The 72,089-nt window shown below is 34.4% G+C and overlaps 4 protein-coding genes and 1 pseudogene across 4 annotated transcripts; 2 read left to right on the top strand and 3 right to left on the bottom strand.

Annotated features, from left to right (window-relative positions):
- The first annotated feature begins 11,998 nt into the window (after positions 1-11,998).
- LOC108335197 (transcription factor TCP15) lies at positions 11,999-13,583 on the top strand. The gene has a single exon (XM_017571156.2). The coding sequence runs from the start codon at positions 12,166-12,168 to the stop codon at positions 13,429-13,431; it is 1,266 nt and encodes a 421-aa protein (XP_017426645.1). The 5' UTR covers positions 11,999-12,165; the 3' UTR covers positions 13,432-13,583.
- A 7,559-nt stretch (positions 13,584-21,142) lies between these two features.
- Positions 21,143-23,673, bottom strand: LOC108334912 (60S ribosomal protein L29-1-like; annotated as a pseudogene).
- A 3,120-nt stretch (positions 23,674-26,793) lies between these two features.
- LOC108334911 (tryptophan synthase beta chain 2, chloroplastic-like) lies at positions 26,794-27,544 on the bottom strand. Its single transcript, XM_017570837.2, has 3 exons — positions 27,137-27,544; positions 26,958-27,057; positions 26,794-26,879 (listed from the first exon to the last, which is right to left on the bottom strand). Exons 1-3 carry the CDS (start codon positions 27,536-27,538, stop codon positions 26,794-26,796), a joined length of 588 nt encoding a protein of 195 aa, XP_017426326.2. The 5' UTR covers positions 27,539-27,544.
- A 5,706-nt stretch (positions 27,545-33,250) lies between these two features.
- Positions 33,251-36,532, top strand: LOC108335365 (HVA22-like protein c). Its single transcript, XM_017571374.2, has 5 exons — positions 33,251-33,445; positions 33,580-33,606; positions 33,698-33,820; positions 35,627-35,894; positions 36,115-36,532. Exons 1-5 carry the CDS (start codon positions 33,384-33,386, stop codon positions 36,181-36,183), a joined length of 549 nt encoding a protein of 182 aa, XP_017426863.1. The 5' UTR covers positions 33,251-33,383; the 3' UTR covers positions 36,184-36,532.
- A 910-nt stretch (positions 36,533-37,442) lies between these two features.
- Positions 37,443-40,218, bottom strand: LOC108334625 (protein GAMETE CELL DEFECTIVE 1, mitochondrial). The gene is made up of 3 exons (XM_017570509.2): positions 39,583-40,218; positions 38,101-38,287; positions 37,443-37,956 (listed from the first exon to the last, which is right to left on the bottom strand). Exons 1-3 carry the CDS (start codon positions 40,149-40,151, stop codon positions 37,750-37,752), a joined length of 963 nt encoding a protein of 320 aa, XP_017425998.1. The 5' UTR covers positions 40,152-40,218; the 3' UTR covers positions 37,443-37,749.
- Between the last annotated feature and the right edge of the window lie 31,871 nt (positions 40,219-72,089).

Genomic DNA, 72,089 nt, shown 5'->3' with positions numbered 1-72,089 from the left:
TAAGATAATTGTTTCTAAATTTCTAATTTATATTGATTTTATCAATATGTCGATTAATTCGGTGCTACACATTAAATTAGAGTATGTTATCTCGAAAGTGACTTAGTATTTTAAAGAGCAACACTTTTTTTAAAATTTAAATTCTCTAAACTAAGTACGCATACATATCTTAGTATATATATATATATATATATATATATATATATATATATATATGTGTGTGTGTGTGTGTAATAGTTTTCAAAGGTTTTCAAACAATTAATGCACGAGATATTTATTAATCATAGTTAAATCTAAAATCAACTTTCTTGCAAAAGAAAAAGCTGGCTATTTTCTTTTTCAAAAGAGGAACTGTTCACAATTAATTATTAAAGACAAATACCTTTTAAACATTAGTTAATATCAATTAAGCAAAAAGAAAAACCCTACAATGAATAACTTTAAATACAATTGAGACTTTTTCATACTCTTAATAACGATTTTCAATAAAATCGTCTAACTGTTTCAATTGATCATCATCATGTTCATCTTCTTGATCATCTTAGTACAACCTAAATTTCATTTTCAAACGTAACTTTTGGCACCAAATCATCCGGCATTGCATAAAAGTCTTTTGGGACATGACCCTTCACGAAGAAGGACCACTCATATTCATTACCATCACTTTCAACCCTAATTTTCCATACACTAACCCTTAATTTCCCATCACATCTTCAACAAACCTTTTTATTTTGCTTTTCTTAACCTCTTTTAAATCCATTATCATGCACATAATAAACCATGAGTAAAGTAAAGGCAAACGTATAGTTTTCAAGACAGAAAAGAAAACTAAATTAATTATAGAGATAATGAGGTTTTCCCTTTTTAATTCGTCGTGTAATGTTTATATATCTATCATGGTGTCAAATTAAAACGCTCATTCCTGTTTTCGTCCTTTTCTCTTTTCATTGGAGTTTATTTTGTACGATTAAAGTGCTTCTACAATAGTCCTTTTAATAGATTATTCATCTTCTTTAGAGGGACATCCTTAATCATATTGAGTTTTGAGAAGCATTATCGTTTAAGCTCCACTTAATTATTAGTTATGATTAAACTAATCTAATCCAATACATATTTACGTGGCACAAAAGGCACATGAACCCTATCTCAAAGAAATTGGAGATGAACATGTTGGCACCTTGTGCTATTATTGCACACTAATCATTCAAAATAAGATGCTGAGTTTGTCACATTACCACCTACTTTGTCTATAATCGAAAGAGACTTAACAAAGACATCACGATCTCATGGCATATAAAATTCAAAGATAATATTAGCACTTCTTGTTGTGTTCATTAAACAATCAAAAGTCTTTTGTAAATCCTTCCTTGTCACTCTTTCTTCCATCCACTTCTTTTATAAAAGAGAATTTGATATAAAGACATAACTAAGAAGAAATATTAATCTTTTATTTGATTAAAAAAAATGGTGCATATATTTATTTTAAATCTTGTTCAATTATTAGTTTTGTTTTTATAGATATTTTTTGGAATAATTAAAAACATAATAAAATTTAGAATTAAAAATATCAAATAAATATATTTGGTTATTTTCTACATTCATATTTTTACTGCATTTTATCATATATATAAAAATTAATTGTAACAATATAGAAAGAGATTAATGAATGGTATTTAAAATAATTGACTAAACAAATTTAATAAAAAAAAAGAACTCACTGAAAAGGATATTTTTTGCTAATAATTAATTGGAAAGCAATTAAAGTTTATAAAACTGGTACAGTTTATAGATCAATTATGACAAAATTAACACGTTTACTTTTAAATATGATAAAATTTAAGAATTACTTTAAATAAAATTTATGGACTCTATTTATATAAGAGATAAAGTTCACGAAAATGATTTTCAAAAGTAATTTTTTGTGATGAAATAAATTCATCACAAATCTTTAGCCGTCACATATCTATACATAATCAGTACGTTAAATTCGCGATAAAATATCATGTCATAAAATTATTATAACAAAAACAATATTTTATCATAAACATTGATGCTATAAAACTTATGACAATAAAATATAATTATATTAATATTATAAATCAATGAATATAAAAGAAAATAGTCCTCATCGAAGTAATCTTCATGATGTTGCTCTTCTGGAGGAATAAGTAGTACCAGTGAAGATGAGTGACTAAGTGAGAAATTCTAGTTGTCTCATTTGCTCACCAAAGAAACACAACTTTATATTTTTTGCATGATTAAATATAAATTACATGATTAAATCTACATGTTAGGAAAGATATTAAATATAAATTAAGTGATGCAAAAATGTGGTGTTTTTTACTTTATATGGAGACTGTGGATATACTTGTTTTTTTTATCTATTATACTTTAATCTATCATAACATAACTGATGAAGTGTTCTTGTTAAAGGAGGTGTCTCTATTAGATTATCACTTAAAGTTGAAACGGATTATGTTATAGGGATATGGAATTCTAAATTTAATTAAACAGGTGTTTCAAATATCTGACTAGTTTCAAAAATTAAATTTTGTATTTGCCTATTTTAAAAGTCGTTTGTTCGTGAAAAATGTCTTATATTATTATTGAAATTGATGAAATATATGAAAGACATGATGACTTAAATATGGAATTTATTTTATTAGAAAAAGAGGAGAGAATATGGAATATTTCTTGTTGGTATATAGGAGATAATCCAAGAAAAAAAAAATCCACACATATATTTTTTAGTAGATATGTGAATATTATTATATTTCTTAAATGAATTCAAGTTTATTCTAAATGTTTTAATACATCTTTTCGTAATAAAAATATTAGTAAACATGACAAAACAAATTAATTTAGTATAACAAGGATTAACATATTTATTTTAGTATAACAAAAAATTATATTCTTATTATACAAATATTAATTTTACCAGCTTTTTTTTAATTTTATTAATTTTTGAGTATACATGTTTAGTCTTTTAATGATCACATGTATTTATTAGAAGAAAAAAAATAGCGAATATTAATTTCATTAATTTTGTTAATATAACACCTCATATTAATATAAAAGAAATACTAATATGTGTATTAACATTTTAGGACATTGAGTAATATAAAAACATAAATTAGATAATCTTTAAAATTTTCTTGATAATAAAATAGTTCAAAAGAATTAATATATACAAAATTATTTTTCAAAAGATAACATTTCAAACCGAAAGAAATTATCTGAATGTTTTGGTACGGTGATCTAAATAGTATTTTCAATAATATTAAAAAGACTTTTAATTTGTATTATTTTTAGGTTTTTAAAATCTGTTGGACTCAACATCTGTCAACATTAAATTAACATATGTTGTCCCTCAACAAACTTTAGTTGATGTGTTTTGCATTTATAACATACGTTAATTAAAGTTGATTGTAAAGACAATAGAAGTAAATTTGTGGCATTTTTTTAAAATAAATTTCGTTAATATTTTCTTCTAAAGAAATCATGAAAAATCAATATACAAACCAAAAATACATCATAACAGTTTTCAGAAAAAAATTTAAGTAGTGTAAGTATCTCAAGTATAGTTGTAAAGTATTGAAACATTGGTGAAAAATACAAAGATAAAAAAAATACCCAAATTTCAACAATTTTCATTGGAGTGTCTCTATCAGAGGTATGTTGATAAAGTTATGACTATTTGAAGTTTTTCACAACTAATATGTCATAATCGAACACTTTACATATTCAAATACAACGTAATAGACACTAGTGCAACAAAGGGATATTGTCTTGGTTGTTTTGGGTTTATTACAACGGTTTTACAATCGACGTATATTCATACGAGGTAAAAGGTCAAGACTTTTTGCTTCAGTTCAAAAATCAAGACAAAATGGTTACACTTTTACCTCGCTTCAAAAAACCCAAAGCAGTAAAGCGATTAAAAAAATAAAAAATTGGGTTTATTACCTCTGTTCTAGTTTGAACCGAGGTCGTAGACCCTTAAAATTAATTAATTAAAGGGTCTATTGCCTCGATTGGATCCAAACCGAGACAATAGATCCTTTTTGCCTTAGTTTTTACCAGAACCGCAGTCTAAAGTATATATGTTTTAAAAAAAAATTGTTTTTGTATCACATAAACCATATGACAGAATCCCAGAAATACAAACAAACATAAAAAACGTTGCTTTTATTTATCGGGAATTTTTTTTTGTTTTTTTTGAAACTTTGAAAAATAAATATTTAAAATAGTTACACTTTGAATTTTGAATTGAAAATTTTTGTGAGGGGTTTTCATGATTTTTTGGTTCTTCATACAAATTTTCATTTCATTTAGAGTTCGTTTGAAGATACTCTCAATTTTACCTATGCCTATGTTTTGATGTATATGGTGTATGAAGAACAATCAATCAAACAAAAACATGAAAAACCTAAAAGGAAACTAACCTTTAAGGTGAGTTTGGGATGAAATCAACATCCCAGAGTTGAAGAGAACTTGTGCACAAAATCAATCGATTAAAACGAAAGAAAATCATACTTAAGCATTTAATGAACGTAAAATGAAAGAAAAAATGCAAGAAAAGTTGAAGATGATGGCTGCGAAAATGGGAGAACAGAGAGGAGCAGTGCAGCACCACACACAAAATAGCTTTTGTCTGAAAATGCATCTGTTCACGAAATTTTAACCCTAAACACATATTATTACCTCGGTTATTTTTTTAACCAAGGCAAATAAGGGTCTAGGGCCTCAGTTCTAACCGATGCCTAAACTATCTAAAAAAAATTAAAAAGACAAAGGATTTCAACTATTTTATGCCTCGACTCTTTAAACAACCGAGGTAATAGACCTTTGCGATAATTACAAAAATGTCAATGCGCCAGTTTTAGGCATCGGTTCTTTTTGAACCGAGGCATATACGTTTGTGATAATTACAAAAATGCCACTACACTAGTTTTAGGCATCAGTTCTTTTTGAACCGAAACATGTACGTTTGCAATAATTACAAAAATGTCACAATGCCATTTTTTGCTTCGGTTATAACTAAATCGATGTCAAATGTGTGAGTTAAAATCCTTTTTTTTACTAGTGAGAAGCTCCTACTAAAAAAATTTGAGTCAAAAATATTTTTTAGCTATTTTTAGTAAATTTTACTAAATCAGAGTTAACCCAAAAAATACAAAAATGCAACCTTTAGGACACACAACAATGGATAAACACCAACCGTAATGAAAAATGCAATAAGAGAGAATGAAAGATTGAGCCCAAACGAGCACCACAACGCTAAGATGAAGTGAAATGGATTAAAAACTTCCTCCTAGGAGTTTGGTGTCGTTGTTGTTGAACTTTTGTGGTAGATTTCGCACAAATGAGAGAGTGAAAGGTAAGGGCGTTGGTCTTGTTTATGAAATTTTAAAACACAAATTAACGTTAGAGTCCTTCACACACAGACACCAAATTAGAAACTAATGTTGGACCTAGGGTAGTTCGATGTTATTTCATGTCTGTTAGTTATAGGGTTGATGTAAATTTCCAATTTTTTGTCTGTTACACAGGGGTTGACGTCAATTTTGACAAAATATTTACGAAAATGTCACCACACATTTTTAACATCAAATTTTGGATTATGTGATGTTAAACTGGTGATGTTATAGGCCTTTTTTGCACTAGTGCACACATCTTTCTCTACAAGGTAATTAAACCACAGACCAACAACCAAAAAAAGGGTAAACTTATGTAAAATAAGACAATTATATTAAGGCAAGATCGTCTATAAGACTAAACTGTCTAAACGCTCTCGTATGTTTTGAAGTTTAACAAATAACAATAAACGAAATGAGCATATTACAATATTATAATTAGAAAAGCAATACAACTAAAATATAAGTGGTTTGTGAAAATGCTTTGAAAAATCTAAACATCTTAAGGAAAGCTTTAGTAAAAACACCAAGGTATGAACACACGTACCATTAAATAGTTTCTCTATTTAATGCATCAATGAGAATCTTGCTAAATGTAATTAGTGTTATACATTGCTAAACGATGATCAAACGAACTCTTGATATATCTTGATAGATGAATGATTCAAAAGGTTTTTTGGAAAGTACGCTAAAAGTTTTAAACGATATTCCAAAAACTTATGTTGAAAGACACCTTATTAAACACACCTTTAAAGGTTTACATAGACTAGACGATACCATGTGCCAAACGATCTACTTCATCCAACGATGAAGTCTTCATCAACTACTTGATATCTTAATGAAAAACATTTTATTATTTTGAATATGCATTAAATTTCATTAAATGTTCAACGTTTAAAAACAACAAAAGTGATAAGAGAAAGAACATATGTGCTGCATGAATATTCTCTTCTGTGGTGGTATGGCAGAGATGGCGGAGGAGTTATTGTTTTATTAATGTTCTTATTTCGACACTTGAAATTGTTAATATAGTATTATTAGAATGTTTTCATGAGATTAATTTATTACAAAAATGTGAACTTCTAAAAATTTGGAATGATTTGGACGAATTTTTCTATAGTGATTGTGACTTTAAACGATATAAAATATAATATTTTCTATACTGATTCTGAAACAAAAATAAAAAGTTAATATTTTATATAATCTTTGTTTCTGTACCGTTCCATAATTGATATAAAAACTGATTTTTAATATTTATTAAAGGATTTTTCTACACTAATGAAACATTAACTACTAGATGTTGTTCAATTAGACTTGGTTATGAGTATAGAGATTATATGATCTGATTTTTTTTCTGTACTTGGTTAATGTATGTGAGAATTTCTATAATTGTGTCTAGCCATGAGAGGCAAATTCAAGTGATAAAATATTACAGACTTTCTCTTAAAAAGATATAAAACAGTGGTAGCAAATTTTTATTTAATGATTTCATACCAGTAGAAATATTCAATGCAGAGTTTTTATACTTATGTCAAGAACTGTTGCATACGATTTATGGAGTACAATAATTCTCGGTGTCATGCATTACATTAATGAAAACCTAACACTAAAGTAAAATTATACAATCTGATACAATATTTTCAACTGTCAGTTTTCACCGTTATAAATAGGTACGATGTATTTTCATATCATCATACACTGGTATTCCAAATACTTTTTTGTCAAATTTCACTATACAATAGATTTATTATATAAATCACATCTTGGTGAAATAATTAAACCTAAAAAAGGAAAAATAGGAGAAAGAAAAGGTGAAAATTAGGGTAAGTGGTATGATGAGTAAGTATTGGAGTTGTTTGTTTAAGGGAATCTTATTGCCTTGACCCATGAGATTGAAGCAGAGCAGTTCTGTGCAACTCCTACCTTGTTTGCAGTTACAATGACACTTTTTCAGTTTTAAGAAGCTACTGTTTAATAGCATTTAAGTAAATTTCTTAATGAAAGCATTTGTAATTAGTGAAATAAATTATTTGATAAAACTAATCATTAGAAAATTAATAAATATTCTCTTATTTAATAAAAGAAGTTATTGAGTAATTAATTAGTAGTAATTATAAGAGAGTGAAGAGGAGCCTGTGTGACTGCGTATGCATGACCCCACTTCCTTTGTACTCTTCCAACATGCATTACTTTTAGTGCAGGGTACGGCACCTAAACACCATTCAATTCAATTCTAACCTCCTACTATTCCATTTTTCAAAACCATTCATAATTCATTCACACCTTTTTTTCTTCATCTTTCTCTCTCCTTTCCACAAAAATAATATAATATATCTATATAAATGCCACTCTGATAAATCATAATAATCACACAACTTGTAAACCTACCTGTCATTCGTTTTGGTGTTTTCCTTTATTATTATTATTATTAGGGTTTCTTTAGTTTTTCTTGAAATGTCCATCTTGCCCTTGGAATTTAAGATTGTTCTCGCCACCTGTCATTCCTTCTTTTGCTTTTCTTTCACCAAAACCTGTCATTCCTCTGCCTTTCCATCCAATGCATCTTCCTTCTTCCTAATCATGTAATAATTACCACTCAAATTCAACACTCCACAACCGTTTTTCTTTCTCAGAAAATGTTCTGTGAACAGCAAACAAAATATGACTCACTTCCCACCACCAGATATGGTTTGCAACACAGTGTTCGTGTATATAAAGTAAGCATTAAATAAATAAAAAAAGTGGCACCCTAAACAATTTCAAATAAAAAACAGAAGATTTGCACAAAATATCTATTTGCTTCTCCTTAGTTTCTCTTGCATGTGCCGGATGTTGGTTATCATACGTTTTTATAGATCATAATCTGTTTGCTTGAACACACGTCAACTGTGTAATGAATAAACGTTAATTCACACAGCGATCAAATTTTCTGTTGTAAGTTTTTACGCTTTACACAAGTATTATAAGCTAATTTAGTATAGGACAATGAAACTGTTGCTTCATCTTCTTTGAGAAAAGCGTGCTACATTTTGTATTGTGAGAGGTTCTTATTTTGGCTGACGAAACCAAGATTTAGAAGTGCAGTATCTTTTTTGAGTGAACAATACAAGTGCTGTATGGTGTACCATAAATCTAATTTCTTTTAATATATGATATTATCATTCAAACATTATAATAATAGGAATAGAGATTACGCGTTAGTAGGAATAATCTTTAATGTATATGCAGAAGATTGAGAATTACGACAGAATATTAATAATAATAATAATAATAATAAATAAATAAATAAATAAAAAAGAAGATAAGAATGGGAGTTAGATTTGAACCTTTGAAAAGTAGTGACCAGCTTCACCAAAAATGGGAGGAAAAAAATTTATGCATAGCTCGATAACTACCAATATTCCGACAAAATTGTTGTGCATGATTGAGCTGATATGGATGGTAAGCCATCCTCATCACCGGCATAGATAGGTAGCAAGCACGTGATCCATGAACTTTGCCAAAAAATGAAACTGTGATTTGTGATGATCAACTAGTACTAGTCCTTTGCCTCTATCATGAGGACTCTATTTTGCTGTACATTCACTCTTAACTCTAGTTCAAGCTGGTAACTTACAAAGATAAAAAAAATAAGGGAACAAGCAAATTATTTGCTCTTTCTATTCCTATGTAAAAAGGGTCTTGCACAAAAAAGCGTTACATGGGGTATATGCAAGGCACACCTAATGTTTCATGCTACCTTAGTATTGTCTAGTTTTTTAGGTTTGAATTTATTGCTGGATTTGCGTGGCACGTGCCTATCAGAACATTTTTTAACCAGTTCTTGTTCGGTTCTGGTAAACTATTGTAAACAGAAAAGTTTTTCATCTGAATATTTAGTTGATCAAAAGTTATATATGTGGAAGGAAATATCTAATTATGACCTAAATGTTACATGATTTAGACATGTGATTACAGTGGTGTAATTTGTGCTTGAGCTGTATGAAGATGGAAGGAAGATTGGTGTTTCAGAGGCAAAATAATGATCAGCCCCATTAGGTTTCTGAGGAGAACGTGGGTGTGTCGTTGGCTATAGTGACAGTGCATGAGACAGCACACAAATACTATTGATTCTTTTCTTAGAAATCAAAGTGTACCTTTGGTTACATCTGAATGACTCAAAGGCATCAAAGAATCGTTGGCATGACCATGGTGGGTAAAAAAGTGCATCTCCAATTGTGGAGGAATGACATGACTAAGTGTCATTTAGAACCGGGCAGGTTAATTGTGGTACAAATCAAACAAACATAATTGGAAATTTCAGACACAAATCAGTTGCGGGAATTATCGTTAAGAAACACAAAAACCGCTCTTAGTGACATGTGCAAACAATGTTACGTCTTAATTAATTAATCTTTTTTCTAAACCACATAGTACAATGTATATAATTGCGGTGTTGGATATTGTTTCATCATTTTGTTAGGTATGTTGGTTGTTGAAATGTAATTGTACTATGCCATTGCATTGCGGGGTCATATTATTTCCATTGTTTGTTCCCTTTAAAGTTAACTTGGTCCTTTTGTCCACATGGGGTGACACGTGCCTTGCTTCAATTTTCTCTCTCAGCATAACTATTAAATTATTATCTTTTTCTAAGTCAAGTTGTAGATTTTCTAACGAGCTAGGCAAGTAGTGGAGAAATGATTTTCTAGCCAATTTTATTATTATTATTATTATTATTTTTTATTACTAACCACAATGTTGTTGACGAGCAACGACATAACAATTCTTTGTGACGTGAACTTTATGACTTTTCTGCAAAAGGTAGATCTTATTGTTTGAGGTTTAGAAATCATCAAAATTCAGAAGGACCACATATATGTGTGTGTGTATACCCCCATCTCGAATAATTAGCTTCACAATTTTTATTAATAACCAATAAGACGATGATCTATTGTTATTTAATTAATAATTAATCATCAAACTCGTTATCATTAACCAGGATAAAATTACTCTATGTCGAACCATGTGCAAATAACATTTTCATTCGTTTATTTATTCATGGGTACGAATGAAGAAAGAAAAAAACAGTAAGTTTAACAGAGAAACTTGAAGCTTTAACAAACCATGACCAAAATAGCAGAACTCAAATCCTAGATTACCTAATAATCTTCTTGAGTCAATCCAACTGCTTCTAATGCTCTATAAACAATGTAGCTACTTTCTAAAATAGCAAGTGGCATAAGTTAAGAAAAACTTGTTAATATATTGCATACGAAATGTTATTCACAGATTGAAAATTCCTTTTATTGATTTCATAGCCAATATATTACATTCATATAATTTCTAGAAAAAAAATTAAAGAAAAGAAAATTTTCCAAATTATTCCCCCACGAAAACGACGATAGGTTACACAGATTGGTCTACGTATTATACTTGATTGACTAAAGCATAATTAAGGTATAGCATGTTTGTTTGTTAAAGAAAAAAGTACAATGATGAAGAGAAGTACTAGGATTAAGAAGATGACGTAGGTGATTTAGATAGTTAAAGCATGATATTTGTTTGAATGATAAATGGAGAAATAAGAAAGAAAAATGAAAAGCATGGAAAAGTGGGATGGTTGTTAGCCCTAGAAATGGAAGAAGGAAAATGGGGAATGAATGAGGGGCAAAGGAGGAAGAAGAAAAGGGCAATGATGAGTTGAATGAAATGGGATCCACTTGATTATCTTTTTTATTTGGCTTAGTTTTTATTTTGATTTTTGACTTAGGAGTTTGGGTCCCATTCCGGCCACCACAGTCTTTATGGATTGAATGATAAAGAGCACCGCACGTGGAGTCTGAATCAAGAGACTGTCCACTGTCCAACCACGATCAAATGACACCCTGTATTTTACTTCTATTTGCAATTCCTCCACTGCAAAATTCAATGCCAACAAAATTAAATTAAATTAAACCTTCTCTTCCTCTTTATTTCATTCTTCATGATATTCTTGCTCTTTATCATTTGAAATTTAAAAATCACAATTCTCAAAGATGTTTGTGGATTAATTAGTTTAATAAATAATTGTTAAAAAAAAAAAGGATGTAGAGGGTTCCTTTGAAAAAAAGGAGAGTGGAATTATGAAAAGTTGTTAAGAGGAGGAGAGTGATTGTTTTCCATTTAAGAATTGTCGTACAGCTAGCATGTTGCAGGGTCTAATTGAGAAAAGTAAAAACTTGAAAATGGAGAGATTGATTTGAAGAGTGTTGAAAATAAGAAGAGTGATGAAAGGAGAGAAGACTAAAAAAAGGATTCCATTCATAAAAAAACAAAAAGAAAGAGAAACTGAATGCTTTATAAAATTTTACTGAGCCCTTATTATTCCCACTCATTATTTTTGTTGCTTAAAGCTTGCCCTCCTCTCTCCCTTATCCTCTATCATTCATTCATTCATTCATTTCATTCTCTCTCTTTCCACACACAGAACAACTCAGCTCCAAGCTCCCATCTGAAAGGAGTTCCATGCTCCACAAAACACACAAACACAGAAAAGAGAGACCCACTAGCCCACATATATATATATATATATATATATATATATATATATATATATATATTCAAAACATATATCTAGTGGCAGTACTACTACTTCCACTATAGCTGCTAGCTAGCTACCAGATAGGAGAAAGAGTGTTTTTTTAAATAAACCCCACCAATTCATTTATTTTTTTTTTCTTTAAAAAAAGTGCTTATAGAGAGCTTGGTTATATGAGATAACAAGATCATGGAATTGGAGGCTGATCATCAAAATGGGATCCGAAGCAGACCCAATTTCCCTCTGCAGCTGTTAGAGAAAAAGGACGTTGATGACGTCACAGAACAACCTTGTTCCACCACTACCAGGGACAGCGTCGTAACTGCAACTACAATTACTACTGCGTCTGTAACTAATAACAACCTCCACTTGGCGGAGCAGTCCAAGAAGCCTCCGCCAAAGAGGACTTCCACCAAGGACCGCCACACCAAGGTCGATGGCCGAGGCCGCCGGATCCGCATGCCGGCGGCCTGTGCTGCCAGAGTCTTTCAGCTAACGCGTGAGCTGGGACACAAGTCTGACGGAGAGACCATAGAATGGCTCCTTCAGCAGGCCGAGCCATCGGTCATCGCTGCCACCGGCACCGGCACCATTCCCGCCAACTTCACCTCCCTCAACATCTCCCTCCGCAGCTCGGGCTCCACCATGTCGGCGCCGTCGCACTACTTTCGCGGAAACTACTTCAACCCTAGCACGTTCTCAACCTCCACAGCTGCGGCTGCGGCGGCGGCGCAGCTAAGGAACCGCGCAGAGTGGGACCGGAGCATGAGCATGGTGATGGAGGATTCTCGTAGGAGCATGTTGGAGAACACTTCTTCCATCTCCGCAATTTTGAATTTTAACCCTATGGGTAACATCAATGTAATTCAGCAAGCGAAACAAGAGCTTCGAGAAGAATCCGGTGGCGGTCTTGAATCGGTTGCTTCGGATTCTGTCGGAAGCTTAGGGAGAAAGAGAAGGCCAGAGCAAGAACTGTCACAAATGGGAAGCTATTTGATACAATCGAGCACGGGGTCGCTTCCATCGAGCCACGCTTCCAATACGGCGGCGTTTTGGATGGTGGCGGGTCACGGTAACCAATCCACGAGCGGTGGTGGAGGTGGCGGCAGCGGCAATGGTAACGATAATCCCATTTGGGCAATTCCCTCCGTTGGGAACAGTGGGGTGTATAGAGGAGGTATGTCTCCTCCAGGTGGCATTCATTTCATGAATTTTGCTTCTCCGATGCCCCTTATGCCCGGTGGTCAGCTGGGTTCTGGTATGATTGGTGGCGGTGGTGGTAGCGGTGGTGGTAGCGGCGGTGCTCAACTTCTAAGCGAAAGTAACTTAGGCATGCTTGCAGCCCTTAATGCCTACAGACAGATGCCGGCGAACGGCGTCTCGGAGTCTCCAGGAAGCGGCGGACAACCTCACGGCGGAGATGATGGACGTGACTCAACCAGTCAACATTCCTGAGGGTCCAATAATCACGTGTATGATCTGATGCTAGCTTCCTAATTTTTCTTTTAATCACTATTATTACTAGTGTTACTATTACTACTAGTAGTGCTACTGATCAGTGGTTTCCAAATTATATATTAAATACGTAACTACATATGTTATGTTCATTTGCAAAACATGCAAGCATCGCGAGTTTGATTGCTTTGGTATATTGAGTTGAGTATGCGATTTTGGACCTTTGGAGTGATTTTGGTGAGGTTGATCATGTTAGGGTTGGAGAACAAATTAATATATATATATATATATATATATATATATATATATATATATATATATATATATATATATATACACACACGTATAATTGAATTCCATTATATATAGTTTGTGTATTAGATAGCTTAGTTTGTTATTAATGATGAGGAGATGGTGTGCTTGGTGGTGCAGTATATGATTTGGTAATTTGGGTGATTAAGAAATTAGTGTTGTTTAGAGGAAGGTGGGTAGGTTTAAGAAAGTAATTATTTAAGTATATGTATTATTGGTGTGGAGAAAATGAATAAGGTACGAATTTGATGTTTTACTGCATTGAGTTGAAGATGCTGTTGTTGTGGTAAGTACTGCAAAGACTGTCACATGCATGATGCATCCCTTATTGCTGCAGTTGTGAATTATGTGTGTGTACTGCACTACATACATAGGTAGCTAGGGACCAATATCTATATAATAGATGCTTTGGATGAAAGAGGCCACTCCTGAATCCTGACCAGTTTCTTCAGCCTTTTCAAGCAGCTACCTCTTAAACTCAGGTGGTGACCAGTGAGCCCCCAAGCTTCCCCATTGCCTAAAATTAACATACAGCCACTGCCTCACCACCACCTTCATTCTTTCTCTTTCCACTCTAAATTTTTTCATCATTCTCTCACCTTATTAAATATACTGAACTGCACCAATTACAACTAATCATATCAAACCATTTCCACCCTTTTGCCTCTATTTATTCTTTTCAAAAATATTTAATCTCTATAATTTAACTAATTTTTCTTTTCCAATTTTACCACTTTTTTACAAATTTATCTCTTTTCCCATAACAATCCCATCTCTAGTTTGCTAGCTAGGAATATTTTTCATATATAAAAAAATAATAAAATCTGAAATATCTCATTACATCAGACATCCTCTCTGCTATTTTATTTCCTCCCATCAAGTCAAGTGTACAGATTTTATAAGATTTTACTTTGAAAAAAAAATATACAAAGAATTTTGATTTTAAACACAGTTTTGTTTGTTTCCTTTTTTGCTTATTAGCTCAAAATGTTTTGTGTTGGGTTCATGGAGTCACTTACTTCTATCATTAAAACCACAATTTGCTAGCCTTTCTATCAGTTGAAACCACAGCATTACAAGTTAATGATGTTACATTGTGCCGTTAACATATACATAAGGTGATGTATAAATGAATGGTTAAGTATCCTTATGCTACGCTTTGATCAAACTTGATTATAAATTGGTAAGGACTTTTCATTTGTCATCATTTAATTAGATAGACAAAAGAAAACTAAATAAACAAAATATTTATATTCTTTGATGAAATAAATGTTTATCCGTAATCAACTTAGATCTATGTAGAAAAATTAAAAGTTGAATCGTGAATCTCGTGAAATACATGCCTGAGTTTTTAGAGTTTTTTTTTTATATGACTCTCGACATCATTCATAACTAGTTATGTCGATTATCTATTTTATCACCTTGGAACAAGAAAATATTGAAGTTTCAAAATCAATTTAAGGTATTCAAAATTTTATTCTACCTTCTAAAACATTAAAATCAACTAAGCTTTCAAAACGAATCATTATTGATATATTCATAATTATTCAGAGTATAAGGTATTACTAGGGTCTAAAAGGAGAAAAAATGGGCAAAAATAAAAAGAGGAAGGGTGCAATTTAACATATCTCTCAATCAAATCAATGTTTCACACAAATAAGTTTTCCAATAACTTATCACTCTATTAGTTAGATTAAATAGTGTCAATACAAAAGTGTTACACTTATATTTTCAGTTTCATTTTTAATAATTTTTATTTATTAAAAGTGACACAACATGTGAATATTTCTTCATTTTCATCTTCTATATAACGATCAGAAAAATTGATAAACATAATAGAGGAAGTTGTGCATAATGGACAGTGATTTATGCTAACGTAGTCCATGCATCGGTGTAAGCAGTGCATGGCGCAGTACTAGGGTAGGTGAAAGAGCTAGGTAGCAGAACAGACTGAGGTACTTTGTTAAATAAACGTAGGAGACCACCAAAAAGAAAAAGTTACGTAAAAAGAATAAAGAAAGAAATAAAAAGGTAAAAGATTCATGATCATAAACAGTACACAAGCTATTAATTAACTATTACAAGTGCTGTAGTTTTTACCTTGTTTATGTATTTATGAAGGAGCATCGAACACTGTTATTTCATTCAAGTTAATTCCAGCATAACTCTTTTTCGTGTCAACAAAATGGATTTTGAAAAAGTAGTCAGATAAAAGTAATAGATATTAAAAGATGTTTAATTATTTTTTCAATATTGTTTCAGGTGTAGAGTTTAAGATCTCTACAAAACATTCCTTTACATTTTATTCCGAGTTCACTTAAATATTTTCGTTCATCCTTAATTATGGTCCTTCGGTCTTTGTGTTCCCAAAACATCTGAGTGTACTGTTTTAAGACATTTTGACGTTTAAGTTAGTGATTAATTCAATAGAGGTCATAACGAAATCTTAAATTCACAATTAAGGTAGTGATTAATCTGATAGGGGACATATCGAAATCTTAAATTTGCAATAAATGCAATCACCTAACTTCTTACCTTTGACTTAGGTCTTGAAATGAGCTCGATTAGTAAAACCCTAATCACGACTCAGTCATGACTCATCAACCACTAAGCTATAAGTAATACTTATTAGTAATCTTGGTTGGAATTAATGTTTAAAGAGGATTATCGTTTGTTTGGTCTTCACACTTTTATTACCATCTGGTTAGTACGTTATTCACGTGGATTACGTGACGCTTGGTGGCATATATTAACCCATTTGGACGGTCGTCCTTTTTTAGAGATCTCATCCAATCGGTTTCACAACATGAGCTGTATGATCATACAGTACAAATATGAAATTTGCACTTTGATGGTGATCAGATTTTGCCAAACAATTAAGAATGATAGGAAGAAATTCTTGGTTAATCTTCTATTTGAAATGAATACGGTAGTAAATTCAAAATAAAAATAATTTGTTGATAAAATGGGATGTTAGCTCATTCGAAAGAAAGTGGATTGACATGATTTAAGTGAAGTTATATAACACTGTTAATGAGTAAACTTCCATTATGAATTATAACACTATATATCTGGTAACATTATCTTAAGTTAGTCGCTTTGTATTCATAAAATTCCAACTATCATGACCCTCATCCATAAAATGATGCTGGAATACTTACATTACATTGTTCATCAAGTTAATATTTAAATCAGACTTAATTAAGTTTTAAATCTCTCATAAATTTAAATATTTCTATTTAAGTTTTGTTTAAAAAATTAGCTTATTAGTATTCGAGATATTTATATTTTTTAATTAAATATTTACAGTTTAATTTTCTGTTAAATAGTTACCGTGACTGTTATCTTATTTTCATTGTCTTGTTTACTTGTTTTAAATGTATTAAAAAAATGAAAAGTTAGTTTTGTAATCAATATAATAATATTGCAACTAAGTGATGATGATGAAATTTAATTGTATTAATTAAAAATATGTTAAATGACAAGGGATTATTGCCATTTGCATCAATTGTGGTATGCCTGTTATGAGATCCATCAAAGAGCATTATGATCGTGTTATTTAAGATATTTTTAATTAAGATAATAAAAATCAATTATTATTTTATATTAACCATAATATTATTTTATATTTATTATAAAATCTCACATTTTTAATATGTATAGACATGACACGAGGTAATATATCAGCACATCACTTAATTAATGAAAAAATTAATCTATCGGATTTCAATTAAAATATATAAAAATTTAATTCAAATATTTTAATTAAACTTTTAAATAATTAAATAATAATGCTAAGAATAATTTAGTTAATCAACTTATGAACTAACTTTTCTTCTGATGATTTATAATCATTAATAATCCATGAGATACAATATATAATAATACTCTGGAAACCCAAATATAAGAAGCTTAAATAATGTTTGGCGTGGGATTCTCTATCATGGAGTTTTGAATGAAGAAGATTTAAACGAAGTGTATGACTTAGACCAATAAAATATGTCAGATTATATGTCGAACTTTGTTGTGGACTTATGTTTTCCTTCCTCATACAATGAATCTAGTAAAAGTGTATGATCCCAAAATATAAACAATTCCTTGTGTCGGTTTGCGGACTAAACCTAATAGAGATTCATGAGTCAAAAGTATAAATTATTGAGTTAAATTAACTTTATGAAAAATTTAATTATATATTATTTTCAAAGAAAAAACTACTAACTCAATACAAAAATTAAATTTAATGATTTATTAAAACTGTTTTAATTCACTAAGTGATGGTACAAACATATATTGTTTTGGAATGTAGGAGTTAGGTCGAATTTGATGTTAGAGAGCTTAAGGAATACTCTAGCAGAAGAGGGATCGAACATTTTTGAGAAGTTTGGCTGTTTTTGTTCAGCTCTTGAGAACATGTAGGAGAATACTCAATTATACGGTAAAGATATATTTATAAATTTTATAATAGAGTTAAATTAGATTTGACCATTAATTATCAAATAAATAATTTTAATTATTTTTATTAATTATTATTTAATGACTGTCATTTTTATTAATTATTCGTATTAATTATCAATTAATTAATGTTTTTGATTGATGAGTCATTTTATTGTTGGATGATCATTGGCTAACTGGTAGTTATAGAGTATGATTCAATTCTCTGCTATCCTTCTTCTCTTATGTGGCTGCAATGCCGCTAGCAACCATTTTTTCCGCCATTGAGTAGTTGCTAGAGGCGAGGAGTGACATCAACTTCACCGACATTATTAACGACCGCATCGTGATCCATGTTGTGCCGCCTACCAGGGCCAAACCGACATGATTGACGAGCTGCTCCAACGACGCGTTAAAATCGATCCACGGTATTTCTGACAAAACACCATGATTTCACTTTCCTCCTCATCTTGTATTGTCGCTGGTTTTTGGATTGGATTGTTTAACAGAATTTAGCTTATGCATTGTACTACAAAAACAATTGAAAACCTCTGGTTTGTCTCTTCTTTTCCTTTTCTTCTTGTTCTTACATATAAAATTGTTTGTTATTTGTTTGGGAAGTATAATTCACACACACATTACTACTGCAAATATTATGTTATTGTATAATTGAAACATGTTTGACATGCATTCCTCGGGTTCATGATAGACAAGAGTTTTTTTATTGAATAATGACAAAGGTTTTTGAAACTGGCAAAGCATGGATTTGGACACTTCCACTTCACATTACTATTCTGTAAAATCTGAGTCTTTAATTAAAAATATAAGAGCATAATGAGATAATATAAATGATAAAGAGAGTTGTTACTTCCACATCACAGAGTTAATGCACATTTTCAATTTTTTTTTAATTCCAAAATTATCCTTTTTATTTTTAACATTTATTTTCTTTTACTTTTATGTCAAAACTCTAATTATCCTACATCTCTCCTTCATTTTTACTCGCACCCACCTACACTCTTAGTTTCTCAGTTTCTCTCTTTCTCTCCATATCCGTTTTATTCTCCATTTCTGTTTCGAGTTCCTTCCTTTTTTTCTTCTCTATTTTGGTGCCTTGGTGGTGTGTTGGTTGTGCGTTGGTGGTGCGTTTCGAGCTCCTTCCTTTTTTCTTCTCCATTTTGGTGCCTTGGTGGTGTGTTGGTTGTGCATTTGGTGGTGCGGTGGTGGTGCATCGTTTAGATATTGCAAGAGTGACGAATATTCGTTTCGTGACCCTGTGAGTGGAAACTCAAATTAGGTGAGTGATGCAATAAATATTATATCGAAAAAACCCTAGGCGTGGTGTGAAAACGAATTTACCAATTGTGGAGGGAGATTGCCGCTGAAGTTATAGCATAAGGGGTAGGGAGAAGAGTTAAGTTGCTTGCGAACAGGAATGCGAAGTCCATTTGAACCACCAGAACGACAGGGAAATAGTGTGGCGATTCAAGGTAAACGTCGAATCAACATTTCCGCTCTTCGGAAAATTGGGAACGCTGCAACACACATATACACTAGTGCAAAAACAGCAAATAACGACACGCGTTCAACGTCCAACCATTGAATAGCCAACGTTAAAAATGACCAGTGATATTTTTGTAAATAAATGCAATTGTAGAACGTTGAAGCCCCATTCAATTCGATGTTCTATGATGGTAATTATTTAAACCAGTGCGTCATTCTCTTTCTTCTTTCTTTTTAAACCACCAATAGTACGTCGAATCCTGTAAGGGTTCGACGTAATATTTGTCAGTTAGAAGCCAAAGAGTCACCTTTTTTAATTCTTTTTTCTTTTAAACAACAAATAATACGTCGAATTTTGTAAGGGCTTCGACGTATTATTTGTCAGCCACAAGCCAAAAAGTAACTCCTATTTAATTCTTTTTTTCTTTTTTCTTTTAAACCACATATAATACGCCGAAGTTTGTAGGAGCTTTGACGTATTATTTGTCAGCCAAAAGTTTTCCCTTTTTAATTTGACTGAGAGATTGAAAATTCATTCACTTTATCTTAGCGTGCGAGACCCTCTTCTCTTCTCAAACTTTTCTCGAACGAAGTTTGATGACCATCACATGTAATCTTTCTTTCATTTGATACAAATGCATGTTAATTAACTACTTTATGTATAATTTTCATTTATTTTGACCAATTATTTTCGTGTTCTTGTCCTTTATAGGCGCATTTTGCTTTCTCTCTCGTTATGGAAACACTTTATTCCGACGAACCCACCTTCTGAAGGTTAGTTTTCGTTTTCGTTTTCGTTTTGAAGAACTTATTTATTGAACTTGCTTGTTGTTGTTTTTTGTTCAACTTGTTTGTTGTTGTTATTTGGTTGAACTTGTTTGTTGCTGTTGTTGTTTGATTGAACTTGTTTGTTATTTGTTATTGTTGTTTGTTGTTGATACTATACTACATGTTTATAGTTCATGCTTTATAAAATACCAAAAACTGAAATTTGTTGTTTTTCTACTTTTCAGGTCTCGTAGAGTTGTAAAAAAGTATTACAATTAATTAAAAGAAAACAAAAAAAAATGCTTAACTAACGTCGAATATTAACAAAATTCGATGTCAATTTAACGTCTCCCGATATGACGTCGACCTCAAATTCGACGTGAAAGGCCAAAATACAACGACGTGATACGATATTTTTGTACTAGTGATATGAGACATAACAGATGTTCAAATCCGTCACGGATGTTCATATCCGTTTAAGAATCAAACGTACATTGGCATTCATTGTAGTGTTTGATTAATAAAAAATCAAGGGTCTTCTTCAACAGAAATCAGGAAAACAAAATTAGAAGAGTATTGATTTCTTTGAACAATGTAATTATGCTACTGAAAATTGATTCCAAACAAAGTTTATCATTTAAAGAAAAAAATAACAAGTTTGAAAACCCTAAAGGTTTCGTTAGAAAGTTCTGCCACTTTACTCTTCCGCGGAAGCAGTTTCTCCATTCTTCTTGTTGTGCTTCCTAACGTACCTCTAATTCCTCAGAAACTTGGGGTCCATTCCTTTGGTGGAAGTGTGGCGATGCCTATTGGGCTTCTTGATGCCATTTTTGTGGGCCTTGTAGGACTGGTTATGAGCTGTGTGATTCTTAGAAAATAAAAAGCAATTTGATTTTCGTGCAAGTGGTGGGGTGTGGGGGTGTATTCATACAGTGGGTGAGGACCATTAATGAGATTTAATAAAGTGGTTGGATGTTAGCACTAGTGCAGAAAGGACTTTAGACGTCTGTTATTTTGGGCTTTTAACGTCTGATATCTATATATGAGTGACGTTAATGAGACGTCGAACACTATAGTTCAGACGTCTATATAGACCTCAGACCTATATAGGACAGACGTCTATATAGACGTTGGACCTATATAGGTCAGACGTCTATATAGACGTCCGATCCATACAGGTCAGACGTCTCTAAGGTTGCTCCTGACTCATGGTGATTCGAGTTTACAACTTTATATTTTAGTTGAAGAGAATGTATTGTACATTTTTTTATTGGATGATTTTAAAAACGTAGTGGAGGGAATTGGAGGAGTGCAAAACGCAAGAAATCGTCGCCGAAGAACGCCGCCCAAGGACACGAGAATAACTGCACCAAAACCCAACAAAAACACATTTTAATCGGTTCAAATGAAATATAATGCATCAAAGAGTGATATAATCGGAGTAAAATTAATTTAAAACTGTGCAAAAGTGAGAAAACGAACCTGAAAAGCGTAACCCGTAGAGAGAAAACGTGACGAAGATGATGAACAATGAGTGCGCGTAACGACTGTCTCGCGTTCACGGTGTTTTAATGCCGACATTTAGAAGTCGGTTCCCCCATAACAGACGTCTAAAGGGCTTTAGAAGTCGGTTAACCCCATAACAAACGTCTAAATAGAGTCAATAAGTGATTTTTTAAATTCTTGGGCTGCGTATTTAGACATCGGTTCCCCCATAGCCGACGTCTAAATGGCTTTAGAAATTAGAGTGACGGGATCAGACGTCTAAATGGAGTCAAAAAGTAATTTTTTAAATTCTTGGGTTGCGTATTTAGACGTTGGTTCCCCCAATAACAAACGTCTAAATGACTTTAGAAGTTGGAGTGGCGGGATCAGACGTCTAAATGGAGTCAAAAAGTGACTTTTTAAATTTCTGGGTTGTGTATTTAGACGTCGGTTCCCCCAATAACAGACGTCTAAATGACTTTAGAAGTCGGTTCCCCCATAACAGACGTCTAAATAGAATAAAATAATATTTCTTTTAACTTTTTCGGTTAGTTTCGGCGTCTATTCGGAGGAGCCGACGTATATGAGTATTTAGACGTCGGGCCCCGCCATAGCCGACGTCTAAATAGTTGTTTTATTTACGAAAAATGTCACCGATTTTTTTACGTTGGATATTCGAGGATCAGACGTCTAAAGGGTGACGTTAAAGATCTTTTCTACACTAGTGTAGTGAAAGTTAAAACAAAAACTATAAATTTACAAAAGAACAAAAGAGGAATGAGGAGGTGTAGGGAACACTATGTGGTGGTGGAGGGAGCAACTCTCAATGATATAATGCATTGGGCTATAATAGAGATCTTCAATAGAGGGTTTCCGAAAGTTACTTCCTCTACCACCACACAGTGCTTCCTGCACCTCCCCATTCCTCTTTTTCCCTTTCATATCTAATGTGATGGTTAAAATTTTTAACTTTATCCAACTTCCAACCACTTCATTAATGGTTCCCACCAATATATAAATGCACCCCCACACTCCACCACTTTCACGGAAATAAAATTCCTCTTCTTTTCCTTTTCATTCTTCCTTAAAAATAAAACAATTAAAAAAAATCAATTAACTTTAATTAAATTAATAATAATTAATTCATTAGATAAAACAAAATTAATTTAATTATAAATACATAATTTACTTAAAATATAATTATAATTAAAATATAATTATTTAACTTTAAAAGTATCTAAAAATTAATTTACAAATCAATAAATTAATAAACTAAAAAGTAAAAAAAAAAATAGAAGAATCTGTTTAGTTTTCCATGCTTTCTTTTATTTTCTTTTACAAACACTTCTTTATAAATAAATAATACTACAAAAAATATTAAATTAAAATAAATGTAAGAAAATTAACAACCTAAATAAAACTAAATTAATAACCTAAAAAAATAAGAAAACAAAACCCTAAGGCCTCAACGGATATGGGAGATCCGTTGGACCCTTAACGGAGGAAAACACCCAAAATGTTGAAAGGCTTCGACAGATATGAGACATTCATTGAGCCTTCAAAGGATCTCGAGATCCATCCATGGATATCGAGATCCGTTGAAAGCTCAACGGATGTCCCATATCCGTTGTAGCCTTTGGCGTTTTTCTTCTTCTTCGTTTAACATAAAATAGAGGTACATATAGAATCACTAACCTGAATCAGAGACAATAACAAAGGAAGCACCAAACTCCACAACACCATGAACCCACCATGAATCAAGCAACAACACGAACTCACCACTAACCAAACACCAACACAAACCAAGCAAAGGAGAAGAGAACCTTGACGTAAATGGTAAATTGGGGAAAGAGGAAGATGAAAAATTGGAAAAAGAGAAAAAGGAGAATAAGAGAGGAAGAGATAAAGTAACAGTGTAGGGGTGAGGGTGTGATATGCGGCTGAGTAAATAAAAGAGTAAAAATTAGAATTTTAAGAAAAAGTTAAAAATATAAAAGATAAAAGTAATAAAAATATATTTGGAATTAAAAAAAATTGGAAAGATACATGGAGCAGGGAGGAGAGGGAGTAACACTAAAGGTTTCCTTAGTGAAAGTCGGAGAGGATTTATTCCCTAACACAACTTCATCTCCAAAAGATCTTGCAAATTAAGAGAATCATTCACAAATTAAACTTCTCCTTTTTTTTCGTGGATGTTTATCTTATTTAAAAACATGATTTTTTATAAAATTACAAGACCAAAATTCACCCAGCGTACATTTCAAAATATTATCAAAATATTTTTCAATGGCCTAGAAGAAAACGAAAAACCCAACAAAGAAAAATTCAATTTCTTATTTTACTTTTGCGTGAAATAACGATTAAAAAATATGAACTTATTTTATCGATTAGTATTAAAAAAAATTGAAACTTTAAAGTTATATTAATTTTTAATATAGAAAATTAAAAAATAACATCCGTAGAAAATCTTGTGTTAATTGCTTATGACAAGTATGAAATGTTGACTGATCTAACTTGTTCATTGTCAATGCAAGTCACACCATACTTCCATATTATCCGACTAATTTGTGAATCAGGACACAAACGTGTTGATTATCTATTTTTTTTCACAAGCTTTACACTTTTTTTTTGGCAATAGATAAACTTAACGAATACATGTAATTAATTACTATAGTCTTATTGATTTTTGTTTGACTGATTTCATTACTATAGTTTTAACCTGTAAGTGAATTTTAGTTTAATAAAATGAAGATTATCTCCATTATATATATATATATATATATATATATATATATATATATATATATATATATATATATATATATATATATATATATATATATATATTGTGTGTGTGTGTTTTCAAGAATTTATTTTATTTTTAATTAATGTGTAATTTCTAATTATCTTTCATCCCATTATAAGAGTAGATATTTGAATTAAATACTAACAGAAAGTCATTAGGGATTACCGGAGGGTTAGATTGATAAAAAGGTGGGACCTCAGCATAATTTCAACACTCATGATGTTTATTTATCTAACACATCCTCATAACTGAGTCTCTGTTTACAATGATGACTAGCAGCTTTTTTTTATTTATTTTACTCAATCTATTATACTGTTTTTCTTAACAAATGCATAAGAATAAAAACATTTTAACGTATTAAAAAATATTTTAATCTATATATTAAAATAAAACTTAATGAAATGATGTTTATATAATTTTAAACATGACATAACTTAAATATAGTAAAATCAAATATTAAGAAGTCACTTATAATATAATTAAAACTCAAAATACAACATAGAAAAAAAAAATCAAACACATGAGTAAGACCTCTATCATTTATATCTTGAGTTATTAAGATGGTTGGAATCATCAAATCTTCCATGTTCAAACTTTCATGTCACCATATCATGCAATGAGAAACTCAAATTTGAATCTTATCATGTGCAAAAATTCATCCAATTAGCAATAAATACATCGCAAACTAGATTAGATTAGGTCAAACCAATAAATTGAGCTAAACTCAATGCATGTGAACATACAGAATTCTTCCCTCAACTTCTCACATCATAATTGTGTTATTGATTACTTAAATTATTAGTATTTTTTTAAGTTTAATGTTTTTTTAAAATTATCATAAAAAATATTTTTTTTCTTAAATTTTGGTAGATTTTATAATTGTTTTTCTGCTGTGCTTTTAAATATATTGATTTGAATATTTTAAAACATATTAAATTTTGTTAATATATCAATAATAATGTATTTTGAAAGTTTAACAAAGAATTGATTGCATAACTACGATATCACCTACGACAAATCTGCTTTGCTGGAATTGCAAAATACTCTTTACTCTTGGAGAATCTGTAACTCACTTGTTTTGTGTCATTTAATCAGGCCCAAGAGCAATTTAACTGGGATATTTCTTTTAGCACCTCCATGCATACTTATTGTACTTAAGTGTAGAAAAAAAAAATCCAAATTAACTATAGGTTGAAAACATCAATTGTATAATCTAAAAATATATTCTAGATTGTTTAATCTAGAACTCCAAAATATATTCTCGATTACATAATTTAAAATTGTATTATAGATTATTTAAATTGAAAATATAAAAATATATTTTAAATTTATAATATAAAATACATTTTTTATTTATGAAATTCATAAATACATTCTAAATTACATAATCTAAAAAATAAAATTTTAATAAATTTATTTTTAATTATATAATTTGAAATATATTTATAAATTAGTATAATTGTAGATGAAGAAACGTATTCCAAATTATATACTCGTATTATTGAATTTTACTCTTAAAGCCTCACAATTTAGATATTTCCAACACCCATACTAGGTGCTGGAGAAAACAATGGCAGCGCAAAACGTAATTACCTTTGAACGAAGTTGCTCCATCCACCACCAAATACTCTTTCCACCTCTCCAAACCTCCTCAAAAATTTTAATTACAAAAGTATCTTTTTTTTACTTTAACCATATTTTTTTTTTTTTTCTAAAACCCTAAATCCCTATTTCATTTTCACTCTCTCGTGCACTCCCACATCCCTGAACTCTCACTTTCAGATTGCGCACTCCCACACCCCCCAACTCTCACTTTTAGATCTGTTTCTTCTCATCCTCACTTTCTCTCCTTCTCCATTTCTGTTTCTACTTCTTCTCCATTTTAGTTTTGGTTCGTGGTGCAGTTGTCTGATTATTCGTGGTGTGACGGTGCGGCGGTGTGCGCGGTGGTCATTCGTTGGTGGTGATTTGTTTCTGCATCTACCGTGGAGTTGGTCTAATTTGAAATGGAAAAGGAAGCGAGGGAACACTCACTTGGAGGTGTTTGTTTGATAATATTAAGATAATTTATCTAAGATACCCAATGCATTTGCCGCCTCCAGGGATGGAAATATTCCCTCTAATTTGCATAAATTTTCGTAAGCTGCACATTATGTCAGTCAACCAGTTAATCAATAACCCTCATTATGTTTTTCACAACTCAAATAGTAAGAAGAAAAACTAATATCATCAAGAGCTTCTTCGTCAGTTGCAGCGAAGAATTCAGCTCTCCCACTTTCTTTCGAAAAACATAACTCTGGACCAACTCCTGGATATTCCATCTTGCAAGTTCATATCAAATATTTAAGCTTAATGTTTCTGACCAGGGAAAGATATCAAATATTAAATAATTAATTATACTGACCTAGCAACAATGGAATGTGGATGGATAATCTGGCCATGTTCATCCTGTAGTAAATAGCTGATGGCTCCATGGTAGACTCCAACTTCTCCTTTGGTCAACGTTGAAGAATGTTTGCCACTATCAAGTCCCAAACCTCCACCTTCAACTCCAATCAACCTTACATTATCATCTCCTACAAACTCATGAAACATACCCAAAGCATTTGATATTGTCCCCACGCAAGCCACCAGAACATCTGGCTTACCTCCCCACTTTTCCAATGCTTGCATCCTCGTTTTCTTCCCTATCACCGACTGAAACTCCCGAACCATGCTCGACAATGGGTGTGGTCCCACCGTCGAACCCGTCAGGTGGTATTTATTCTCCAAATCCCCCACCCAACACCGAAGAGCATCCATGCTGCATCTCTGAACCCTCCATCAACTGCTTCAACCTATGCATCCACAAACCATCCATTACTAATTGTTTCTTTTCACACGAACATGTTTCTTAAAAAAACAGAGAAAATGGCTTATACCTGAGCTCCTAGCAGCTTCATCACCGTCGGAAGAGCTGACCAATTCTCTCAGCAGGATAAGCCACGCTGACCAGACTCCTCGACTTCTCCCATGCCGACGCCATTGTGTCCGACGGGTTCTTCGACAATGTAGCTGGGAACTCCACCGACTTCTCCACCGTTACTGTTGTTGACAGCTGCAACTCCTCAATTTCGGGCAACGACAACCGCTTCGCCGCAGCCATTGTCCCTCGCGGCTACGCAGGTGATCCTCAATTCTTCGGAGAACTCTACGTTCCGGTGAGTAATTCTCCGAGCTTGACCACTGGATGATAGAATAAACAGATAATTGTGATTATTCAAGTTAGTTTAAATTAAATTTGATAATCATGTTAATAATTTTTTGACAATAAATTATGTTTCATTATTTTATTGATTTATATATTTGAAATGGATCAATCATAAACTATAACATAAATTATTATAAAAAAATTGTAAATAAAATAGTTAAAAAACATTTTTCATCCATAATATACTCCACGTTTGGAAAAGTACTCCAAATTGATCAATCAAAAAAACATGGAGTTAATCTCTTATCCCTTTTGAAGGCGAAGGGCGGCCGAAGACCATTCATGCCAGAAAGCATGGTGGTTTCTTGCTCAATAATCTTAGCCTTTGCAAAACTTCATCAACCCCTTTTTACAATGCTACCAATGTCGAAATACCAATAATAATTCCGGAAGAACTAATCCAAAATGCATTTTTAAAAGAGACTATTATTATGGGATTTCCATATATATGATTCTCATCCATGAATCCATGGTTTGCTAACTCAGTTATGATCCCTATAAAGAAAAAGGTTAGAAACTTTTTAAAAGAAAATGTTTTTTTATTAACAATGAATTAATTAATTAATATAGTATAATTAATTAATTACTATTTTTTTCTTTTTTTAAAAGAAAATTTTATTCTGGGAGTGAATAATACATTAAGGAAAAACATGACTTTAGAGAGAAGGTAAAGACGAAAAACATGCCGAATAACCCAGCTCCAACAATAACTCCAATTCCTATATTCCTCCCCGTCGCACCATTTTCCTTTTGTGCGTCCCAGGAGGGAGAAAGAGCATCACTAGCCCTCCAACGCTTAAAGTTCCAGGGCTGCTTTTCAAAGACTTCGAAGATGGAGCCACCGCGGAGGACATGAGGGCGCTGTTGACCTACGTTTCCACCATGTTGGTGGAGACGTTGACGTGGTTCCTTTGCGCGACTTGTAGATTTCAGAGACCGATTTTCTTCCCCGAGAATAAATTTCGCGGTAGAGTGGGCGTCTTTTGGAAGAGGGAGAGGGAGCCATGGTGGTGTTTTTCTAAGGTTGATGATGTTTATCGGTAAGAGCTGATGTTTGGAAAGACACTATAACTTACATATATAACACTAGGAAAACCATGCGTCACACTAATTCCTAATTTTTATTAGGTTGAATTAAATTTTCTGATTTTTAATAAGAGTTAAATATATTTTTAGTTGCTGATGATAGGACTGTGATCATGTGATGCATAGTCACCTCATGGTTAAGGTTTCTGATTTGTTTTATTGCTTTTCCAAACTATTAAAATACGGATAAAGTCTAAAAGGGAGTTGAATAAAGTTTAAAACTTTTTCGCAAATGAGTGTTAGACTCTATTGTAGAGATTAGACGATCTGCAAGTAGTGTTGAACACTTAAGGATTTTCTGAAATATTTAGAAAGCAAGAAAGAAAACTTATTTTTATATTAATTGACTCTAACCTAAATTACATCTAGTTCTTCCTTAAGCACTCTTAAGGGGTTTCATTAATCTTTCAAAGATTACAAACGAATTTGACCACTTCTAGTTTTACAAACTAACCTAATTGGTTAGACAAATTTCACCACTCCTAGTATAACACTAGTCCAACTAACTAGATTGTTTAACTCCACTGAGTTAAACTAACAAGTGTTTTGATTCACTTATGAATCTACAAAACAACATAGTGTTTTTGAAATACAAGAACAATGATATAATTGCAATACAAAAAAGATATGAAAACTTGTAATAATTTTTTTCTTTTTCAAAGACAAAGTCTAGACGACGTAAGCTTAGGAGAATTTTGACAACGTAAGAGCAATGATATCTTTCTTGTTCTTGTTGTCTTCTCTTCATGCAGTCGTCTTTATATAGACTTCTTTGAAAAAGATCTGTTACTTAGAGCATTGACTTTCTCGTAGGGATGTAGCCTTTTAGTACGAGGTCAGATGCTATGTTGTGTCTTGCAGAGACAATTGTGTTGCTTGTACGAAAGAGTGAGACATAAGAAATAAAGGAAACATTCGCAGAATATCTTCCTATCTCTTAATGTCCTCCTGATCTTATGCATAACTTTTGAATAAGGCTTTGTACAAATTTGATCTGCACAAAAAAAGAGAGCACAACTCAACAACTAAAGAAGTATTAATTCGTACATGAATTAAAAGTGTTATACATTTCTTAAATGTTCAGGCATTGTACATGTATAAGCGTTTAGGCATAGTCTGTTTGAGTAACGTTCAGTGTTTAAGATATCGTTTTTACATACAATGTTTAGTGAACTTATCTTAGACAATTTATTTGATAAACGCTATTTTGTTAAACTTTAAAACAATGTTTTCTTAAACGATATTGTCTTAACAACTATTCCCTGAATGCTCGAAATGATTCCTATTTCTCTTGCCTAATTTCACTAAGGCAATGCATGTTAAGTGGTGTGGTCGAATAGTCAAAACTATGTCCTAAATATAGAACAAATGGTGGCAAAATTGTCTATGGAGTTGGGTGGCAATGAATCAAACTAGGATAATGCTTATCCTTTATACAAGGTCTAGAGTGTCATCTGGTTCATGAACATTTTCAAGTTTGGGATTGGTGAAACCGTCATACTTATAAAAAACTAGTATAGTCCACATGTCTGGAAAAGGTGTCTTCATTATAGCTGGTGTGAAAGGAAGTATCCTAATTATGTTCACAGTTTCCATAGATGGGTGATCCTTGTTGGCTCCCGAGCTGCCTTCATGGGCGGTTTGGCAAGGCTCCTTGCGTCGTCCAAACTGCATAGGTTGAGTTGGTGCAAGAGGCACAAAATTCTTGACGTTTTGCTCTCATTACATAGTTGCGTTCTCTGCGCAAAGGGTCCTTAATTCTTCCTCATACTTGAGTTGTATTTCCTCTATTTGTCGTTGCATGTTCTTCATCATCTCAATCGGGTTGAACTGGTTGTCTACCTCTTCCCCAACTGGATTTCTTGTCATGATTTTTGGTGGTCACCATAGGATTATCTGGTTGATATCACTTGACCTACGATGAGTACCAAAATGTTTCGAATGTGGGGTCAAGTCTTCAAGTCCAGGTACTTGGTCTCCAAACGTTCTCTCATAAGTTCAAGTCCTGTCTGGTTTTAAGAGCCTCCTATCCAAACTACACGGATGGTATCTGTAGAAGATACTCCAATATGAAAGTCAAATCAACTTAAAGAGAAAGCAATTAATGCTATAGTGACCTACCTCCTTACTTCATATCTCTATTTATAAATTTTGTGATGAACTTTTGAGTATAATTGACCTAATTATGATCCAAACGTGATTGATTATGCTTTAACCTTAAGTAAAATTGTTTTGGAGTTGATAAACTTTGGTCCTAGTTGTATTGTCCCTTTTGGTGATAAATCGTCATATCTGTTTGCCTGTCTAGTATGATGATTTATCACTGGGTTACTGTTTAGTCTGGATTTTTAGGTGACCGTTTGTGTTGATGGACAACTGTCCGGTATGTTAGGTGATCATCCAAGTTAATATTTTATTGTCTTAAATGATCATCTACGCTGATAACTAATAATCTAATATACTAGTTGACAGTCTGGATTGTAACAGTAGTTAACTTTGTGATTGATGGGTGAGATAGTAGTATAATACAAAAAAAAAATATAAATAATATAAAGTATAACATATATAATTAATGATGTGTGAATGTATATATGATCAGTGTATTAAATTGAAAATAAAAGTTATTAATACTTAAAAAGTATGCAAATCTCATGTTATAAGAGGTTGTAAAAATAATACAAAGTGTAAAAAGAATTGACAATTTAAATTTAAATTTAATATTACTTCTTTTTTTGAGATAAGACAATTGTTATTTATTTTATTTTATGCGAAAGTTTGATGTGATTTTTTATTGATAACTTTTAAATTTAACCTCATATTGATTGAATTATATGGATATTCGAATCTATTTCTTAAATATTAAAATTATAAGGTAAAATTAGCACTATTTCATAAAAGTTACTTGTTTCGATACAATTATTACGGTATTACAAAATGTCGTAATCCGATCCTCTGTATTTGGGACCGTAAATCGTGGTTCGAGGGAATATTTTATTGAGAAGATAAAACAGAAGAAATTGTATTATTTTGAAATGCTACAAATATTTATTTAATAGATGATTTAATCTAATATGTTACATTAGTTCATTTTAATTTCTTTATTATTTTCTGGTTTAACTATCTAATGTTTCTTAAAAAAAATTTAATTTAGTTATCTCTGTTATTACTTTTTTATATTTTTTCATTTGTATTTTTTATATTTGAAATTTTTTAGAAAATAAAACTATATGAATCATTAGATCTTTTAAAAATTTAATTTAACACGTATGTATAAATTGTAATTAAATTTAATTATCAATTTAGTCTAAAATTAAATCCTTTTAAAAATAAAGAAATTTGAACCAAAATTTTAAATAAAGAAACTAAATTAAAAATAAACATGTAACATGAATACTTATATTGTCAAATTGTTACTGTAATATAATTATAATTTGACATGTGACGATTTATATTTTTTAAATTAAAAAAGTTAAAAAATTAAAATTTCATCAATCAATTGATACGTGATATGCACATAATCGTTAACTTACAAATTAATTTTTTTTAAATAAATCAACTAAAAAATAAAATGAACCAAATTAATAAATTATAAAAAATAAATCAATTATAAAGCTTTATTTAAATATATAAAAAGAGTGAGATCAGTTGGTGACAGCTGGCACTGATAATTCTATCAGTACCACTACGTAACAGTGTCCATGTACATACGTTCAGAATAGAAATAAGCCTCCGCTGTTCCGCGTTAACACATTTAATAATTTTCTCAAATATCTCTTTTTTAGACAAAATATATTATATATTTTTATACAAAAATTAAGGAAATAAAAACTTAACTTATAATTATTTTTCATGTAAATCAGTTTTCAATGATTCTTAAGTTTTCTTTGTCTTCATATTAACAAATAAATACTTAGAAAAAAAACGGATAATTATGTAAGTAGTGTTTTATATAATTTTTTTAATGAAGAATAATTTACTCAATTAAAAGTAATCTTCAATAAAAAGATAAATTTAAAATTATTATTAAATCACAATATAAAAATGCTTTACTCAAAAGTTACACATTTTTGTTTTATTTTATCCATTCATAAAATAACTAATATAAACAAAAATTATAATAAAAAACATAAGCTTTTTGTTAAGGTCTGGTCTGGTTTTGTTTTGTCAACATGCTTTCATTTTCAATTTTACTTTCTTGTTTGGAGTGTCCCACTTTTGAAGCCTCTCTGTTTTCCTTTGTCTCGCTTTACAAACCCTCATCTGTGTTCCAATCAAAAGGATCCACAAAGAAAAATAGCAACATTGCATCAAATGGGTACTTCTGGCGACAGTTTTCTCCAAGTTCTCTTCAAGAACTTCGATGTTCTTGCTCTGTATGCTTCTTGTCCATTACATCTCTATGCTTGAATGTCATTGTATGATGTAGATTCACATGAAAAATTTAAACTTTTTGTGTGTTACATTGAATCATTTTGATCTGAGATTTGTGTTTTTGCTTTTTGTTCAGACCCTTGGTCACCCTGGTTTACCCTTTGTAAGTATGACTTTTGTTTTTTGAATGTGACTTTTTGAAAAAAGTGTTTGAGGTTTTGATTTTTGAGTGTATCTTTTGGTGTTTGTGGCAGATATGCTTCGATAAAGGCCATAGAGAGTAGGTCTAGTATTGATGATCAGCAATGGCTCACTTATTGGGTTCTCTATTCTTTGATCACTCTGTTTGAGCTCACATTTTCCAAAGTTCTTGAAGTGTAAGTTAATCACTGAATCTCAACATTTTTTGGATGCTTTATATTGAAGTATGCAATTTCTTTGTGGTGCATTGTTTGAATCTTGACAGAGGTATGAAAGGGAAGGGTGTGTTTGATTTTCTATGTGCTGTTTTTAGTTTTCAAAATCAACTAAACATGGTGGAAAGTAAAAGGGTGGTGTTAAGCACAAAATAGAGTGTGAACTTGAAGGAGGGGTGAAACAAGATGGAAAATGTCTCTCATCAGTTGTTTCTTTCTCTTTTTAACATTCCTGTTTATGAAACAATTTTCATATCTTTATAGATTTTAATGAAAGCATCATTGCTGAATAGTTCAAAATTATAAAACAAAATGAGTTTTTTTTTTACCATTTTTTGTGTAATTTTATTTTGAATTACTAAAATGGGTAACTTTTAAAAAAATTTCGAACTGAACATGGTAAGTCATACCAGATTGATACCACCTCATAAAGAAAAAGTCATGCTATTCTAGGGTGATTATACTTTAATTGAAATGAAATCAAGTCAAGCCAAAACACTTTTATAACTTCAGTTCATGCTATAAAAGAACTGAAATTGTCACAACATCATACAACTTCATTACATTCGACTTCAACACATTTCATGAAGAAATGGAAATCGTCACAATGTCATACGACTTCTTTACATTTTATAGAACACATAAATTACCTCAAGATGTGACAACATCATAGTACATTCGACTTTAACACATTTCATAAAGAAATTGAAGTAGTCACATTGTCATTTGACTTCTTTATTATTTTATAAAACACATAAATCGCCTGATGTGACGACTTCATTTTTTTATGAAATTTGTTTTGACTTGACATGATTTCATTTTACTTAAAGTAAAATCGTCTCTGCATGAGAGGACTTTTTCAACTTAACATGATTTGTGCAAGTTCAAATGTTTTTAAAAAATTATCACATTGATAATTTCATAATGAAAATATACCTTAATGGTAAAAAGCCACGAAATAATAGAAAAACAATCATTCATGCACTTCCGTTGTTATTTTGGTTTCTGAAAACATAATGATTTTATTTATTTAAAGTTCAAATTTTAAGTTAAAAATCATGGGTTTTAACTTTTGAGTGTGTTTTACAGGTCTTTTTAAGATAACTAGCTTATTTTATTTGAAAGAACCCTTGACCATTATTGAGCCATTTGTTGTGAGCATGTTCAGCTAACTAATTTATAACATTTTGTTTTAAATGCTAAGTAATATATGAGTTTATAACTTATTATAATATATATATATATATATATATATATATATTTTATCTTCAATATTCTATCAACATTCATCACTATCTCTTTTCAAATTATGTTATTTATTTTAGTTTTAAATTTTTTATTTCATACTATTTTTTAATGAAATATTTTATCCTTAAGAGAACTATAAAAACATTCAGACTTAACTAAATATTAGATATAAGATAGTAACAAATAAAATTACAAGTAAAGGTGTAAAAAAATTAAAAACGTTTTAGTAGTGTACACATTCTTAAATTATTAACAATTATTTAGCAGTTTGCCTCATTTTAATAATCATACATAATACTAAGTTTGTGTTTATTCATTGAGTTAAATACATGAACATGATTATGGTTAAGTACTTAATTAAGTTTAAGTAATTTACCAATACCAATTAGTCTTTTAGTTATCACTTGGGGGGAATTTTCATTTTCAAAAGGTTCTCTCACAAGTTCTTTGCTTGGCTAGAAAAGTTTTAAGAAACTAAACCATTGTAACTTTCCAATGTAATTGTGTTCCTAATTTCAGGCTTGCCATTTGGCCTTATGCCAAGTTGATACTTAGTTGCTGGCTAGTTCTTCCGCAGTTCAGTGGGGCAGCACATGTTTATAGGCACTATGTTAGACCATTCTATATGAATCCACAAATGCCACAAATGCCAAAGTTTCCAGGAGCCTCTCAAATGTGGTATGTTCCTCGAAAGAACATATTTAGTAAGCAGGATGATGTCCTTTCTGCTGCTGAGAGGTACATGGAAGAGCATGGAACTGAAGCATTTGAAAGACTCATAACCAAGGTACACATTGTCCAAATTTTTTTGTGACCAGTAGTTATGGAAACCAAGAATCTTATGGAAGGTTTTAGATGTAAATTATAGTTACTTTTGTTAATTTCATTGAGAACAGAATTTATAGGAAGCATCCCTGTTTTAGTGCAATTTAAGCATGAAAATATATGTAGCTAGGTTTGTTTTTAATCATAAAAAACACTTATGGTTTGGTTGTTGATATATGCAGGCTGACAGAGAAGCTAGAGGACGGAGGAACGGAAGTTATATGATCTTTGATGATGATTATATATATTAATTAACTGTGTTAACCCTTAAACTCATCTGTAGTATCACCGTGGCGATACTTTAATAGTGATTTAAGTGTAAGACTTATGAACTTAGTTAATCTAGATATAAGTCTAGTTCAGGTTGAGATATTTCATCTAGTTAATTCAACTATAAAGGCAAAAGGAGGAAAGATAAAAAAAATGGAGAAAGTGATGGAGAATCATTGCCGTGATCAGAGTCAGGAGTAATCACTACCTTCTTTTCCAAAGTTTTTTTCGACTTCAACTATGTGGATATGAACACACTGACTTTACTTTTCGCTGAACTAAATTTGATAAGAAAAATGTGCATATATTCAATTTATTCATTGAAGACTACTAACAGTAACGCAGGACTGAAGTTGTGCAATGCTCTCGTGTGTGAATACAAGGCTCTGATTTTCATTCACTTTAAAAAGAAAGAACTAGGTTCTTCCAAGTGTAAATTAGAACTGAAATTATATCTCGATATATTGCATAGAATTTTACCTTAAATATAAGTATGTTAGAGTTCCATGGTAGAAATAAACTTTTAATGAAAAAGAACTCAATGTTTAAGGAAAGCATTTGGATAGAAAATGCTAAACCACTAGAGAAGCAGTGGTAGCTATATTGGAAGGGTTATGCTTTGTACGTTACTAATTGTAAGATTTTGTTTGGAGTCCCTTTTAAAAAAAATCATTTTTTTAGTTAAGGGATGCACAAAGGGTTTTTGTTTTTGTTTTTCTTAAAACACCCTTTTGCATAAAGTACCTTGAAATAGCTCTTGATTTATTTAGCAACCTAAGTATACCGTGGGTATTTCTTCTGAAATTTGTCTGAAATTGAACGAGTCATACGGTCATGTTGTACTCCACTATATTATTCATTGCAAAATTTTATTCGAAATAATATATGGCTTGCAATCTTCAATACCTAAAAATTAACTTTAGCTAATGGATATTGAAAAAACATGACAAATAGCAGCCTAAATCTGTTTATTTTCTTTAACAGACATGTAGAATTAGTGAGACAACTTGCGCAAAACCACATTAAGTTTGACCTGACCTGAATCTCAACCAATCGAACCAGATTAATTGTTTATAATGCTTCAATAGGCACAGATTTACTATTTCTGCATGTTCAATTAATATAATGCACGCCGTGTTCCTATTTTGATGCATCAACAATCCTATATGCAACCTCCAGTGCATTCTTCATATGATTTGGACGAGTAAATAAATACATAGCTATAGATATTAAACACCTGTTAAAAAAATTGTGAAGCCCAATTCAATATCCTCGTGTACATCCTCCAGTTTAACCCTAAATGCTTTCACATATTAGAGTAATATTTAACATGGCAAAAGAGAAAACTCCTTTTGCTTTTAGGCCACTAATTAGTATCACATTCATTCTGGGTCATATCGTCACCTGCTTTTATAATTCAACCACGGTTTTGAACCTTAGCAGAGATTGCATGGAGAGCATCTGTTGTCAATATAGGCTAAGTAGCAGTAACTGTCCTTTATTCACCCATTTTTGAATCAAACGACCGCTGCACCAACATGAGCAAGCTACCTTCTCTGAAGAGGAAGGTAAGTCTTGTCAACTGAATTTTTCTCCTCCTTAAAAGGTTGTGTAGAGGGATCAGACAGACTTGGTACTCTCGAAACACTACCCTTTCCTCTCTTAGCATTTGGTCCCACCACCTCTATCATATATTTCCACCCATCAATTGGCCTCCTCCTGCTAAATATGTGAGTCTTGATAAAACTAGCAATCTGCATACAAGTTTTATCAAGTTGTCAATGATAAAGAGAAAAACTAGGTATCTGGCGTTATACTCCATGATTCCTATAAAGAATACCAACACTTTATATTGGGATTAGAAAAGCAACATGGCAATCTATTGTTTTTATACACACCTGAAATTTGCTATAGGCAATACGTCGTTCAAATTCCTGGAGAAGTATATCTTCTTCTCTCTGGGACATCTCCCAGACATTTCCTTCTTGATTTTTTGATATCGTTTCCCATCCATCAGGCATATTTTTGAACTCCGCAGTTTGCACTTGTGCATTGTTGAGATCATTATTGCCAGGGTAAAAAATGCTGCAGTCGTTCGGTCATTTAAGTACAACATTCACAAGTAGAGATAATACTAAGATGAAAAAAGCTATAACTACGATGCTATGAGACCTTAATGTGCACAGAAACAAGAGACCAGAAAATCCATAGTGTAGAAAAAACAGAATGGCCATACATCTACATTAGTGTGCGAAACAAAGTAAGAAAATAACATAAGACATTGAAGAAAAAAAATTAAATAGTGAGCAGTTAATACCTAGTCATAGCCCTATCTGGGATCTACAAAGAATAATTCTGCCGTGAAGGAAAAACCTTGGCATTCCCCGCAAATAAAATACAAGTACTTATTCATAGATTTTCATTTGCTACCATTAATTAGGCCACGTCTTTTAAAAGCAATACCATATTAATGGCATTAAAAGAAAGGCACACATTAGATATTTCTACAACCAACTGGTCGAAAGTTCAATTCCCCTACCACGCCATTTCTTATAAATCGAGTTACAATACAAGGAAGGGGGACTGCGTCCATGAATTACCTGCAATTCAAACACAATGAGCTTTCTCATAGCATGCCTAAGTGTGCACACAATATGAATTCTCTTCCGAAACGGTTTAATCCATACCTAAAGGGACATTACTAGGATTCGAAACTGGACCACATAATTATGAAACACAAGACGCTACCACTTGAACATATATACACATACTTCAGTGATTTTCAACAAATTTCAACGAATAATATAAATGTACTATTGGCAGTTCTTTAGATATATAAAACTAAGAAAGTTCTTAGCAATACATCTTCTAACACACTCTACTATTACCCGAAGTTTGATGCAAATCATGAAAATAATTAGGCTTCACTCTTTATTTAATGAGCTCCACACTCATGAATTTGTAGTTTTAAAAAAGAGACCAGCAAGGGAGAATATGTCAGAATAGTAAGTAGCTAACACTCGTTAAACTTAATCATAAATTCGCAAGCCTTAACCTATAGTTCAAAATATTGGGAGAGATGGTGATTGGTCAATAATATCACAGTATACAATAATATAGAACAAGAACTAATCCGGTTCTAAACATACCGCACAACATGCTTCATTAGAAATCCCAAAGTCAATAACTACTTCAAATTGTACACTCTACACGAGAATAGATTATAAAAGTTTGAATATAACCATAATGCTTGATGAGATTTCAGTATCAGGGACTTAAATCAATAACAAATTAATAACCACAAACTCAAATACCAATATAAAACAGCATCTCAAGAACCATGATCCAATTTAAAAGGGGTAAGAGAGCGAGAGGTATACTCGGAGCAACTATCAATCAATCTCTGAATGTCATCGCCAGCAGAAATGTCAGAATCGGCCAATTTTGCCTCCTCGAGTTTCTCAATCTCCTTCAACCACAGTCCAGCGTGCAGCCTCTGTTTCTTCAGTCGATAATCCTTCTTCATATTCTCCACGCTGTAAAGCGTGCCATTTTCTTCCCTCTTCTCCTTCTCCTTCGATCCTCTTCCTCTTCGCCGCTCGTTCCAATTCTCGTTCATCTCCGCCACGAACGCTTTCGTCTCCTCGTCGGCCTCGGGCACGGCGTCAACCGCCACTGCGGCGGAGGAAGAGGAGGAAGGGAAGTTGACGTCGCTTTCCCATGGAGCTCGCGTCTTCGGTGTTAAGTCCTCCGGCAGCCACGCCGTTTCCCAAGCCTCGTTCCACTCGTCCTCGCCGCTCCGGGACTTGCGGCTCGACAGCCACCTTCTCGTCACTGGAACTTTGTCGGAAGGAGAGAAATGCGTATCGGCAGGAATAATGGATGTTAGAGAGTTGAATTGCTTTGCCGTGGAGATGGTCGCTGTGGTGATTCGTCGAAACCCTTGCATTGTCGATTAACTGCACAAAGCATAACTCAGTTTTTGTTCTCTGATGAAAAAGAGAGGGTAGATTTTGGGCCTTGTGACTTGGGCTTTGCTTTTATTACCAATTACAAATTATTAAATGTTATTTTTCTATATCTTACAGACTTTGTTATGAAGTGAAAAAAGAAAACACTATAAATTAGAGAGAATTATTGAAAAAAGATAGGAGATATCATTCAAGTGGTGCTTACAAAGAATGGGTCTAGGCACCACCTTTCCCAGATGGAGCATATGTGTTTTCATGAGTGAATACTTATACATTTATTGTGTATTAAGTATTTATTTGAATTGGACAAAATTAATTTTGAATTAACCTTTTATATAATTGAAACTAAAACCATTAAAATTTAAAATGAAATAAAAATATAAAATATTTAAGTTTCTTAGTGTTCTTATAGTAGGTGGAGATCTCCTTATAATAATTTCATTTCACAGTTTTCAATCCTATATATATGATTATGCCCTATTCAGCTAAATTGTAAATATAAGGTGCTACGAGATAATATGAAACTCAAATCAACGCACATGATCATAAATGAACAATGCTTTTGCTTTTTAAATAATTTTCTTTTATATATGAATTTTTATTCAAGTGAACTTTTGTTAGGTAAGTTCGATATAGTCTAATACTTTTTAAGATGTATTAATATTAGGGATGAGAAATAATTTTGTTCTTTGTACTGTTTAAACTTATTTTATTTTAACAAAAAATTCTCACATTAAATGAGTACGAGTAATAACTACTTTTTCAGTTGAGTATGGAGATGAGAATGGAAATGTACATATTCTCACATCCTGTACCCACTGTAATATTCATCCTCCTTTATATTTTTTTCTGATCATAAACTTTGTCTAATTATATGATGTAATTAAATTTTCTTTTACATTTAAATATTTTTACTTTTTTTAATATTTTTATTAATTGTATGATAGTGTTTAATCTTTTCAATTTAAGTGTTCAATAATTATTATTAGCATATAAAAAATCTATTAAGTTATTAAAGTTCAAAAAACAAAAAAACATTATGTTAAATTTTAATAATTATTAGTTTAATTTTTGTTTTTTATGTGAGCAAACATTTAAAATGTTTTTTTAATTTGAACATTTTTTTTCCTTTCATTTGTTTTAAAATATTTTTAAATTTTATTTGCTAGATTTTATTAATATTTAGAAATTTAATAAATATTTTGATTCTAATAATTTTTTTTTATATTTTAATTTAAAATGAATATAATTATAATATTTAAAATATTTAATATTAAAGATATAATAATATTATATTTTTAATATTAAATATTTAATAATATTATGTTTTTTATCATAATTTTTAATTATTTTATAAAAATTAGTAGTTGAAATTAAAGTAAAAAAATAATATAGATACCGTATAATTATGTACCGTGTAACATCCCCAAAAATACAGTAATAACCATACAATAGAAATAATTACCATTAGTAATATATCAGTTCAGTCTTACATCAAAGAAAACGTGCAGCTTAGACCGAACGCACAATAAACAGTAAGAGTTCAAACATAAACTATACTATTAGAACGTAACTGACCGAACGGTTTACAAAAGGGATTTACCGAACGGTCATTCCTAATAAAGGAGAGGTGGTCGAACGACACCTTACACTAATTAGACTATTCAACCAACCGAACGCACTACTGTTCGGCCTTTACTTCAACTTCGATGAGGTTCGCACCTTCCAAATTTTCTTCTTCCAGCGCCTCTTCAAGAAGTGCGTCTCCCTCTGCTCACATCCACACGGATGATCATCGCAACGACAAGACGAACGTACAGGACGGGACAACACAAGGAAAACACAGGGTAAGCTTATGTAATTTAATTCAGTTGTCAAACATACAATTCATGCATCAACACACATATAAAGTTAACAATACACTTAAAGCAAGGCCTACTACTAGACCGACCGTCCGGACTGTATGAAATCTGTGTAGCTACGACGTTCGTGCACCCGGGTGATGTAGTAACTGGGATGCCCTCAACAGCTGCCACCTGAGGTTAGCCCTATCTGTCCAAAGTGACCCTAAGGACTAGGACCTCCTGCCGTTCCCACACATGACCTACTCTCCTCTACGTGAGGACGAGTACTCACGGAACATCAGGATGAATCGACAGCTTAGTGTTACCACAATCATACCTTACAACTTTCAAATATTCACTCATGAGTCGTTCCTCCCCGGAACGCTCGTTCAAAATCCACAACCTTTCATTCATCTTATATACTTTTCCTCTTTTATAATTCTTCACTTTAATGCCATTTTTCTCACACTTTCCAAGAACGTCAAATATCGAACGTTCAGCCCTCTTTAGAACGAGGACGAACGAGAGGAACGAGACCGTGAAATCTCTCATTCCAGGATAAAATAAGACTGAAGGGGTAAATTTCAGATTTAAGAATAAATCTAGCACAGCTATACGATATATAACGAACGTTACTTACAACATGAATCAGTTAAATGAACTGACTCTCGTGAACTACGATCAACACTCGAAGAATACATCAGGTATGGGGGACTCTAGGTCGGAGACAACAAAGGTATACGTGCCACGTCCTTTTAAGAATCGACATCGAATAATTCATACATATATATATATATATATCAAGACTAAGTGCCGGTTAATGACCGAACACGGTAACGGAATTTCTACTGAATTTGGACGAACGCTGTTTCATCAAGATAACTAAATTAAAAGGGTTGTGAGCGTTCGGTGTAAGACCGAACGCCACTCATTATGGGAGCGAGAGTTGAGACTTATCACTAATTTGAACTTATAATAGGAACATTAATAATCATAGGGATAAAACACATTGGAGACATTGTTGAAGAATAACTAAACATATAAATATTTGTTTACAAGATTTTCAGTTTCTCACGTAACACTCAAGTACATCTATGTTTGGCCGAACACTCAAACATAGTACTATTACAAGAAGACGCTCATCCTTAACTAGAACTCTTTCCAAATGAAAGAATTCAATCTCAAAAGAGTTTATATGAAACACCGAATGGTCAAGGACCGTTCAATGTCGAACGTTCAATATCATAGGGAAATTTCTTATTCAGGATTCACATATAATCAAATTCATTCCTCAGCATAATACTTCATAATTTCATACTTACTACTATAGCCCATTTCATATTACTCATACATCAACTCAGTCATTTTCACATATCAAATAATCAATCATCACATAGTCATGCTTCATACAACTCAACGAACGTCCATGCAGTACAGTAAAAACATAAGAATTAAATTGAATAAGCTTTCCTTACCTCTAGTGTGAACGGACGTCCTACGGACTGCAACTCGGTTTGTAAAAGAACTAAGATTCCTTCTACCCTCAACGCTCAACTACTCTTCTAACCAAAATCAAATAACAAACCAGCAAGGATTCAACATTAAACTAAGGACTCATGAAACCAGAACTTGGTTTGCATGTTGACAAGAACGAACGGTTTAGGAAGAGAAAACTTACCAGTTTCAGAACGCGGAAATGATCGGTTCAAAATGAAGCTTATGACGCCGGGAACTCTTCTACGGTTTCTGAAATATGATCGGAGGAGTAAATAGATGAGTTTTGGTAGAGAGAATGGAAAACGTTTAGAGAGAAGTAGGAGAAGATGAAAGGATCAGAGTTTTGAGGAAGAAAGGGTGCATGCAGAGTGAGTGCAACGAGGTTTTCAAAAATTCAGTTTTGCTTCCCACTTTAGGACGATCGTCCGCTCACTCGCTGACACCTGCCTTCCACTATCTGATTTTCGAATCTTCGACGCTTGACACCTGGCGTCCGCGCAGAGGGTTTTAGGTGCGTTTTAAATACTCTGACGGGGGGTTTTGGGTGCGTTTTCTGAGGTCTGACATACCGATTACCTAATGAGAGTGTAGATGAAAGAAAAATAATATCTGTAGAATTAGGATATGAGATAAAGATGATTTTTTTCCTCAAAAATAAATATAAAATAATGAAACTCATTTGTTGGCATTTCTAATTAATCATAAAATTAATCTTTTAATTATTCTATTATAAGTTTTAATCATAAATCAAGATGACGCATCATTTGATCCTATATATTTATAATTAATTTTTAATTATATATTTATTCAACATAAAGAATTGTAGTAGCAACACCAATTCCTAATAAGAAAAAAAAAATTACTTTTGATGATCTTTATTTCATCGTATTACCAGACTCTATTCTTCTCTTCTTTATACAATTTTCTAAAAGTTTGTTATCACCATTTTTTTATTAACTTTTTTTTTAATTATTTGGATTGATTCTTATTTTTCAAGGTATTGATACACTATTATATTTTTAATTTAACATTAACAAACAACAATTTTTTTTTTTACAATTTTCGTTTGTCGTAATTTAAACTTTTTCATTTGTAGTAATATATTTTTTCCCTTTTTGATGTTGTGAATATTGATATAGTAGTTATTTATACTTTTTTATTAAAATATGTACACACCGTTTAAGTTTAATTAACTTTAATTAACTTAAATATGTACAAAGGGTTGAGAAAGAACCTACTTTTAAAGAGATTGAGTACTTTATGAAGGCAACTTCATGTTTTCCCAAACAAAGCAATTATGTGAATTTGTACCATTTCTAATATTACATTAAATATTATTTGGTAGAGAAGTAAAGATGTATTATAAAATAAATTATCTACAATTGAAAAATATTACTAATATAGTACTTAATCAATTTTGTTATTTTTTGAAAAAAAAAAGAGAGTAGAGATTATAAAAGAATTTAGATTTTGTTTCATATTTAATGAGTTTCATATATAATTATGTAATTATCAATAAATTTAAAATAATGGAAATAGCATTTAGAGGGAATACATTGAAAGCCATCACTAATAGTATTTTTAGTCCACAATTGCATAGTATGCTATTTTATATATTGTACACCATTGTCCAATAAAAAAATTGTCTTGTAAGTTTATTTCCTTTAAAAATTCATACCAATGATGCATTTTGTTTATAATTACCAAAATATATATTTTTCACATTCAACTAAATTAAAAAAATTTAAAAACTGTTGAAACCCACACGAGAAGCCTGAAATTCATCTATGATTTTGTACTTTTTAGTAAATAAAAAAAATTATATTAAGAGAAATATGACGTTAGCACTAATAAGAAAAATTGTCTTGTTAGCCCTGCTCAAAATACTTTTACTTAAATTCACTATTTCTATAATTGAGTTAGAGGTGTGTTCTTAAAATTTCTTATAAAGATTATAGATCAATTCAAATATTCTTTATTAATATTAAAACAAATTGAGACAGTATTTGCATATGTAACTTAATTTCGATTTCAAATATGTTTATACTCCATTTTAAATTTTGATTTGGGCCGAATGATAAAAAATAGTCCAGCTCCATAATATATTTTTGGATCATTGCATGATTGGGTTTGTTATTCCAACAATATTGATGGACTAAAACCTAAAGATAACGGGTGTTGCTCCCTTCACCACCGTGCTCTGTATCTCTCCAATATTTTCTTTTATTTCAAAAATACTTTACATCTTTTCACTATTTTCTTTTATTCCAAAAATACCCTACACATCTCCATTATATTCAACAATCTTTCTCTTTCTCTCTCTACATTAATGGAGCATTCACATGGCTCAGATTTAAACTTGTGATATATTGTAAAATTTTATTTACATTTTCCCTTAAATAAGTTTGATTCAATCTTATTTTCACTGTTCAATATATTTTTTTTCTCTTTAAATTACTTAATAAATGGTAAAATTTTGTTCTAAATTTCTAGAAAAATGTTTATATATATGTGTGTTTTTTTTTACATTTAATATTTATAATTTTTAACATTATATTATGTTTTAACTTACCGACATGTTTGACTCAAATAACTTGAATAAAGTATTTAATTTATTAGATAAAGAATATAAAAATATTATTAAATACTTAAAATATAAAAGAAAAGTTATTTGTTAAAGATTTGGAATTTATTTAGTTCTTTCGTTATTATAAAGTTAGTATATAATAATAATAATAATATATTATTTACTATTAATATTATTATGTTCATTATTTTGTATTTGCATCTAACTTTTAAGTTTATAAAATGAAAGTGGTAAAAACACTAATATTGAAGTTTCCTCTGAATTTTATATTTTGCAATATATCACAAGTTTAAATCTAAGCCATATGAATGCTTCATTAGTGCAGAGAGAGAAAGAGAAAGATTGTTGAGGATAGTGGGGAGGTGTAGGGTATTTTTGGAATAAAAGAAAATAGTGGGGAGATGTAGAGTATTTTTGGAATAAAATAAAATAGTGAGGAGGTGCAGAAGCACTTAGGGTGGTGGAGGGAGCAACACCCTAATTTTTTTCGTAGACCTCCATATATTTTAAAATTATAATTTTACCCTTTCTTTCTTTATTTAAAGTATGTTTAATCAGTTTGATAGTTCTGTTTTTTCAAATAGGTTCCCTTTTTATTTTTTTTCAATTGGGTCTCTAAAAGTACAAAATCAATGCAATTGGGTTTCTGCCGTTAAATTGGATGAACGAAGTTTAAATGAAGCTGAGTTGTCAAAATGATGTGGAATCATTAATTGACATGACACATTCAGAGCAAGTTTCGTGAAATACGTGTAATTAAAAAAAAAAGGTTTCTGAGAATTGAAATTTGGGATCACAAAATTAGGGTTCATGAAAATGAAATTGGAAGATAGGATTCGAGATTGGAGATACAACGATTTTAGGATTCACAAAGTGTTCGATATTGCGCCATCTTCGCATCATCGTGGACCACCATGGACAAGTCATGACAGTCATCGCAAAACAAAAAACATGTAAAAGAAATGTTTGCGTTGTTGAGAAAAGAAAGTGGCGAAGATGAATTGTAAGGGTGGAAAGAGTTGTTGGAAGAGTGAAGAAGGGATGAAAGAGAAGCAATACTTTTGTGAAAGAAGAAAAGATGACGAGGTTAGGGTTGAAGGAAGAGAGAAAGTGGTAAGAGAGTTTTTTTCTTTGTGGGAAAAATGTGGTGAAAATGAAGTTAGGCTTTTTGTGCGTCAATTTCAGCAGCCTTGTGCCATCAAGTCTCCACAAACATGCAACGAACTCAACCAAGCTACGAATCACCTACATCTCATCTTCCCAAATTGTGAACTCCATGGAACCTGCAACCAAAGAATTCATGAACTCTAAATCGCACAAAAATACCTCATCCCAAATCACATAAAACTAAGACACAAATCAAGCTGCTTCATGGCTACCACTATCGCAGTAACCCACAAGGCACCAAAACACAAAACCCTAATTTTCGTTAGAGAAGAAATCGCGCCTCCTTCGTCGTAGCCAAAATTGCGATTTCCAATTTCAATTTTTATCAGAAATCTATTCTTTAATTGTTTAATGTATCATAGTGACAGCTCAACCAAATTAGGTATCATGTCATCTATCTGCCACACAATTTAATAAAACCAGGTCATAGTGGTAGCTCAACCAAATTTTAACTTTGTTAACCCAATTTAACAACACATACCTAATTGCATTGATTTTTCACTTTTAAGGATCCAAATGAGACAATAGAAAAAAGAGGAATCTATTTGAGAAAATTCAACATAAATAGAGACTATCAGAATGATTAAACCTTTGAAGTATTCTAAGTAATTTATTTTAGGATTCAAATATTTACGATACCACTTTTATATGGAATAAAAAAATGTTGAAAAAGAAATGTTATATTATGGATGTTCAAGCTTTTAATAATAACTATTTTTTTGAAATAATTTATATCAATATGTTAAACATAATAAATTATTTTAAATCTTAAAAAATATTTAAAATTTATTACTTTTTTATCATTATTTCAAATGACGAATAAATGGCATCAAAATGAAAATTATTTAGAATTAAAAATAAATTAGAAATCTCATAAATTTACCATATAATAATCACACTGCATATAAATTTATTCATAAAAAAATATTCAATAAATAAAATTTTAAAACACTCTTATTAATTATGTTCTACAAATATACTAATTGAAGATGTTGATTTAGAAGCAAATTCATGGATATTAAATTTTCTTTTTGTTACAATCCAAGCATTTCACTATGTAAGAACTACTCCACCATATTTTTTATATATATATATATATATATATATATATATATATATATATATATATATATATATATATATATATATATATGAGATAATCAATGAAGCAAAAGACTCTCTATTATAACAAATGTGTGAACTCTTAATAAATAACTCAAACAATGTTTTACACAACACATCCATGCACACGCACACACGCATACACATGCACATACAAACACACACTCTCTCACACACACACACGCACAGACCCACACACACAGACACACACATGCACATTGAAACACACACAGACGACCATACACACACATGCACGCACACAGACACTCGCACAAACACACACACCGCCCCTCACAAACTAATGCCCACACGCACATACACGCCCACACACACACACACACCCACCCACATACACACGCGCCCACACGCACATTGACGCCCACACACACACATAGATATAGATAGACACAAATAGACACACATAGAGACACACACACACACACTCATTCACACACATACATACACACACAGACACACACGCACATACACATAAACACACACATATACACACACGGACATACAAACACACACAAAGACACAAATACAGACACAAACAAAGACACATAAATACACACACATAGAGACACACACACAAACATACACACACACAGAACAAAAACACACACAAAAACAAACACATATACAGACATACACCCGCACGCACACAAACAAACACACACACACACACACACACACACACACACACACACACTCATACAGACACAGACATAGACACACACACACGCACACATGCACACGCACACGTAAACGCACACACCCACAAATGCACACGCACACGCACACGCACAAGCACATGCACACACACTTGCACACGCAAACACATACACACACGCATACACACACGCACACGCACACACACGGCCATACAATCCCATACGCACACACACACAAACGACCACCCACACACGCCCAAACACAGACACGCCTACACGCACACTAACGTCGACAGACACACACATAGACACACATAGAAACATACGCCCACGCGCAAAAAGACGCCCACACCTACACACACACAAACATAGATAGACACGGATAGACACACATAGAGACCCACACACTCATTCACACACATACACACATAGCCACACACAGACATACACATAAACACACACACAAACACATACGCACATACAAACACACACATAGAAACAAATACAGACACACACAAAGACACATAAATACACACACATAGAGACACACACACAAACATACATACACACAGACACAAACACACACACAAAAACAAACACATATACAAACATACACTGCACGCACACAAACACACACACACACACAAACACTCACACAGACACATACATAGACACACACACACACAAACACACACACACACACACACACACATGCACACACACACGCACATGCACACGCACATGTAAACGCACACACCCACAAACACACACACACACACAAGCACACGCACAAGCATATGCACACGCACCTGCTCACGCAAACACACACACACACACACCCATACATACACAAGCACACACATACACACACCCACGCACACACACACACGGCCACACAAACACACAATCCCCCCCCCCCCCACACACACACACACAAACGCCCATAACCACATATATGCTCACACACAGACACGCCAACCCACACACACACGCTCACAGACACACACACAGACACACATACACCCACATACAGATACACACACGCACAAGCACAAGCAAGAGCACATGCACACGCATGCACAAGTAGAACTACCTACACATGCAAACACACACACACACACACATGCACACACTCGCACACGCATACACACGACCACACAAACACACACGCTCACACATGCCTACACACACAAACGCCCATAACCACATATATGGCCACACACAGACACGCCAACACACACACGCGCGCTCACAGACACACACATGAACACACACACACACACACACAGATACGTAGACAGAACCACACACACACATGCACATGCACACGACAAAGCACAAGCAAGAGCACATGCACACGCACACGCATAGGCACAAGACATGCACACGCACTTGCACATGTAGAAACACACACACACCCACATAGACACACACAGAAACATACGCCCACACGCACAAAGACGCCACCCCCCCCCACACACACACAGAGACATAGATAGACACAAATAGACACATATAGAGACACACACACACACATACTCTCATTCACACACATACACACAAAAATACACACACAGACACACACAAACACACACATATACACACAAACACACACATATACACACACGCACATATAAACACACACACAGACACACACAAAGACACATAAATACACACATAGAGACACACACACAAACATACACAGACATAGGCACAAACACACACACAAAAACAAACACATATACAGACATACACTCGTACGCACACAAACACACACACACACACAGACAGACAGACAGACACACACACACGCACACATGCACACGCACACGTAAACGCATACACCCACAAACGCACGCGCACAAGCACACGTAGACGCACACACACAAGCACACGCACACGCACAAGCACATGCACACGCACCTGAACACCCACACACACACACCCAAATGCCCACACGCATTCATAAAGACATAAACACACACACAGACAGACAGAGAAACACACAGACACACACAAATAGACACATAGAGAAATACACTCTCACACACAGACACACACACAAACAAATACACACACAGACAAGCACACATGCCTATCCACCGACACCCCCACATAAAAAGACAGACAGACACACACACACACAGGGACACACACACATGCACACACACAGACACGCACAAGCATACCTACAAGCACTAGCATACGCACACATCCACAAGGACAAGCACACACACATGGATACGCACACACACACACACATACACACACAAGTACATGCACATGCACTTACACACGCAAACCCACACACATGCCCACATACATACATGTGCACACACACCCACACAAACACACAATCCTACACACACGCCCACACACACACACATATGCTCACACATACACAGACAGACAAACACACACACAGACACAACCAAACGCACACACACCAAAACACCTAGACACACACAGATAAACACAAACACATACACACAAACACACATAAACACACATACACATACACACACACACACACATACACACAAAAACACACACACACATTGACACACACACACACATAGACACACAAGCCCCCCCACCCCCCCCCCCCCCACATACGCCCACACACAATCACACGCATAAGAATACGCACACGCACACACATGCACATTAAACACACACACACACACACATGCACACGCATAGACACACGCATAAACACATACCCCCCCTACGCACACACATGCCCACATGCACATACATGCCCACACACACACACACACACTCGCACACATACAAAGCCCCACACTTACACATGCTCACACATAGACACGCCCCCACACGCACATACAAGCACATGCACACGAAGACCCACACACACGCCCACACACATACATGCGCACACCCCCACACAAACACACAATCCTACCCAAACACACCCCCCCCCACACACACACATGCTCACACACAAAGACACACACACAAACACATAGACACACACAGAAACGCACACACGCCCACACACTCACACACACAATCCCGCACACGCCCACACACATACACCCAAACATCCAGACACAAACACGCTCACGCACACACACATGCACACACACATGCACACACACATACACACACGAACAAACAAACACACCCCCCCACACATAGATGCCCACACACACATACACGCCTACACACACACACACACACACACACTCCCACACATACAAATGCCCACACACACTGACGCCCACACACAAACACAGATAGACACAAACAAACAAACACATAAACATACACATAGACACAAACAAACAAACACAGACGCCGACACACACACATAGACACACATACAAAGACACACACACACACACGCATTCACATACACATAGACATACATACACAAACACAGACATACACATAGACACAAACACAAACACACACACGCACATACAAACACAGACACAGACACATATACAAACACACACAGACACACATATATAGACACAAACATAGACACAAACACATATACATGCACAAACGCAAAGACAACACACACACACACACCCATAAAGACACACAATCCTACCTGCACACACACGCCCACACACACGCGCGTTCACACACACACACACACACACACACACACAGACATAAACAAATGCACACATACACACACACAACACCCCCCCCCCACACACACACACACATTCCCACACACATACACCCAAACATCCAGACACACATGGACACATACAGACACACACACACAGACACAGACACATAAACACACACACATACACACACACAAACAAATACGCTCACGCACCCACACGCACACACACACCTACACACAAACACACGCGCATGTACATGCACACTCACACACACATGCACATATGCACACGCATATGCACATTGAAACACACACAAACATGACCATACACTCACATGCACACTCATAGACACGTACAAACACACACACGCATGCCCATAAGCACATACACACCTACACACACACACACTCCCACGCATACAAACGCCCACACATACAAACGCCCACACATAGACACTCCCACACGCGCACAGACGCCCACACCCACACACAAACACACACAAACAGACACAGAAACATACGTCCACACGCACACAGAAGCCGACATACACACACACATAGACATACATAGACACAAATAGACACATAGACGCACACACACAAACATACACACACAAACACACAGACCCAAAAACACAAACATACAAATACACACAAACACAAACACACACACACACATACAAAAACACACACAGACACACACACACACACATACAAAAACACACACAGACACACACACACAAACATACGCACACACAAACACAAACACACACATAAGAACTAACATACACAAAGACTTACATAGACACAGACACACACACACACACACAAGCACACGTAAATGCACACACACACACACACACACAAGCACATGCGCACGCACATGCACACGGTCATGCACACGCACAAGCACATGCACACGCACCTGCAAACGTATACACACACACACAAACAGACACAAACACATACATAGATATTCAAACACATCCACACACACACACACACACTCACAAGCCCACACACACACACAGACACAAATAGACATATGAACACTCATAAAGACACACACCTACAGAAACACATACACACGCCAACACATACACACGCCTAACACCCACCCACACCAACACACACAAACAAACACTCACAAACACACACACAAACACAGATACAAAAACATACACAAAGACACAAACACACACACGTAGACACGCATAAACACAAACACACACATAGACACACACACACACATACACAAACACACATACAGACACACACACACACAAACATACACACACAAAGAGATACACACACATAGACATACACACAAAGACACAAACTCTCTCACACACACACACAAACACACATTTACGCACACGCCCACACACACACATGCCCACGCAAACACACACACACACACACACTCCCCCGCTCTCACCACACCCACATACCCTCGCACACACAAACACAAACACACACACATATACACAAAAACACCCACCCACACACACATACCCACACACATACGCCCAAACACTCAGACACACACGGACACATACAGATAGAAACACACAAATAAACACTCATACACACACACACACACACACCCACAAACAAACAAACATACACACAGACACACACACACACACACATATACACACACAAAACACACACTCAAATAGATACGCTCACGCGCCCCCACACACACGCACACACACGCCTAAACACAAACACACACACACACAGGTACATGCACACGCACATGCACACCTACCTGCACATGCACACGCACACACGCACACATTCACACGCACATGCACACACACACACACATTGAAACACACACACACATGACCATACACACACATGCAAACTCATAGACACACCTACAAACACACACACACATGCCCACACACACATACATGCCTACACACACACACTCCCACACATACAAACGACCACACATAAGAACACCCATACGCACACTGACGCCCCCCCCTTCACACAGACATACACACAAACACACACGGACAGACATAAAATCATACGCCTACATGCACACAAACGCTGACACACACAGACACATATATACACATAGACACAAATAGACACATAAACACACACACACACACACACACACTCATTCACATACACACAGACATACGCAAACAAAGACACAGACACAAAAACACTAACATACACATAGACACAAACACAAACACACACACACACACATACAAACACACACAGAGACACAAATACAGACACACACACAGAGACACAAATACAGACACAGAGACACACATATAGACACACACACACACACAAAGAGATACACACTTAGACATACACACACAAACACAAACACACACACACATACACATAAAAACACACACACACACACACACATACACATAAACACACACACACATACACATAAACACACACACACACACACACACACACACACACACACACAGACAAATAGAGACATAGACACACCTACACACACAGAGACACATTTACGCACACACCTTCAAACACACACACCCACGCACACACATGCCCACACAAACACACACATACACGCCTCTGCTCTCGCCATACCCACACACCCTCGCACACACAAACACACACACACACACACACACACACACAGAAAATACACACACAAACACAAACTCACACACGCACACAAAAACACACACAGATAAACACACACGCCCATACACACACATGCCCACACACACACGCCCACACTCACACACCCCCACACAGACACACAAACACATACACAGTTACGCACACACGCCCACAAAACACATGCATACACACGCCCACACACACACACCACCTCACACACCAAAACACACCCAACAAAAACATGCATACACACTTAGACACAAACACACCAACGCACACACCCATACACACATCACCCCTCACATACGCACAGACACAGACACAAACACACCACTCAAATACATACGTACACAAACAAACACACACACACACACACACATAGAGACAAACACACACACATAGACACAGACACTCAAACACACAAATGCACACACACTCATGAACACACGGCCACACACACATGCCCAAACACAGAGAGACGCCCACACACACAGAGCCCCCGCACACACACACATACACTCACTTAAGAACATACACACACATAGACAGAAACACATACAGACACACACACACACACACACAAAGAAACATACACACATAGACAAACAAACATAGACAGACCCCTCCCCCCACAAACACACCCGCACACACACACAAACACACACACACACAAACACACACGCACAAACACAAACACACACATACAGACACACACGCACAGACACAAACACACACACGCACACACATACACACAACCACACACATACAAATAGACACACACACACACGTACACACACAACCATACGCATAGATACACACACATATAGACAGACACGCACACACGTACACACACACACGCACACACGGTCATACACAACGACATATACGCCCAACAACACACACCCACACTCACACACATACACACATGCACACACACACACACACACACACACACACGAGCCTGCACGCCCACACACACATACCCCCCCACACACACGCACTCAGACACACACACACACACCCACACACACAAATTTACACACACACACACACACGCCCACACACATACACACATACACACGCGCACAAATAGATACTTAAACAGACACAAACAGACACAGAGACACACAGACACAATCAGACACACATATACACACACACGCACAAAAATATACACACACTCAAACACAAACACCCACACAGACACAAACACACAAAAACAAAGAGACATACACACACAAAGAGACACACACATAGATACCGACACTTACACGAACACACACACAAAGACAGGCACACATTGACACCTACACACATAAACACAAACAGAGAGAGAGAGAGAGAGAGAGAGAGAGAGAGAGAGAGAGAGAGAGAGAGAGAGAGAGAGAGAGAGAGAGAGAGAGAGAGAGAGAGAGAGAGAGAGCCATAGACACAAAAACACACACACAACTAGACATACACACATAGAAAGGCACAGATACGCACACACACACACACACGCGCACGCGCACACACACACACACACAGATACCTATACACACACGGGACCACACGCACACAAACACCCACACCCATACCCACACACACACGCATACACAGAGACACATACGCACACACACAGAAAAAACATCACACACACACACACAGACATACATATGGACACACACAGAGACACACACATAAAGATAGACATGCACACACGTACACACACACACACATACACACAGACACAAACACATACACACGCCCACACATACACGTCCAACAACACACGCCCGACACACACACACACGCACACGAGCCCACACGCCCACACACACACACACAAGCCCCCCATCACACACACACACACACAAACACACACGCCCCCCCTTCCCCCCCACACACACATGCCCAAACACACAGACACACATGCCCCCCCACACACAAACACACACACGCCGATACACACACACACACACACTTACACACACAAACACAAACATACATAGACACAAACATTCACAGACAAACACACAAACAAAAAGAAACACACGTACAAACACACACACACACAAACACACACACACATACACACACAGACATACACACACACAAACATAGACACAGACACACAAACACATACACATACACAAACACAAACACACAAACACAGAGACAGACAAAAACACACATACATAAACACACACACATTGACACATACACACACACGAACACACACAAACACGCACACACTCACAGACACACATAGAAAAAAGGCATACGCCATCGTGCACACATACACACACATACCCACACGCACACACACACACACACAAACACATACAAAGTCCCCCAAACATAGAAACTCAATAAGACACACACATCTTTACACACAAAGAGAAAGATAGAGAGAGATAAGGAGGGAGACACACACCCACAGAAATACACACACACAAAAAAAAACACACACAACCAAAGATAGATACACACACACACACCCATACACACAGACGCAAACACACACCCACACACATACACACATTGAGATACACACAGACGCCCACATGCACACACCCACAAAAAAACACACACACCGACACACACACACACACACACACACTCACAGAAACATACACACAGATACATAGACATACAAACACAAAAAAAACACACACAAACACGCACTCACAGACACACGTACACACATAGAGAAACACACAAACACGCAAACACACACAGACACACACACACACACACACACACATAAACGCATACACACGCCCACATCCACAAACCCACACGCACGCACTCTTAGAAACACACACACAGGCACACAAACATACACACACACACACAAACACACGTACACACATAGAGAAACACACACACACATACGCACACGCACAAACATATACACACACAGACCTAAAGATCCACATGGACACAAACACACAAAAACAGACACACACATACACACACATAGACACCCACACCTACATGAACACACACACACATACAAACACACATAGACACCCACACCTACACGAATACACACACAGAGACAGACACACATAGACACCCACACCTACACGAACACACAAATGTGCACCCATACACACACACCCACACACAAAAATAGAGAGAGACACACACACATATACACATACACACATAGAAACACACACACAACTAGACATACACACAAATACAAACACATACACACACAAACATACACACAAAAACACACACACAACAATCATACACACACACACACCCATACATACAAACACAAAGACCCACACACACACACAAACAGACACTCACACACATACACAAATAGAGATACACACACACGCCCACACGCACGCTCACGAACACACACCCACACAAACACACACAGGAACACTCACAGAAACACACAGACATACTCACAGACATAGAAACACACAAACAAAAACACAGACGCACGCACACACAGACACACATACACACATAGAGAAACACCCACACACACAAACAAATACACACATAGAAATACCCACACACAAACACACACATTTCCCCACACACGCCCAAATCCACACACCCACACACAAACACATACGCACACACTCATAGAAACACACGCACAGGCAAACAGACAAACATACACAGACAAAAACACACACACACACACACGCACACACAGACACACATACACACATAGAGAAACACACACACACACACACACACAGGCACAAACACACACACACACACAAACACACACACACACACACATATGCACACGCAGAAACATACACACACACCCACATAGACACCCACACCTACATGAACACACACACACAGACACACACATAGACACCCACACCTACACGAACACACACACGCGCACCCACACACATGTCCACACATAGAAATAGAGAGAGAGAGAGAAAGAGAGAGAGAGAGAGAGAGAGAGAGAGAGACATAGAAACACACACACAGCTAGACATACACACACATACAGGCACACATACACACAAAGACACACACACACACACACAAATATGCACACACGCCCACACATAAACGCCCACACACATAAACCTATACACACACACGCCCACACGCACCTATACACACACACATGCCCACGCGCCGACACGACCACACGCACCCACACACACACACATACAAAAACTGAGAATCACACACACACACACAAACACATACAAATAGACACACACATGAAGACAAACACACAAACATGTGCACACACACACACAAACACACACAAAGACACGTACACACAGCCACACATTCACGCTGAACAACCCCTGCCCCCATACACACATGCACACGAGCCCACACGCCCACACACACACAAGCTCTCACACACACGCGCGCACACACACAAACACACCTCCCCCCTCCCCCATACACATGCCCAAACACACACACACACACCCACACACACATACACACACACACATGCCCATACACACACACAGAGACACAAACACACAGAGTCACACACACATGCACAGACAAACACACAAACAGAGAAAAACACACACATAGACACATAGATACACACAAAGACACACACATACTCACACACATACACACACATACACACACAGACATACACACACACAGACACAAACACCTACACATACAAACACAAACACACAAACAGAGACACAGACACACACACACACACACACATACAAACACACACATATACACATACACACACACATAGAAACAAACATACAAACACCCACACCCACACCCACCCGCCCACATGATAACGGTTGAAAATACCGTTATTTGTGATGTAATTTTGATACTAAATGCACCCTTTTCTTCTTAGAAACTTGCTTGGAATCATGTTTTTCTGTTAAGTTGTGTGAACAAGAGATTTGAGGTTGAATTTGATGATTTTATGACTAATTTTCCTTGTTTTGGTAGAAAATGAGATAATATGGAAAGCAGGGATGAAGTGCCATGGAGATGGAGCTCAGAAAGGCCTGGAAAAACACCATAAGGGAAGAATGCTCGAAGCTCGGGCGCCCTTTTTGAAGGCTTGAGCGTAGGAAATCGTCGCTCACCGCCCGTGCACCCCTTTTGGGGTGCTTGAGCGCCAGAAGCACGAAGCTTGGGCATCCTCTCTAAGGCTTGAGCGTAGGGAACCACCGTTCACCACCCAGATGCCCCTTTTGGGGCGCTTGAGCGCTAGAAGCACGAAGCTTGGGCGTCCTCTCTAAGGCTTGAGCGTGGAAGACCACCGCTCACCGCCCGGGCGCCCTAAGTGGGGCGCTTGAGCGCCAACAACACAGGCTTGAGCTTTGTTTCTGTTTTGTCTTCTCTCTATTTAAAGGACCCAAGCGTCCTATGTTTTGTATCTCTGGCTGGAGCAGCACAACAACACACTCTACCACACTCTGAAGGCGGATTTGGATGCGGGAGCTTCCATCCTCTACTTTTAGGGTTTTGCTATCTCATGCTTTTCCATTATTCATCTAGTTTCATCATGTCTATGGTGAACTAAACTCTATTTGTTGTTGGGGGTGATGTAACCTTGTGAACTCTCATGTATTTGAATTAATTCTTAATAACATATGCTTTTTCATTAATTGTTAGAGTAATTTATCTGTGCTTATTACATGCTATGTTTAACTCATTCATAACATGATCTATGAATTGCATGAGTGCCGGGAGGTCCCTTACAATTCAGGTTCTTGTTGAATTCTCCGATTAGTAATATTTCTCAGGGATGAGGGTATGAGTCTTGGTCGTCTTAAAGCTCTTGATCTTCACATTTAATTGCTAGGAATGCTAGGAATTGCATGAACTGGTGATTGAGGACAGACTTATTTCGCCAAGGGATCAGGTTTAAGTAATTTAGTGAGTGACGTTGACATTAATGCATAAAGAAGAATTCTTACATACACGAGAGGAAACTTGGTGAAATCTAACCCCAACAACATACTCATCTCATATTAAACAACATCCGTTCATCACTGTGCTATTTTGCTATTGATCAAATTGCATTCATATTTAATTTTCTGTCTTTGCATTTGAACCCAATGATCTTGTTTTCTTTAAGTCTTAATTAATCGAGTTATCACACGATTGTCTAGTGCCGAGAGTCCTTTGGGACACGATACTTGGTCTTACCATTTTATATTACTTGTGTGATTCGGTACACTTTCCTATTCATCAACACCACACACTGACACACAAACACGCACACATAAAAACACGTACGCAGATAGAGAAACACACACACACACACAAAGAGAGAGAGACACACACACATCTGCACACGTACGCACACACACACGCCCAACCGCACACAAATGCACACACCCACGCACACACACGCCCACACACACAAAAACACGCACACACACACACACACAAACACGCACAACAAACACACAAACACACATGACCCCACACATACACACACGCATACACACATACACACCTCTCCCCCCCCGCCCCCCACATATACACGTCCAAACACACACACACACACCCCCACACAAACACACACGCGCGCACCCATACACACACAAAAACACAAACATACACAAAAACACACACATGCACAGACAAACACACATATAGACACACACTGACACACACACACAAACTCACACACATACACACACAAACATATACACACACAAACACAAACACAAAGACATAAACACATAGAGACACAAACACACAAACACACACACACACACAGACACACCCACACAATGACACACAAACATGCACACACACACATAGACACAAACGCACACGCCATTGTGCACACACATATGCACACACACGTACCCACACGCACGCACACACAATAACACAACACACTTTCCCACACATAGACACACACACCCACACACAAACACACATACACACAGAGAAACAAACACACACACAAAGGCACACACACACAAACACACGTACACACACACACGCCACACACACACGCCCACACCTACACGAACACACACACACGCGCACCTACCCACACACATCCACACATATAAACACACAAAGAGAGAGAGAGAGAGAGATAGACACAAACCCACACAAACCCACACAGAAACACACATACAGCCACACACACGCACACACATACACACATAGAGAAACACACATACACACACATACACAAAGGCACACACACACACAAACACACACACACAAACACACATACACACACACACGTGCCACACACACACACGCACACACACACCCACACACACACGCCCACACCTACACGAACACATACACGCGCACCTACCCACACACAGCAACACATATATACACACAAAGAGAGAGAGAGAGAGAGAGAGAGAGAGAGAGAGAGAGAGAGAGAGAGAGAGAGATAGACACAAACCCACACAGAAAGACACATACAACCGCACACACATAAAGACACACACACATAGATACGCACACATGCCCACACAAAAATGCACACACACACACACACACACCTATACACACACACGCCCACACAGAGAAACACACGCACACAGACATACAGATACACATACCTAGACACACACATAAAGACAGAAATTCACACACGTACACACACACATACACACAGATAGAGACACGTACACACGCCCAACAACACACGCCCCACACACACATGCACACGAGCCCACACGCCCACACACACGCACACACACACACACACACACGTCCACACACAAACACACCCCCCACACGCACACACACGCCAACACACACACACGAGTGGCCTATACACACACTTACACACACAAACACACTCACATGCACAGACAGACACAAACACACACATACATAGACACAAACACACACATAGACAGACATAGACACACACAAACACACACACATACACACACAGAAATACACACACACCAACACAAACACAGACACACAAACACAAACACAGACACAAAAACACATACACACATACAAACACAAACACACAGACACAAAAACACACACACACACACATACACATACACACACATACAAAAAAGACACACACACACACACGGCCACACACACACACAAACATGCACACACACACACACAGACACAAACATACACGCCATCTTTCACACACACACGCACACACTTACACACACTCGCCCACACATAGACACTCACATAGACACACACATACTCACAGACAAAGAGAAAGAGAGAGAGAGTGAGACACACACCCACAAAAATACACACAAAGACACAGACACACACACAAAAACACACACACAGCCAGACATACACACACACACACACACACACACACCCATACACACAAACACAAAGACACACACACACACACACACACATAAACACATACAGATAGACACACATGCCCACACACACACACACACACACGCACACACACCCACACACATGCCACATGCACACACCCACACACACACACACACCGACACACACACACACACTCACACTCACAGAAACACACACATAAAGACAGACACACACACACAAACAAAAACATACACACGCACACACAAACACACGTACACACATAGAGAAACACACACACACACAAACACACACACATCAAACACACACACACACACATACACAACCATAGACACACACCCACACGCCCACACACACACACACACAAACACACACACACACATACACACACACATGCACACACATACACACGCGCACACACACACACACACACACACACGCACACTCATACACATGCACAAACACGCACACACACACAAAGACACACACAAACATATATCCTCTCATAATGAACTTTCCATTACATTAATATAATATCGAAATACAATATATTTATTAAATATAACAAAACAAATAAGGATAAACCAATTTTAGCATTTAAAAACATTTACAAAAGTTATTTTCTTAAAGTTCATAAAACCCTCTATTGCTTAGCCAACAATAGGGTCGCATAGCGAATTAAACACATGTTGAAATGTGCTCAAAGAAAGTTCTCAACAAAACAAGTGAAATTTAGCCACTTAATGAAAACTATACTTGCCCAACAAATTACCACAGGAGAATACAATAAACATAGTTTTGTTAAGTGAGAATATGTCTCACCCAACAACCCTTAACATCCGAAAGGGCTCAACTATTGAGACTTGACTCGCCCAATAAGCAATCATTTCTAAACTCTAATTTTTCACAAAATTAATTTTACCCAGGAAGAGATTGACTCACCTAAGGAACCAAAGCACTGAAAGTCCTATTTAAAGGCTCGTCCAATGAGTTTTGGCTTGCCAACGAGCAATGCTCTTTAAGCTCTTTAGATTTTTTTAAGTTTAAATTTGCTCAGCGAAAGAATGACTCACCTAAAAGGTCAACATAATTCAAAAACCCAAAATCTTGGATCACATTATCAAATTGGCTCAAATTGGGTTTGTTTCATTATTACTTGTATCTAATATGATATATTTAGTTCTAAAATAATATCCAACATTGAACGAATTTAACTCAATTGATATATCATGCTGATTTCACTACTCAAAAAACACCAAAATAGTTCAATTAAATATCTCACTCAAAATTCAAAAGTCATCATATATTAAATAAAATAATTTCTATACCAATTATCAACATTGGTGGCAATGTCACTCGTAGATTCAGATCCTTTAATTTAGAGTACTGATAGAAAACAAACTAGCTTCCCTTATCTTGATCAAACTTCTTGACTAAAATTAAGCTCCAAATCTCACTATCATAGAATTCAATACTTTTATATAAAAAAAGTCAAATAAAAAAATCTTAATATACTTTTACAATCACATGCAAACATGAATTCATCTTGAAACAACACTTCTCATACATGCAAAGCTTAAAAAAAACTTACTCAAGAAAAAGAGTACAGAATTCATTCAAAATTCATATTGGAACTTAAGAATTCATTCAAAATCAATATAAAATATGATTTTGTAAATTTCAAATATATTTGTAAGTTAAACTTATAAGTACTATATTCTTATATTTACGATATAAAATAGTAAAATTATATATAGAGAAGTGTATATAATTATTATAAAATTAACTTTTAAGCATGCTAGTGCAACTTACATAAAATGAAATATTAATACAAGAATTAATACCACTGTTGGTCCTATTTTTGTCAACTTTGTTTGATGTCAACTTCGTAATTTATGTTTTTGGTCTTTTTTGCTAACGACGTTTAAATCGTTAATGGCAAAATGTCCACAACACCAATCAACAAATTATATGGCACTAACGTGGCCACTTAAACACATAGTTGAGAATCAACTTTGACACATCACCCTTGACATGTCATCATCATCTCTTACTTCCAGAAACCCTAATTTCCCCCTACCCATTAAACCACCAACAGTCTTGCATCGCCACGACCACCAAAACATCCTCCACTCGCGAGTTCCACACGCCACCGCAGGAACGCAACGCTAGTATCTCACCCAACCTTCTCCACACCAACCTACAAGGAGAATTTCAAAGAATCAATCTCAATCGCAATGAACCGTGTCGCGCCGCCATGCTCACAGCTAGCCACCATCTTCGCACTTTCGTCATCAGAGATTTCGAAACCCTAACCAAAAACCTTTTGCAAACATATCACACACTGATCGCGCTGTTGTTCCAAAGGCTCCGCCACAAGCATCGCGAAACCGAATCACGAGTTCCTCGCGCCTTTGAGCAATGTTGTCGTGAAGCCTCTTCATTCTCCACCAGCCACCATCAACCTAAAACACAGATGATCAAAACCCATAGAACCAGAAATCTGCTTCAAACCAGAAGCGTGATTCGCGCCACAACGGTGAAGAGCCACCAACATCATCACTAACCTCTTGCGAGCAAAACTCAAATCTGCATATGCAAATCTGAAACCCTAATTTTTGGGTGAAGAAAGGGGTTGTCACATGTCAAGCCCTCATTGGCGTGACCATCCTTAGTCAACTCTGGTCCTAGCCACATCAGCCAATAACTGTCAAGTCATTCACTGATTGGTGTTATGAATATTTTGTCGTTAACGATTTAAACGTCTTTAGCCAAAAGGATCAAATTGAACATAAATTACGATATAAGGGACTACATTGAACATTAAAAAAAATGAGTTTCACATCAAACAAAGTTAACGAAAATAGGGACTAAGCCTTTTGTAGATTTCAACTATATTTGTAAGTTAAACTTATAAGTACTATATTCTTATATTTACTATATAAAATAATAAAATTAGAGAACTGTATATAATTACTATAAAATTAACTTTTAAACATGCTAGTGCAACTTACATAAAATGAAATATTAATACAAGGATTATTTAGGAGGATGTTAATATAAGTAAATCCTATATTCACAATATATTAATAAATGATATAGTAACTTCAACATATTGTATGACAATAAGTTATTTAATTTGATCAATAAATTAAATCGACTGATTTGATTTTCTTCTATGTAACAAATTTAGTTATACCCAAACAATAATTAATTATATTTTATCCTATGTTAAGTTTATTTTTCATCATCAACATGATCAATATATAGTAAAAATTATTTGTTAATAATTTATATTTTGAAAATGAAAAGTTTTAGGTGATGCAAATTTGTTTGTTATGCAAATCATAAATGAGAAAAATAGATAGTGCTTTCAGAGTTAGAATTTGATTATTCAAACAAAACCTTTCAAAGTTTCAATGAGATATGAAACAGCTAAAGAAGAAAAAGTAAAGAAAGAGGCATGATTTGAAGTTGATGGAGGTTGAAATTCAAAGAAGAATGGGTGAAAGATTAATGAACAGAAGAACTACATGACGGACACGGCACGGGCCTGTTGTTGTCAAAGGTCGTGCTCACTATGTTTCTTCAAATTTCATTTTATGGACTTTGTTTTTGTCATCCATTTATGGCACTTTTTTTTTTAAATTACACATATATTTTAAGTTGTTATTATTCTTTTAAGGCCTTTTTTTTATTATAGTGTAAGTACAGTTTTTCTAAAAAGGAAGAGAATATTGGTAAAAGTAAGAAAAAATGTGATAATGGATTTTTTTTAATAAATAGACGAGAGATTTGTTTAGAACTTTTTTTTTCTTAAGATGAGATATTGGTGTGATTCTAAAAAATTCAGGGAATATAAGAGCAATTTACTTTAAAAACACTATTATATAAGAGTTTATTTTGTAAATTTGACTTGATTTTTATTAAATAAAACCTATAAAAAAGGTTGTACAAGGTTTGAACATTTTTCGAAGGTTGAATCTTCGTGGAGACTCTCGTTGCTTAGTCTTATAAGAAAAGGGAAACGATTCCTGTCATCATAATGACTTGTGTGCACATAATTGAGAGAAATGACATAGAGGGTTGTATAAGGTGATTGGGAAATTCAATCAAGTTACAAATTAGGATTTATGATAGGATGGTCAAGGATTCAACTTTATCTAGTAACAATGGGAATATATTCAAATTCAAAATTTTTATTGATCAACTTTATCTTATTAATTTGGTTTGGATCTTAAATTTTGAACAACAAATTAAAAATTATAATCATCTGTTTCGAAATGAGGAAACTTCAAAAACTCAATATAAACCAACCATATCTACATTAATTTATGATATTTAAATAATAAAAATATATGAAATAATAGTACAACTCTCATTTAATTTCTAAACTTAGCTTTTTTATTTGAGTTTTTTGTTTTAAAATAGTTCATTTAGTTTGAGGTATAAAAATGTGTCAAAACAATATTTTTTTAAACCAACTATATTTACATTAGTTTATGGTATTTAAATAATAAAAAATGTAAAGTGATGAGTGTAAATTTGTTTCTCATTTAATCTTTAAATTTAGTTTTTTATTCGAGTTTTGTGTTTTAAAATGTTATTTTAATTATAATTTATTTTAAAATAGTTAATTTAGTTTGAGATATAAAATTGTGTTAAAAATAATTTTTAGATGTAAATATGTCATATGACACACCGTTAATCATATAAGAAAAAAAACTAAATCTCGTACTTTCTAAAAGGAGAGAAATGAAAATTGATAAGTTTGGAGGATGGATGAAAATTAAAATCGCGTGATAGTTTAGTGATCAAAATCATATTATAACTTTTATAAGGTTAAATATATTTGTAGTTCCTAAAATTGGATGCGACATTGAAATTCATCTTTGTCCTAAATTTGATACATTTTAGTTCTTAAACTTTAATAATGAGTGGATGTAATCTTTTTAATCCAAATAAGTTAATTTTTTTAAGTGTTAAACATTGTTTTAGGATAACATTTGTGCTTGAATGTGTGAAACAATGTAAACAACTCAAATGACATCCAGAAACGTCGTTTGACAAGTTAAAAGTATTTATCATAGTTGGTTTATGAGGACTATATTTGTTAAGTTTGAGGATCATATTGTATCAAAAAAATTCCAATTTCTCCTTAAAGTTTAGGGTCTAAAAAATATTTGACCCGAATTTTTTTGAGTGTTTTAAAAAATATTTCATTAGAATTTTGAGAAAGGAAGAAAAAAGACATTTAAGATATTTTTAAACTTGTATACCTCTCTTTTCAATATTTTTTCTAAAAAAATATATTTTTATCAACTTTATTTCATTAACATTTGCAAAAGTAATTAATATTTTGGTCCTCATGAAATTTTGTTTGATACTCTAATTTGAAATGTATTCAATTATAATTTCTTTCTGAATATTTGATAATATCATGTTTCTTCAATTGTGATTTTATTTTATTTTTAATAAAATTTATTTAATTGATATTGATATTGTAAAAAGAAAAAAACACGACTATGGATACGACTATATTCATTACCCAGGATGCGGATGAGATAAAAATGTTATACCCATTGGGTATTGATATGGAGATGTGGATGCATTTTTTCTTTGGAAATGAGTATGAGATAATGAAACGCTTCTCCCTAGCTCATGCCTTGACTCTATGCAACCTCTCAAACACCTTTAGAGTAGATTATGGCTCATGCCCTAACTCTACTTGGTCTCTCACACACATATTCATTTTAAAATCTCAAACTACTAGTTTTTATATCTACAACCTTCTCCTCTTTCTCAACGAGCACACTAGCTTGCTAAGAGAGAGAAAGCTTAGAGTTTTTAAAACTCAAGCTCATCTAGTCAGCATTCTCACTCGCTTAATGAGCTACCCTTGGAGATATACTCGTCCAACGAGTCCAAATTTGTTGAACGACCAATCCCCTCTAAGATCTCTGAATTTTAATTAAAACAGTTTTTCTTAGTTAAGAAATTGACACACCCAACGAGCAAATAAATAAAACTCTCAATAAAATGTTTCACCCAACAAGGCTACACTCGCCCAACGAGTAAAATGACTTAAACTCTTCAGATTTTAAAATTTTGAATTTTACTCAATGAGCCCTTTACTCATCTAGCAACTTGAACCCTTAAGATTCCTTTTCACAAAACTCGCCAAGCAAGTAAAATGACTTAAGTTTTTTGCATTTTAAAATTTGGAATTTTGTTCAGCAAATAGTTAGCTCACCTAATAAGTTTACATAATTAATACTTAACATATATATCAAAGTATAAATTGGATCAAGTTGAGTCTTATAAATGCTTTCCTAAGATAAAAATGATATATTTAGTCTAAAACAATCTCTCACTAAATCACTTTGATCTGATTGATATATCAATTATGTTCATGCTTAATGAAACCATTTTATCACAGAGGTATCCATTCACTTTCATGTTCATTAACAAACAACATCACTACTATAATATCTCATCACAAATCTCAACCACATAACTAAATCATAAAATATAACAAAAAGAACAACAAAAATAACTAGTTTCTCTTACCTGAACTAAGCTTATGATTCAACACTAAGCTCCAAAGCCTTTATCTCTCATAGATACTCTACTCGAAAACACAGATCAACAATGTGAACAAATCCTAACAATCTTTATCAAACAAAGATTCATTTTGAACTCCTTTGTGTTATATGCAAAAATTCTATATACATGTTGTAAAGACCTAGAAAATGATATTTTAGAAGTGATAGTAGTTTAAAAATAGTGAGACTTGATTATTTTAATATTCAATGGTTTTAATATAAATAGTTTCATTAAGAATAAGTTTCATTATTTTAAAACATACAATTTCTTTGGAAACTACTTTTCTAGAGTTCTTTGACTTCTCTCTAGGAGTCTCATCTCTTGTTCATCTGTTTGAAAATCGTTGAGCACCTGAGTGATCCTCGCGGCAAGATCTTCAAGTATAACAGATTAGTTTCTTAGATAGAGTAAGTTGATTTTCTGCTCCTTCTTTGGTCAATTTTGTTTTCCTTGCATGTTGGTGCTCTTTGTTTTGAAAGTGAAGTTTAAGTCCTCTATATGACTCTCTGTTGATCAGTGGTCCTAACGATGTACCTTGATCGCGTTTCTGTAGTTCGTAGAAGTATATAAGAATTTTTGTACGTTGGAGTTGTTTTAGGCTTTCTAGAGCGATTTGGTCTTCTGTCAGGTCAGGGAAGCTGATATTTGCTTTAAGTTCGTATAAGTAGTATGAATTTATGTTTGATTTGGTTGAATACGTCATTAATAAAGATGATTATTGAGTCTTGTTGTGTATTAATTAGTAATTATTGCATATTGATGAATATTTTTGGATATGATTATGCATTGATACTTGTTTGAACTTTAATATTGTTATTTTAAAGTTAAATTAGGTATAAAACTGATGTAGGATTGAAAGCAGTAAAGAAGGAGTATTCTTGAGTTGGTTTTTGGTTCAAATTGAAGTTTTGTTAGGTGAGTTTCTAGAGGAGTGACTTTTGAGCAACAATTGATGTTTGGGATCTATTTTAGGGTTATTTTAAACTTGTCTAAAACCATAACTAATCAAAATATAAGGTTGAAATGGAAAGTAGTAATTAAGTAGAGTTGTAGTTTAATTTTGGTTTAAAAAGAGAGGGTTTTGATAGACAAGATTTTGATATAATGATTGGATTGAGAAATATGAGGTTTTAGGTTTGTTGGAACTTGTTTGAACCTTTAGTTTACTAAAACGTGATTAGAAATGGATAGAATTGTGTGGTGAACTTTTCAATGGTGATTTGGATACTTATGAGTCTAATTCATGAGAAAATAATCATAGTGATGCTTAAGTTTAATGATAAACATGTTTATAAGTTACATTTAGGGTATAGACTAGCATTTTGGTTCATATATGTATTGGTAAATATGTTTGAAGGAAGGAAGTTTAAGGTTGGTAGGCTAAATTATGCATAATTGTTATTTAGCATAATTCTACAATCTTGTTGGGCGAGCATAGGCTTGGTGGGCGAACAAAACCCACTACTTTCGGAGTCATAGAGCGAGCCATGGGGGTTGAGCGCGTTAGTTTGGGGAAGAAGCTTGTTGTAGTAGTGGCTGGACGAGAGTTCTCGCTAGGCGACGAGAACTCTCTATTTTTGTATTCGTAGAGCAAGTAGTTTCTCACTGAGTAAGAGAGGAGGTTCTTTCGCTGGGCGTTAGGACAGGTACTGGGCGACCTGTTCAAATCATGTTTGAGGTTTTCTTTCTTTTGTTTTCTTGTAACTTTGAATTGTATTAGTGCTTTAAGGTTTGTTTAAAAGTATATATTGGTTTATATGATGATTTTTAAAGCAGGCTATGTGTGTGGTTATGTATGGTTTGAAAAGAATTCCAAAGGGCAAAATTCTTATTGGTTGTTTCAAGTAGTGTATGTATTATTTTAGGAGCTTAGTCTTGGGGGTTAT

This window comes from Vigna angularis, chromosome 10, assembly GCF_016808095.1.
Source record: "Vigna angularis cultivar LongXiaoDou No.4 chromosome 10, ASM1680809v1, whole genome shotgun sequence".
In the NCBI taxonomy this organism is placed as follows: Eukaryota; Viridiplantae; Streptophyta; class Magnoliopsida; order Fabales; family Fabaceae; genus Vigna; species Vigna angularis.
Note: the sequence above shows the minus strand (reverse complement) of the source record. Positions and strands in the feature narration are given on the sequence as shown.

Excerpts from the sequence above, each read along its gene's own strand:
- LOC108334625 (XM_017570509.2), bottom strand. The coding sequence starts at position 40,151 with ATGCAAGGGTTTCGACGAATCACCACAGCGACCATCTCCACGGCAAAG. Across the intron at positions 38,288-39,582 it reads TTGATTGATAGTTGCTCCGA|CATTTTTTACCCTGGCAATA; the intron begins GTATACCTCTCG and ends GAACGACTGCAG. Across the intron at positions 37,957-38,100 it reads TTGCCTATAGCAAATTTCAG|ATTGCTAGTTTTATCAAGAC; the intron begins GTGTGTATAAAA and ends ACTTGTATGCAG.
- LOC108334911 (XM_017570837.2), bottom strand. The coding sequence starts at position 27,538 with ATGGATGCTCTTCGGTGTTGGGTGGGGGATTTGGAGAATAAATACCAC. Across the intron at positions 27,058-27,136 it reads ATTCCATTGTTGCTAGGTCA|ATGGAATATCCAGGAGTTGG; the intron begins GTATAATTAATT and ends TGAACTTGCAAG. Across the intron at positions 26,880-26,957 it reads AGAAGCTCTTGATGATATTA|CTTACGAAAATTTATGCAAA; the intron begins GTTTTTCTTCTT and ends CATAATGTGCAG.
- LOC108335197 (XM_017571156.2), top strand. The coding sequence starts at position 12,166 with ATGGAATTGGAGGCTGATCATCAAAATGGGATCCGAAGCAGACCCAAT.
- LOC108335365 (XM_017571374.2), top strand. The coding sequence starts at position 33,384 with ATGGGTACTTCTGGCGACAGTTTTCTCCAAGTTCTCTTCAAGAACTTC. Across the intron at positions 33,446-33,579 it reads AACTTCGATGTTCTTGCTCT|ACCCTTGGTCACCCTGGTTT; the intron begins GTATGCTTCTTG and ends CTTTTTGTTCAG. Across the intron at positions 33,821-35,626 it reads TTTTCCAAAGTTCTTGAAGT|GCTTGCCATTTGGCCTTATG; the intron begins GTAAGTTAATCA and ends TCCTAATTTCAG.